The following is a 72,089-nucleotide window of genomic DNA, read 5'->3' as shown; positions in this document are numbered from 1 at the left end:
GTAAGACCTTAGTCTGCCGATCCTAGAGTAGTTACCGGTGCACATAGTCTCGATACAAGCCTATCGAGTAGCTAGTCCATATCCAGATCCATAATCTCTTAAAACAGTTCGAAAACATTTATAATACTAAAATAAATTTACGGTACTTAATAAAGCGGTAAATTGCACTACAAACTCACTGCTTTCTTATCCACGTGAATCTTGGCAAACAGCTAACCCTGCGTAGACTCCGAAGCACGAGCATTTGACGGGTCTAAAACAATGTATAAGTTAAAATCCATTCACCCCTAACGCTAAGAATACTAGACACCACATAGGACTAGCATCTTGAACATAACTAAAGTACAACTCAAGTAAGGTAAACATCCATGTATCAAGCAACACAAAGAGTTCATACCATTCACTTTAAACAATTGAGGCAAGTTATCTTAGATGAGTTCTTATCCATAAAAACAAAACCAATGTCCTTTTCATAACTTAAATAGTTCTTTTAAACCAAAGAGTTTCCCAAAGTAGTGTGTTAGCCTAAACTGCAGTATAGATCAACACAACATGTCGGGCGACAAAAGTCTAACCCGACCCAACCATAAGCCAATGTGAAAACCAGAGTTTAAAACCAATCCTTAAATAAAACCAAAGCCATTTGAAAATAAGAAATCAATTCATAGGTTCACAATGCCAACCTTAAAAGCAATAAGCCACATAACTTGCCAACACTTGGCAAGTCTCACCCAAAGTATACATCACTTAAAAAATGCAACCATAAATGCAATCAATAGGATTTAAACACCTTTTAATGGTTTAAACTCAAATCTTAAATATTAACTTAGATAGCCATAATACGTTTGTAAAATTCACCATAACTTATATATCATTTCAACCATCGATTACCAAACAACATCAGATAAAAGTAACACTTTAAAAATGTCTATAATGGTTTATAAAACGTATTTCCAGCCATTAAAAATTTGATCAAAACCAAAATTAAGCCAAAGCACTCAAATAATGAAATTTGGCGATTTTGCCGAAAATCGCCTATATTAGCCAAATGATTCAAAACCAAAAATCGGTGAAGCAAAGTATGTTACTACTGATTTGAAAACATCAAAAAATCATATATAAAATATTAGATTAGTAGGTATAGCATTTGGAAACCATTTGGCAAGCGTAACTTTTAACTTTCATAAAATTGACAATTTCGTAAATCGTAGAATTTTACACAACAATCTTAATTCCAATTCTCAAATTCAAATCCAAAATCATTATATCAGTAGCTATACATGAACAATACAAAAATATCATGTCAAATTAGAATTTATTATTAATACAAAATGTTAAGCAAATCCCTAATGCAAACCAATTCCAATCATTATACATCAGAACATAATTATACTAAACTCCATATTAAACATATATATTAGATTATAAAACTCAGACCATCAATCATAAGGTTGTATTCCTGAAAACACCCTAAAACATACAATTCTACGCATAAAACATCAACAACAATAACCCAATACAAAAGGAATGAAGACAATAGCTTAGAGTGATGAACAATATGATAATAAAGATAATAAACCCTAGGTTATGGGTGTGGACCGAAATAATGAAGCCACAAATCACTCCAACGAAGAATAACAAAAGGAATTGCGTAGGAATCACGAATAGGATGAATAATCACCAAGCAATTGTTGAAAACCACCATGAATCATAAATGAATGATAGAAATTGAGTTTATTTGAGTAAAGGGTCGTTCTAGGTCTGATAGGGTGAAAAGGGGCTGAAGAAATCGAGTTAAAAGCCTATTTATATAAAAACAGCGAAACCTACAGTGTCGTGTCGCGCCCAAGACATGAACACGTCGCGCCCGCGACAGGCATAACTCAAGCCCGCGATATCGGATTTGATTTGTAGAGTTTGTAAACTTTTGGTTTATATGCTAAAAAGGGGAAACACTTGGATTTGTTTCGTACCGTTTGACTACGTTTGGCTTAAATTACTGAAAAGGTGAAACGCTTGGATTTGTTTTGTAGAGTTTGTAAACGTTTGGCTTAAATTGCTAAAAAGGTGAAACGCTTGGATTTGTTTTGTAACGTTTGTAAACGTTTGGCTTAAATTGCTAAAAAGGTGAAACGCTTGGATTTGTTTCGTAATGTTTGTAAACATTTGGCTTAAATTGCTAAAAAGGTTCAACGCTTGGATTTGTTTCGTAATATTTGTAAACGTTTAGCTTAAATTGCTAAAAAGGTGAAACATTTTGATTTATTTCATAACCTTTGTCAACGTTTGGCTTAAATGGCTAAAAAGGCGAAACGATTGGATTTTTTTCGTAACGTTTGTATACGTTTGGCTAAATTGCTAAAAAGGTGAAATGCTTGGATTTGTTTCGTAACGTTTGTAAACGTTTGGCTTAAATCGCTAAAAAGGTGACACGTTTGGTTTAGTTTTGTAACGTTTGGATTTTTTTCGTTATGTTTTAAGCGTTTTATTTTGTTTCGTAACGTTTGTAAACGTTTGGCTTAAATCGCTAAAAAGGTGAATAGTTTGGTTTTGTTTCGTAACGTTTATAAAGGTTTGCCTTAAATCGCTAAAAAGGGGAAACGTTTGGTTTTGTTTCGTAACGTTTGTAAACGTTTGGATTTGTCGTAACGTTTTTTTTTTGTTTCGTAACGTTTGTAAAGGTTTGGTTTATATCGCTAAAAAGGTGAAACGTTTGGTTTTATTTCGTAACGTTTGTAAACGTTTGGCTTTAATCGCTAAAAGGTGAAACGTTTGGATTTGTTTTGTAACGTTTGTAAAAGTTTGGGTTCAATCGCTAAAAAGGTAAAACCTTTGGAGTTTCGTAGCGTTTGTATAGGTTTGGCTTAAATCGCTAAAAATGTGAAACATTTGGTTTGGTTCCGTATTGTTAGTAAACGTTTTGCTTAAATTGCTAAAAAGGTGAAACGCTTGGATTTGTTTCGAAATGTTTGTAAACGTTTGGCTTAAATCGCTAAAAAGGTGAAACGTTTGGTATTGTTTCGTAACGTTTACTAACGTATGGTTTTGTTTCGTAACGTTTATCAACATTTTGCTTAAATCGCTAAAATGGAGACGTTTGGTGCTTTTTTGTTACGTTTGTAAACGTTTGGATTTGTTTCGTAACGTTTCAAACGTTTGGTTTTGTTTCGTAATGTTAGTAAAAGTTTGACTTAAATCGCTAAAAAGGTGAAACATTTGGTTTTGTTTTGTAACTTTTGTAAACGTTTGGCTTAATTCGCTAGAAAAGTGAATCGTTTGGATTTGTTTCGTAAAGTTTGTAAACGTTTGGCTTAAATCGCTAAAACAGGGAAACGTTTGGATTTGTTTCGTAACGTTTGTAAACATTTGGCTTAAATCCCTAAAAAGGTGAACCGCTTCGTTTTGTTTAGTAACGTTTGTAAATTTTGGCTTATATCGCCAAAAAGGTGAAACGTTTGGTTTTGTTTCGTAACGTTTGTAAACGTTTGGATATGTTTCGTAACGTTTCAAACGTTTGGTTTTGTTTTATAACGTTTGTAAACTTTTGGATTAAATCAATAAAAAGGTTAAACGTTTGGTTTTTTTCGCAATGTGTGTAAATGTTTGTCTTAAATCGCTAAAAAGTTGAAACATTTGGTTTTGTTTCGTAGCGTTTGTAAACGTTTTAATTTTTTTGTAACATTTTAAACTTTTGGTTTTGTTTCGTAACGTTTGTAAACGTTTGGCTTAAATCGCTAAAAAGGTGAGACATTTGGTTTTGTTTCGTAATGTTTGTAAACGTTTGGCTTAAATCCCTAAAAGGGGAAACGTTTGGATTTGTTTCGTAACGTTTGTAAACGTTTGGGTTCAATCGCTATAAAGGTGAAACGTTTGGAGTTGTTTCATAGCGTTTGTAAACGTTTGGCTTAAATCGCTAAAAATGTGAAACGTTTGGTTTTGTTCCGTAACGTTAGTAAACATTTGGCTTAAATTGCTAAAAAGGTGAAACGCTTGAATTTGTTTCGTAACGTTTGTAAATGTTTGGCTTAAATTGTAAAAAATGTGAAAAATTTGGATTTGTTTCATAGCCTTTGTAAACGTTTGGCTTAAATCGCTAAAAATGTGAAACGTTTGGATTTGTTTCATACGTTTGTAAATGTTTGGCTTAAATCGCTAAAAAGGTGAAACGTTTGAATTTTTTTCATAACGTTGGTAAATGTTTCGCTTAAATTGTTAAAAAGGCGAAACGTTTGGATTTGTTTCGTAACATTTTGTAAACGTTTGGCTTAAATCGCTAAAAAGGTGAAACGTTTGGATTTGTTTCGTAACGTTTGTAATAATTTTAGCTTAAATCGCAAAAAAGGTGAAACGTTTGGATTTTTTTAGTAGCGTTTGTAAACGTTTGGCTTAAATTGCTAAAAAGGTGAAACGGTTGGATTTGTTTCATAACGTTTGTAAACATTTGGCTTAAATTGCTAAAAAGGTGAAACGCTTCGATTTATTTCATAACGTTTGTAAAAGTTTGGCTTAAATCGCTAAAAAGGGGAAACGGTTGGATTTGTTTCGTAACATTTGTAAACGTTTAGCTTAAATTGATAAAAACGCGACGCTTTGACTTGTTTCGTAACGTTTGTAAATGTTAAATTGCTAAAAAGGTGAAACTCTTGGATTTGTTTCGTAACGTTTGTAAACGTCTGGCTTAAATTGCTAAAAAGGTGAAACGCTTGGATTTGTTTCATAACGTTTCTAATCGTCTCGCTTAAATTGCTAAAAAGGTTAAACGCTTGGATTTGTTTCGTAACGTTTGTAAAAGTTTGGCTTAAATTGATAAAAAGGTGAAACATTTGGATTTGTTTCATAACCTTTGTAAACGTTTGGCGTAAAACGCTAAAAAGGCGAAACGATTAGATTTTTTTCGTAACGTTTGTAAACGTTTTGCTTAAATTACTAAAAATGTGAAACGCTTGGATTTGTTTCGTAACGTTTGTAAACGTTTGGCTTAAATTGCTAAAAAGGTGAAACGCTTAGATTTTTTTCGTAACTTTTGTAAACATTTGGCTTACATTGCTAAAAAGGTGAAACGTTTGGATTTGATTCATAGCGTTTGTGAACGTTTGGCTTAAATCGCGAAAAAGGTGAAACGTTTGTATTTGTTTCGTACCGTTTGTAAACGTTTCGCTTAAATCGCTAAAAAGGTGAAATGATTGGATTTTTTTCGTACTGTTTGTAAATGTTTCGCATAAATTGCTAAAAAGGTAAAACGTTTGGATTTGTTTCGTAACGTTTGTAAACGTTTGGCTTTAATTGCAAAAAAGTTGAAACGCTTGGATTTGTTTCGTTACGTTTGTAAACGTTTGCCTTATTGCTAAAAAGGTGAAACACTTGGTTTTTGTTTCGTAACATTTGTAACGTTTGGCTTAAATTACAAAAAATGGGAAACGTTTGGATTTGTTTCGTAATGTTTGTAAATGTTTGGCTTCAATCGCTAAAAAGGTGAAACATTTGGATTTGTTTCATAACGTTTGTAAACGTCTGGCTTAAATTGCTAAAAAGGGGAAATGCTAGGATTTGTTTCATAACGTTTGTAAACTTCTGGCTTAAATTGCTAAAAAGGTGAAACGCTTGGATTTGTTTCATAACGTTTGTAAACGTTTGGCTTAAATTGCTAAAAAAGTGAAACATTTGGATTTGTTTCGTAACCTTTGTAAACATTTGGCGTAAAACGCTAAAAAGGCGAAACGATTGGATTTCTTTCGTAACGTTTGTAAATGTTTTGCTTAAATTGCTAAAAAGGTGAAACGCTTGGATTTGTTTCGTAACGTTTGTAAACGTTTGGCTTAAATTGCTAAAAAGGTGAAACGCTTGGATTTGTTTCGTAACTTTTGTAAACATTTGGCTTACTTTGCTAAAAAGGTAAAACGTTTGAATTTGATTCATCGCGATTGTAAACGTTTGGCTTAAATCGCGAAAAAGGTGAAACGTTTGGATTTGTTTCGTACCGTTTGTAAACGTTTCGCTTAAATCGCTAAAAAGGTGAAACGATTGGATTTGTTTCGTACCGTTTGTAAACGTTTCTCTTAGATCGCTAAAAAGGTGAAAAGTTTGGATTTGTTTCGTAAATGTTTGGCTTTAATTGCAAAAAAGTTGAAACGCTTGGATTTGTTTTGTAACGTTTATAAACGTTTGGCTTAAATTGCTAAAAAGGTGAAACGCTTGGATTTGTTTCGTTATGTTTGTAAACGTTTGCCTTAAATTGCTAAAAAGGTGAAACGCTTGGTTTTTGTTTCGTAACATTTGTAACGTTTGGCTTAAATTACTAAAAATGTGAAACATTTGGATTTGTTTCGTAATGTTTGTAAATGTTTGGCTTCAATCGCTAAAAAGGTGAAACATTTGGATTTGTTTCATAACGTTTGTAAACGTCTGGCTTAAATTGCGAAAAAGGTGAAACGCTTGGATTTGTTTCGTAACGTTTGTAAACGTCTGGCTTAAATTGCTAAAAAGGTGAAACGCTTGGAATTGTTTCCTAACGTTTGTGAACGTCTGGCTTAAATTGCTAAAAAGGTGAAACGCTTGGATTTGTTTCGCAACGTTTGTAAACGTTTGGCTTAAATTGCTAAAAAGGTGAAACATTTGGATTTGTTTCATAACCTTTGTAAACGTTTGTCGTAAAACGCTAAAAAGGAAAAACGATTGGATTTCTTTCGTAACGTTTGTAAATGTTTTGCTTAAATTGCTAAAAAGGTGAAACGCTTGGATTTGTTTCGTAACGTTTATAAACGTTTGGCTTAAATTGCTAAAAAGGTGAAACGCTTGGATTTGTTTCGTAACTTTTGTAAACATTTGACTTACATTGCTAAAAAGGTAAAACGTTTGGATTTGATTCATAGCGTTTGTAAACGTTTGGCTTAAATAGCAAAAAAGGGGAAACGTTTGGATTTGTTTCGTACCGTTTGTAAACATTTCGCTTAAATCGCTAAAAAGGTGAAACGATTGAATTTGTTTCGTAACGTTTGTAAACGTTTCGCTTATATCGCTAAAAAGGTGAAAAGTTTGGATTTGTTTCGTAAACGTTTGGCTTTAATTGCAAAAAATTTGAAACGCTTGGATTTGTTCTGTAACGTTTATAAACGTTCGGCTTAAATTGCTAAAAAGGTGAAGCGCTTCGATTTGTTTCGTCGCGTTTGTAAAAGTTTGCCTTAAATTGCTAAAAAGGTGAAAAGCTTGGTTTTTGTTTCGTAACATTTGTAACGTTTGGCTTAAATTACTAAAAATGGGAAACGTTTGGATTTGTTTCGTAATGTTTGTAAATGTTTGGCTTCAATTGCTAAAAAGGTGAAACATTTGGATTTGTTTCGTAACGTTTGTAAACGTTTGGCATAAATCGCTTAAAAGGTGAAACGTTTGGATTTGTTTCGTAACATTTTAAACGTTTGGCTTAAATCGCTAAAATGGGGAAACATTTGGATTTGTTTCGTAACGTTTGTAAACGTTTGGCTTAAATTGCTAAAAAGGTGACACGTTTTGTTTTGTTTTGTAACGTTTGTAAACGTTTGGCTTAAACCGCTAAAAATGTGAAACATTTGGATTTGTTTTATAACGTTTGTAAACGTTTGGCTTAAATTGCTAAAAAGGTGAAACTCTTGGATTTGTTTCGTATCTTTTGTAACCGTTTGACTTAAATTACTAAAAAGTGAAACACTTGGATTTGTTTTGGAATGTTTGTAAACGTTTGGCTTAAATTGCTAGAAAGATGAAATGATTGGATTTGTTTCTTAACGATCGTAAACGTTCGACTTAAATTGCTAAAAAGGTGAAACGCTTGGTTTTGTTTCGTAACGTTTGAAAAGGTTTGGCTTAAATCGCTAAAAATGGTAAACATTTGGATTTGTTTTTTAACGTTTTTAACGTTTGGCCTTGTTTCGTAATGTTTGTAAACGCTTGGATTAAATCGCGAAAAAGGTAAAACATTTGGATTTGTTTCTTAACGTTTGAAAACGTTTGGCTGAAATTGCTAAAAAGCCGAAACGTTTGGATTTTTTTCTTAACATTTTGTAAACGTTTGGCTTAAATCGCTAAAAAGGTAAAACGTTGGGATTTGTTTCGTAACATTTATAAATGTTTAGCTTAAATCGCTAAAAAGGTGAAACATTTGGATTTGTTTTGTAACGTTTGTAAACGTTTGGCTTAAATCACTAAAAAGGTGAAATATTTTGATTTGTTTCATAATTTTTGTAAACATTTTGCTTAAATAGCTAAAAAGGTGAAACGTTTGGATTTTTTTCTTAACGTTTGTAAACGTTTGGTTAAAATTGCTAAAAAGGTGAAACATTTGGATTTGTTTCATAAAATTTGTACACGTTTGGCTTAAATCACTAAAAAGGTTAAACGTTTGGATTTGTTTCGTATAGTTTGTAAACGTTTGGCTTAAATGGCTAAAAAGGTGCAACGTTTGGATTTTTTTCGTAACATTTGTAAACGTTTGGCTTCCATCGCTAAAAAGGTGAAACGTTTGGATTGGTTTCGTAACATTTGTAAACGTTTGGCATAAATCGCTAAAAAGGTGAAATGTTTGGATTTGTTTCGTAACGTTTGTAAGCATTCGACTTAAATTGCAAAGAAGGTGAAATGCTTGGATTTGATTCGTAACATTTGTAAACGTTTGGCTTAAATCGCGAAAAAGGGGAAACGTTTGGATTTGTTTCGTACCGTTTGTAAACATTTCGCTTAAATCGCTAAAAAGGTGAAACGATTGGATTTGTTTCGTACCGTTTGTAAACGTTTCGCTTATATCGCTAAAAGGGTGAAAAGTTGGGATTTGTTTCGTAAACGTTTGGCTTTAATTGCAAAAAAGTTGAAACGCTTGGATTTGTTCTGTAACGTTTATAAACGTTCGGCTTAAATTGCTAAAAAGGTGAAGCGCTTCGATTTGTTTCGTTGCGTTTGTAAACGTTTGCCTTAAATTGCTAAAAAGGTGAAAATCTTGGTTTTTGTTTCGTAACATTTGTAACGTTTGGCTTAAATTACTAAAAATGTGAAACGTTTGGATTTGTTTCGTAATGTTTGTAAATGTTTGGCTTCAATTGCTAAAAAGGTGAAACATTTGGATTTGTTTCGTAACGTTTGTAAACGTTTGGCATAAATCGCTTAAAAGGGGAAACGTTTGGATTTGTTTCGTAACGTTTTAAACGTTTGGCTTAAATCGCTAAAATGGGGAAACATTTGGATTTGTTTCGTAACGTTTGTAAACGTTTGGCTTAAATTGCTAAAAAGGTGACACGTTTTGTTTTGTTTTGTAACGTTTGTAAATGTTTGGCTTAAACCGCTAAAAATGTGAAACATTTGGATTTGTTTTGTAACGTTTGTAAACGTTTGGCTTAAATTGCTAAAAAGGTGAAACTCTTGGATTTGTTTCGTATCTTTTGTAACCGTTTGACTTAAATTACTAAAAAGTGAAACACTTGGATTTATTTTGGAATGTTTGTAAACGTTTGGCTTAAATTGCTAAAAAGATGAAATGCTTGGATTTGTTTCTTAATGTTCGTAAACGTTCGACTTAAATTGCTAAAAAGGTGAAACGCTTGGTTTTGTTTCGTAACGTTTGAAAAGGTTTGGCTTAAATCGCTAAAAATGGTAAACATTTGGATTTGTTTTGTAACGTTTTTAACGTTTGGCCTTGTTTCGTAATGTTTGTAAACGCTTGGATTAAATCGCGAAAAAGGTAAAACATTTGGATTTGTTTCTTAACGTTTGAAAACGTTTGGCTGAAATTGCTAAAAAGCCGAAACGTTTGGATTTTTTCTTAACATTTTGTAAACGTTTGGCTTAAATCGCTAAAAAGGTAAAACGTTTGGATTTGTTTCGTAACATTTATAAATGTTTAGCTTAAATCGCTAAAAAGGTGAAACATTTGGATTTGTTTTGTAATGTTTGTAAACGTTTGGCTTAAATCACTAAAAAGGTGAAATATTTTGATTTGTTTCATAATTTTTGTAAACATTTTGCTTAAATAGCTAAAAAGGTGAAACGTTTGGATTTTTTTCTTAACGTTTGTAAACGTTTGGTTAAAATTGCTAAAAAGGTGAAACATTTGGATTTGTTTCATAAAATTTGTACACGTTTGGCTTAAATCACTAAAAAGGTTAAACGTTTGGATTTGTTTCATATAGTTTGTAAACGTTTGGCTTAAATGGCTAAAAAGGTGCAACGTTTGGATTTGTTTCGTAACATTTGTAAACGTTTGGCTTCCATCGCTAAAAAGGTGATACGTTTGGATTGGTTTCGTAACATTTGTAAACGTTTGGCATAAATCGCTAAAAAGGTGAAATGTTTGGATTTGTTTCGTAACGTTTGTAAGCATTCGACTTAAATTGCTAAGAAGGTGAAATGCTTGGATTTGATTCGCAACATTTGTAAACGTTTGGCTTATATTGCTAAAAAGGTGAAACGCTAGGATTTGTTTCGTAACGTTTGTATACGTTTGGCTTAAATTGCTAAAAAGGTGAAAAATTTGGATTTGTTTCGTAGCCTTTGTAATCGTTTCCCTTAAATCGCTAAAAAGGTGAAACGTTTGGATTTGTTTCCTATGTTTGTAAACGTTTGGCTTAAATCGCTAAAAAGGTGAAACACTTGGATTTGTTTCGTAACGTTTTTAAATATTTTTCTTAAATTGCTAAAAAAGTGAAATATTTGGATTTGTTTCATAACCTTTGTAAACGTTTGGCTTAAATCTCTTAAAAGAGGAAACGCTTGGATTTTTTTCATAACGTTTGTAAAGATTTTGGCTTAAATTGCGAAAAAGGGGAAACGCTTGGATTTTTTCGTAACGTTTGTAAACGTTTAACTTAAATTGCTAAAAAGGTGAAACACTTGGATTTGATTCGTAACGTTTGTAAACGTTTGGCTTACATCGCTAAAAAGGGGAAACGTTTGGATTTGTTTCGTAACGTTTGTAAAGGTTTGGCTTAATTCACTAAAAACATGAAACATTTGGATTTGTTTCGTAATGTATGTCAACGTTTGGCTTAAAACGCTAAAAACGTGAAACGTTTGGATTTGTTTCATAACGTTTATAAACCTTTAAATTAAATTGCTAAAAGGTCAAACGCTTGGATTTGTTTCATAACGTTTGTAAACGTTTCGCTTAAATTGCTAAAAAGGAGAAACATTTGGATTTGTTTCTTACTGTTTGTAAACATTTGGCATAAGTCGCTAAAAAGGTGAAACGTTTTCATTTAATTCGTAACGTTTGTTTACGTTTGGCTTAAATTGCTAAAAAGGTGAAACATTTGGATTTGTTTCGTAACGTTTGTAAACGTTTGGCTTAAATTGCTAAAAAGATGAAATGGTTGGATTTTGTTCGTTAGGTTTGTAAATGTTTGGCCTAAATTGCTAAAAAGGTGAAACGCTTGGTTATTTTTTCGTAATGTTTGTAAACGTTTGGCTTGAATTGCTAAAAATGTGAAACGTTTGGATTTGTTTCGTAACGTTTCTAAACGTTTGGCTTCAATCGCTGAAAACGCGAAGCGTTTGGATTTGTTTCGTAACGTTTGTAGAAGTTTGGCATAAATCGCTAAAAAGGTGAAGCGTTTGGATTTGTTTCGTAACGTTTTCAAAGTTTGGCTTAAATTGCTAAAAAGGTGAAACGTTTGGTCTAGTTTTGTAACGTTTGGATTTTTTTCGTTATGTTTTAAGCGTTTTATTTTGTTTCGTAACGTTTGTAAACGTTTGGCTTAAATCGCTAAAAAGGTGAATAGTTTGGTTTTGTTTCGTAACGTTTATAAAGGTTTGGCTTAAATCGCTAAAAAGGGGAAATGTTTGGTTTTCTTTCGTAACGTTTGTAAACGTTTGGATTTGTTTCGTAACGTTTTTGTTTTGTTTCGTAACGTTTGTAAAGGTTTGGCTTATATCGCTAAAAAGGTGAAACGTTTGGTTTTATTTCGTAACGTTTGTAAACGTTTGGCTTTAATCGCTAAAAGGTGAAATGTTTGGATTTGTTTTGTAACGTTTGTAAAAGTTTGGGTTCAATCGCTAAAAAGGTAAAACCTTTGGAGTTTCGTAGCGTTTGTATAGGTTTGGCTTAAATCGCTAAAAATGTGAAACATTTGGTTTGGTTCCGTATTGTTAGTAAACGTTTGGCTTAAATTGCTAAAAAGGTGAAACGCTTGGATTTGTTTCGAAATGTTAGTAAACGTTTGGCTTAAATCGCTAAAAAGGTGAAACGTTTGGTATTGTTTCGTAACGTTTACTAACGTATGGTTTTGTTTTGTAACGTTTATCAACATTTTGCTTAAATCGCTAAAATGGAGACGTTTGGTGCTTTTTTGTTACGTTTGTAAACGTTTGGATTTGTTTCGTAACGTTTCAAACGTTTGGTTTTGTTTCGTAATGTTAGTAAAAGTTTGACTTAAATCGCTAAAAAGGTGAAACATTTGGTTTTGTTTTGTAACTTTTGTAAACGTTTGGCTTAATTCGCTAGAAAAGTGAATCGTTTGGATTTGTTTCGTAACGTTTGTAAACGTTTGGCTTAAATCGCTAAAACAGGAAAACGTTTGGATTTGTTTCGTAACGTTTGTAAACATTTGGCTTAAATCCCTAAAAAGGTGAACCGTTTCGTTTTGTTTAGTAACGTTTGTAAATTTTGGCTTAAATCGCCAAAAAGGTGAAACGTTTGGTTTTGTTTCGTAACGTTTGTAAACGTTTGGATATGTTTCGTAACGTTTCAAACGTTTGGTTTTGTTTTATAACGTTTGTAAACTTTTGGATTAAATCAATAAAAAGGTTAAACGTTTGGTTTTTTTCGCAATGTTTGTAAATGTTTGTCTTAAATCGCTAAGAAGGTGAAACATTTGGTTTTGTTTCGTAGCGTTTGTAAACGTTTTGATTTTTTCGTAACATTTTAAACTTTTAGTTTTGTTTCGTAACGTTTGTAAACGTTTGGCTTAAATCGCTAAAAAGGTGAGACGTTTGGTTTTGTTTCGTAATGTTTGTAAACGTTTGGCTTAAATCGCTAAAAGGGAAAACGTTTGGATTTGTTTCGTAACGTTTGTAAATGTTTGGGTTCAATCGCTATAAAGGTGAAACGTTTGGAGTTGTTTCATAGCGTTTGTAAACGTTTGGCTTAAATCGCTAAAAATGTGAAACGTTTGGTTTTATTCCGTAACGTTAGTAAACATTTGGCATAAATTGCTAAAAAGGTGAAACGCTTGAATTTGTTTCGTAACGTTTGTAAATGTTTGGCTTAAATTGTAAAAAATGTGAAAAATTTGGATTTGTTTCATAGCCTTTGTAAACGTTTGGCTTAAATTGCTAAAAATGTGAAACGTTTGGATTTGTTTCATACGTTTGTAAATGTTTGGCTTAAATCGCTAAAAAGGTGAAACGTTTGAATTTTTTTCATAACGTTGGTAAATGTTTCGCTTAAATTGTTAAAAAGGCGAAACGTTTGGATTTGTTTCGTAACATTTTGTAAACGTTTGGCTTAAATCGCTAAAAAGGTGAAACGTTTGGATTTGTTTCGTAACATTTGTAATAATTTTAGCTTAAATCGCAAAAAAGGTGAAACGTTTGGATTTGTTTAGTAGCGTTTGTAAACGTTTGGCTTAAATTGCTAAGAAGGTGAAACGGTTGGATTTGTTTCATAACGTTTGTAAACATTTGGCTTAAATTGCTAAAAAGGTGAAACGCTTCGATTTATTTCATAACGTTTGTAAAAGTTTGTCTTAAATCGCTAAAAAGGGGAAACGGTTGGATTTGTTTCGTAACATTTGTAAACGTTTGGCTTAAATTGATAAAAACGCGACGCTTTGACTTGTTTCGTAACGTTTGTAAATGTTAAATTGCTAAAAAGGTGAAACTCTTGGATTTGTTTCGTAACGTTTGTAAACGTCTGGCTTAAATTGCTAAAAAGGTGAAACGCTTGGATTTGTTTCATAACGTTTCTAATCGTCTCGCTTAAATTGCTAAAAAGGTTAAACGCTTGGATTTGTTTCGTAACGTTTGTAAAAGTTTGGCTTAAATTGATAAAAAGGTGAAACATTTGGATTTGTTTCATAACCTTTGTAAACGTTTGGCGTAAAACGCTAAAAAGGCGAAACGATTAGATTTTTTTCGTAACGTTTGTAAACGTTTTGCTTAAATTACTAAAAATGTGAAACGCTTGGATTTGTTTCGTAACGTTTGTAAACGTTTGGCTTAAATTGCTAAAAAGGTGAAACGCTTAGATTTTTTTCGTAACTTTTGTAAACATTTGGCTTACATTGCAGAAAAGGTGAAACGTTTGGATTTGATTCATAGCGTTTGTGAACGTTTGGCTTAAATCGCGAAAAAGGTGAAACGTTTGTATTTGTTTCGTACCGTTTGTAAACGTTTCGCTTAAATCGCTAAAAAGGTGAAATGATTGGATTTTTTTCGTACCGTTTGTAAATGTTTCGCATAAATTGCTAAAAAGGTAAAACGTTTGGATTTGTTTCGTAACGTTTGTAAACGTTTGGCTTTAATTGCAAAAAAGTTGAAACGCTTGGATTTGTTTCGTTACGTTTGTAAACGTTTGCCTTAAATTGCTAAAAAGGTGAAACACTTGGTTTTTGTTTCGTAACATTTGTAACGTTTGGCTTAAATTTCTAAAAATGGGAAACGTTTGGATTTGTTTCGTAATGTTTGTAAATGTTTGGCTTCAATCGCTAAAAAGGAGAAACATTTGGATTTGTTTCATAACGTTTGTAAACGTCTGGCTTAAATTGCTAAAAAGGTGAAATGCTAGGATTTGTTTCATAACGTTTGTAAACTTCTGGCTTAAATTGCTAAAAAGGTGAAACGCTTGGATTTGTTTCATAATGTTTGTAAACGTTTGGCTTAAATTGCTAAAAAAGTGAAACATTTGGATTTGTTTCATAACCTTTGTAAACATTTGGCGTAAAACGCTAAAAAGGCGAAACGATTGGATTTCTTTCGTAACGTTTGTAAATGTTTTGCTTAAATTGCTAAAAAGGTGAAACGCTTGGATTTGTTTCGTAACGTTTGTAAACGTTTGGCTTAAATTGCTAAAAAGGTGAAACGCTTGGATTTGTTTCGTAACTTTTGTAAACATTTGGCTTACTTTGCTAAAAAGGTAAAACGTTTGAATTTGATTCATCGCGATTGTAAACGTTTGGCTTAAATCGCGAAAAAGGTGAAACGTTTGGATTTGTTTCGTACCGTTTGTAAACGTTTCGCTTAAATCGCTAAAAAGGTGAAACGATTGGATTTGTTTCGTACCGTTTGTAAACGTTTCTCTTAGATCGCTAAAAAGGTGAAAAGTTTGGATTTGTTTCGTAAATGTTTGGCTTTAATTGCAAAAAAGTTGAAACGCTTGGATTTGTTTTGTAACGTTTATAAACGTTTGGCTTAAATTGCTAAAAAGGTGAAACGCTTGGATTTGTTTCGTTATGTTTGTAAACGTTTGCCTTAAATTGCTAAAAAGGTGAAACGCTTGGTTTTTGTTTCGTAACATTTGTAACGTTTGGCTTAAATTACTAAAATTGTGAAACATTTGGATTTGTTTCGTAATGTTTGTAAATGTTTGGCTTCAATCGCTAAAAAGGTGAAACATTTGGATTTGTTTCATAACGTTTGTAAACGTCTGGCTTAAATTGCGAAAAAGGTGAAACGCTTGGATTTGTTTCGTAACGTTTGTAAACGTCTGGCTTAAATTGCTAAAAAGGTGAAACGCTTGGATTTGTTTCCTAACGTTTGTGAACGTCTGGCTTAAATTGCTAAAAAGGTGAAACGCTTGGATTTGTTTCGCAACGTTTGTAAACGTTTGGCTTAAATTGCTAAAAAGGTGAAACATTTGGATTTGTTTCATAACCTTTGTAAACGTTTGTCGTAAAACGCTAAAAAGGAAAAACGATTGGATTTCTTTTGTAACGTTTGTAAATGTTTTGCTTAAATTGCTAAAAAGGTGAAACGCTTGGATTTGTTTCGTAACGTTTATAAACGTTTGGCTTAAATTGCTAAAAAGGTGAAACGCTTGGATTTGTTTCGTAACTTTTGTAAACATTTGACTTACATTGCTAAAAAGGTAAAACGTTTGGATTTGATTCATAGCGTTTCTAAACGTTTGGCTTAAATCGCGAAAAAGGGGAAACGTTTGGATTTGTTTCGTACCGTTTGTAAATATTTCGCTTAAATCGCTAAAAAGGTGAAACGATTGGATTTGTTTCGTAACGTTTGTAAACGTTTCGCTTATATCGCTAAAAAGGTGAAAAGTTTGGATTTGTTTCGTAAACGTTTGGCTTTAATTGCAAAAAATTTGAAACGCTTGGATTTGTTCTGTAACGTTTATAAACGTTCGGCTTAAATTGCTAAAAAGGTGAAGCGCTTCGATTTGTTTCGTCGCGTTTGTAAACGTTTGCCTTAAATTGCTAAAAAGGTGAAAAGCTTGGTTTTTGTTTCGTGACATTTGTAACGTTTGGCTTAAATTACTAAAAATGGGAAACGTTTGGATTTGTTTCGTAATGTTTGTAAATGTTTCAATTGCTAAAAAGGTGAAACATTTGGATTTGTTTCGTAACGTTTGTAAACGTTTGGCATAAATCGCTTAAAAGGTGAAACGTTTGGATTTGTTTCGGAACGTTTTAAACGTTTGGCTTAAATTGCTAAAATGGGGAAACATTTGGATTTGTTTCGTAACGTTTGTAAACGTTTGGCTTAAATTGCTAAAAAGGTGACACGTTTTGTTTTGTTTTGTAACGTTTGTAAACGTTTGGCTTAAACCGCTAAAAATGTGAAACATTTGGATTTGTTTTGTAACGTTTGTAAACGTTTGGCTTAAATTGCTAAAAAGGTGAAACTCTTGGATTTGTTTCGTATCTTTTGTAACCGTTTGACTTAAATTACTAAAAAGTGAAACACTTGGATTTGTTTTGGAATGTTTGTAAACGTTTGGCTTAAATTGCTAAAAAGATGAAATGCTTGGATTTGTTTCTTAACGTTCGTAAACGTTCGACTTAAATTGCTAAAAAGGTGAAACGCTTGGTTTTGTTTCGTAACGTTTGAAAAGGTTTGGCTTAAATCGCTAAAAATGGTAAACATTTGGATTTGTTTTTTAACGTTTTTAACGTTTGGCCTTGTTTCGTAATGTTTGTAAACGCTTGGATTAAATCGCGAAAAAGGTAAAACATTTGGATTTGTTTCTTAACGTTTGAAAACGTTTGGCTGAAATTGCTAAAAAGCCGAAACGTTTGGATTTTTTCTTAACATTTTGTAAACGTTTGGCTTAAATCGCTAAAAAGGTAAAACGTTTGGATTTGTTTCGTAACATTTATAAATGTTTAGCTTAAATCGCTAAAAAGGTGAAACATTTGGATTTGTTTTGTAACGTTTGTAAACGTTTGGCTTAAATCACTAAAAAGGTGAAATATTTTGATTTGTTTCATAATTTTTGTAAACATTTTGCTTAAATAGCTAAAAAGGTGAAACGTTTGGATTTTTTTCTTAACGTTTGTAAACGTTTGGTTAAAATTGCTAAAAAGGTGAAACATTTGGATTTGTTTCATAAAATTTGTACACGTTTGGCTTAAATCACTAAAAAGGTTAAACGTTTGGATTTGTTTCGTATAGTTTGTAAACGTTTGGCTTAAATGGCTAAAAAGGTGCAACGTTTGGATTTGTTTCGTAACATTTGTAAACATTTGGCTTCCATCGCTAAAAAGGTGAAACGTTTGGATTGGTTTCGTAACATTTGTAAACGTTTGGCATAAATCGCTAAAAAGGTGAAATGTTTGGATTTGTTTCGTAACGTTTGTAAGCATTCGACTTAAATTGCTAAGAAGGTGAAATTCTTGGATTTGATTCGTAACATTTGTAAACGTTTGGCTTATATTGCTAAAAAGGTGAAACGCTAGGATTTGTTTCGTAACGTTGGTATACGTTTGGCTTAAATTGCTAAAAAGGTGAAAAATTTGGATTTGTTTCGTAGCCTTTGTAATCGTTTCGCTTAAATCGCTAATATGGTGAAACGTTTGGATTTGTTTCCTATGTTTGTAAACGTTTGGCTTAAATCGCTAAAAAGGTGAAACACTTGGATTTGTTTCGTAACGTTTTTAAATATTTTTCTTAAATTGCTAAAAAAGTGAAATATTTGGATTTGTTTCATAACCTTTGTAAACGTTTGGCTTAAATCTCTTAAAAGAGGAAACACTTGGATTTTTTTCATAACGTTTGTAAAGATTTTGGCTTAAATTGCTAAAAAGGGGAAACGCTTGGATTTTTTTCGTAACGTTTGTAAACGTTTAACTTAAATTGCTAAAAAGGTGAAACACTTGGATTTGATTCGTAACGTTTGTAAACGTTTGGCTTACATCGCTAAAAAGGGGAAACGTTTGGATTTGTTTCGTAACGTTTGTAAAGGTTTGGCTTAATTCGCTAAAAACATGAAACATTTGGATTTGTTTCGTAATGTATGTCAACGTTTGGCGTAAAACGCTAAAAACGTGAAACGTTTGGATTTGTTTCATAACGTTTATAAACCTTTAAATTAAATTGCTAAAAGGTCAAACGCTTGGATTTGTTTCATAACGTTTGTAAACGTTTCGCTTAAATTGCTAAAAAGGAGGAACATTTGGATTTGTTTCTTACTGTTTGTAAACATTTGGCATAAGTCGCTAAAAAGGTGAAACGTTTTCATTTAATTTGTAACGTTTGTTTACGTTTGGCTTAAATTGCTAAAAAGGTGAAACATTTGGATTTGTTTCATAACGTTTGTAAACGTTTGGCTTAAATTGCTAAAAAGATGAAATGGTTGGATTTTGTTCGTTAGGTTTGTAAATGTTTGGCCTAAATTGCTAAAAAGGTGAAACGCTTGGTTTTTGTTTCGTAATGTTTGTAAACGTTTGGCTTGAATTGCTAAAAATGTGAAACGTTTGGATTTGTTTCGTAACGTTTCTAACTGTTTGGCTTCAATCGCTAAAAAGGTGAAGCGTTTGGATTTGTTTCGTAACGTTTGTAGAAGTTTGGCATAAATCGCTAAAAAGGTGAAGCGTTTGGATTTGTTTCGTAACGTTTTCAAAGTTTGGCTTAAATTGCTAAAAAGGGGAAACGTTTGGATTTGTTTTGTAACGTTTGTAAACGTTTGGCTTATATTGCTAAAAAGATGAAACGTTTGGATTAGTTTCGTAACGGTTGTAAACATTTGGCTTATATCGCTAAAAAGATGAAATGGTTGGATTTGTTTCGTAACGTTTGTAAATGTTTGGATTAAATTGCTAAAAAGGTGAAACGCTTGGCTTAAATCGCTAAAAAGGTGAAACGTTTGGATTTGTTTCGCAACATTTGTAAATGTTTGGCTTAAATTGCTAAAGAGGTGAAACGTTTAGATTTAAATTGCTAAAAAGGTGAAACGTCTGGATTTGTTTCGTAACGTTTGTAAACGTTTGTCTTAAATCGCTAAAAAGGTGAAACGTTTGGATTTGTTTTGCAACGTTTGTAAATGTTTGGCTTAAATCACTAAAAAGGTGAAACATTTGGTTTTGTTTTGTAATGTTTATAAACGTTCGGCTTATATAGCTAAAAAGGTTAATCGTTTGGTTTTGTTTCGTATCGTTTATAAACGTTCAGCTTAAATTTCTAAAAAGGGGAAATGTTTTGATTTGATTCGTAACGTTTGTAAACAATTGGTTTTTTTTCGTAATGTTTGTAAACGTTTGGCTGAAATCGCTAAAAATGTGAAAGTTTTTTTTTGTTTCGTAACGTTTGTAAACGTTTGGCATAAATCGCTAAAAAGGTGAAACATTTGGATTTGATTCGTAACGTTTGTAAATGTTTTGCTTAAATTGCTAAAAAGGTCAAACGTTTGGATTTATTTCGTAACATTTGTAAACGTTTGGCTTCAATAGCTAAAAAGGGGAAACGTTTGGATTTATTTCGTAACGTTTGTAAACGTTTGGCTTAAATCGCTAAAAAGATAAAATGTTTGGATTTGTTTCATAACGTTTTAAACGTTTGGCTTGAATCGCTAAAATGGGGAAACATTTGTAAACGTTTGACTTAAATCGCTAAAAAGGTGAAACGTTTGTAGTTGTTTCGTAACGTTTGAAAACGTTTGGCTTAAATTGCTAAAAAGGGGAAATGCTTGAATTTGTTTCGTAGCTTTTGTAAACGTTTGGCTTAAATTGCTAAAAAGGTGAAACGCTGGGATTTATTTCTTAACCTTTGTAAATGTTTGGCTTAAATCGCTAAAAAGGTGAAACGTTTGGATTTGTTTCCTAACATTTGTAATAATTTTAGCTTAAATCGCAAAAAAGGTGAAACGTTTGGATTTGTTTTTTTAGCGTTTGTAAACGTTTGGCATAAATTGTTAAAAAGGTGAAACGCTTGGATTTGTTTCCTAACGTTTGTAAATGTTTGGCTTAAATTACTAAAAAGGTGAAACGCTTGGATTTATTTCGTAAAGTTTGTAAACGTTTGGCTTAAATCGCCTAAAAGGGGAAACGTTTTGATTTGTTTCGTAACATTTGTAAACGTTTGGCTTAAATTTCTAAAAACGCGACGCTTTGACTTGTTTCGTAACGTTTGTAAACGTCTGGCTTAAATTGCTAAAAAGGTGAAACTCTTGGATTTGTTTCGTAACGTTTGTAAACATCTGGCTTTAATTGCTAAAAAGGTGAAACACTTGGATTTGTTTCCTAACGTTTCTAAACGTCTCGCTTAAATTGCTAAAAAGGTTAAACGCTTGGATTTGTTTCGTAACGTTTGTAAAAGTTTGGCTTAAATTGATAAAAAGGTGAAACATTTGGATTTGTTTCATAACATTTGTAAACGTTTGGCATAAAACTCTAAAAAGGCGAAACGATTGGATTTTTTTCGTAACGTTTGTAAACGTTTTGCTTAAATTACTAAAAATGTGAAACGCTTGGATTTGTTTCGTAACGTCTGTAAACGTTTGGCTTAAATTGCTAAAAAGGTGAAACGCTTAGATTTGTTTCGTAACTTTTGTAAACATTTGGCTTACATTGCTAAAAAGGTGAAACGTTTGGATTTGATTCATAGCGTTTGTAAACGTTTGGCTTAAATCGCGAAAAAGGTGAAACGTTTGTATTTGTTTCGTACCGTTTGTAAACGTTTCGCTTAAATCGCTAAAAAGGTGAAATGAATAGATTTGTTTCGTACAGTTTGTAAACGTTTCGCATAAATTTCTAAAAAGGTAAAACGTTTGTATTTGTTTCGTAACGTTTGTAAACGTTAGGCTTTAATTGCAAAAAAGTTGAAACGCTTGGATTTGTTTCGTTACGTTTGTAAACGTTTGCCTTAAATTGCTAAAAAGGTTAAACGCTTGGTTTTTGTTTCGTAACATTTGTAACGTTTGGCTTAAATTACTAAAAATGTGAAACGTTTGGATTTGTTTCAAAATTTTTGTAAATGTTTGGCTTCAATCGCTAAAAAGGTTAAACATTTGGATTTTTTTCATAACGTTTGTAAAGGTCTGGCTTAAATTGCTAAAAAGGTGAAACGCTTGGATTTGTTTCGTAACGTTTGTAAACGTCTGGCTTAAATTGCTAAAAAGGTGAAACGCTTGGATTTGTTTCATAACGTTTGTAAACGTCTGGCTTAAATTGCTAAAAAGGTGAAACGCTTGGATTTGTTTCGTAACGTTTGTAAACGTTTGGCTTAAATTGCTAAAAAGGTGAAACATTTGGATTTGTTTCATAACCTTTGTAAACGTTTGGCGTAAAACGCTAAAAAGGCGAAACGATTGGATTTCTTTCGTAACGTTTGTAAATGTTTTGCTTAAATTGCTAAAAACGTGAAACGCTTGGATTTGTTTCGTAACGTTTGTAAACGTTTGGCTTAAATTGTAAAAAGGTGAAACGCTTGGATTTGTTTCGTAACTTTTGTAAACATTTGGCTTACATTGCTAAAAAGGTAAAACGTTTGGATTTTATTCATCGCGTTTGTAAACGTTTGGCTTAAATCGCGAAAAAGGTGAAACGTTTGGATTTGTTTCTTACCGTTTGTAAACGTTTTGCTTAAATCGCTAAAAAGGTGAAACGATTGGATTTGTTTCGTACCGTTTGGAAACGTTTCGCTTAGATCGCTAAAAAGGTGAAAAGTTTGGATTTGTTTCGTAAACGTTTGGCTTTAATTGCAAAAAAGTTGAAACGCTTGGATTTGTTTTGTAACGTTTATAAACGTTTGGCTTAAATTGCTAAAAAGGTGAAACGCTTGGATTTGTTTCGTTACGTTTGTAAACGTTTGCCTTAAATTGCTAAAAAGGTGAAACGCTTGGTTTTTATTTCGTAACATTTGTAACGTTTGGCTTAAATTACTAAAAATGTGAAACGTTTGAATTGTTTCGTAATGTTTGTAAATGTTTGGCTTCAATCGCTAAAAAGGTGAAACATTTGGATTTGTTTCATAACGTTTGTAAACGTCTGGCTTAAATTGCTAAAAAGGTGAAACGCTTGGATTTGTTTCGTAACGTTTGTAAACGTCTGGCTTAAATTGCTAAAAAGGTGAAACGCTTGGATTTGTTTCGTAACGTTTGTAAACGTCTGGCTTAAATTGCTAAAAAGGTTAAACGCTTGGATTTGTTTCCTAACGTTTGTGAACGTCTGGCTTAAATTGCTAAAAATGTGAAACGCTTGGATTTGTTTCGCAACGTTTGTAAACGTTTGGCTTAAATTGCTAAAAAGGTGAAACATTTGGATTTGTTTCATAACCTTCGTAAACGTTTGTCGTAAAACGCAAAAAAGGAAAAACGATTGGATTTCTTTCGTAACGTTTGTAAATATTTTGCTTAAATTGATAAAAAGGTGAAACGCTTGGATTTGTTTCGTAACGTTTATAAACGTTTGGCTTAAATTGCTAAAAAGGTGAAACGCTTGGATTTGTTTCGTAACTTTTGTAAACATTTGACTTACATTGCTAAAAAGGAAAAACGTTTGGATTTGATTCATAGGGTTTGTAAACATTTGGCTTAAATCGCGAAAAAGGGGAAACGTTTGGATTTGTTTCGTACCGTTTGTAAACATTTCGCTTAAATCGCTAAAAAGGTGAAACGATTGGATTTGTTTCGTACCGTTTGTAAACGTTTCGCTTATATCGCTAAAAAGGTGAAAAGTTTGGATTTGTTTCGTAAACGTTTGGCTTTAATTGCAAAAAAGTTGAAACGCTTGGATTTGTTCTGTAACGTTTATAAACGTTCGGCTTAAATTGCTAAAAAGGTGAAGCGCTTCGATTTGTTTCGTTGCGTTTGTAAACGTTTGCCTTAAATTGCTAAAAAGGTGAAAAGCTTGGTTTTTGTTTCGTAACATTTGTAACGTTTGGCTTAAATTACTAAAAATGTGAAACGTTTGGATTTGTTTCGTAATGTTTGTAAATGTTTGGCTTCAATTGCTAAAAAGGTGAAACATTTGGATTTGTTTTGTAACGTTTGTAAACGTTTGGCATAAATCGCTTAAAAGGTGAAACGTTTGGATTTGTTTCGTAACGTTTTAAATGTTTGGCTTAAATCGCTAAAATGGGGAAACATTTGGATTTGTTTCGTAACGTTTGTAAACGTTTGGCTTAAATTGCTAAAAAGGTGACACGTTTTGTTTTGTTTTGTAACGTTTGTAAATGTTTGGCTTAAACCGCTAAAAATGTGAAACATTTGGATTTGTTTTGTAACGTTTGTAAACGTTTGGCTTAAATTGCTAAAAAGGTGAAACTCTTGGATTTGTTTCGTATCTTTTGTAACCGTTTGACTTAAATTACTAAAAAGTGAAACACTTGGATTTGTTTTGGAATGTTTGTAAACGTTTGGCTTAAATTGCTAAAAAGATGAAATGCTTGGATTTGTTTCTTAACGTTCGTAAACGTTCGACTTAAATTGCTAAAAAGGTGAAACGCTTGGTTTTGTTTCGTAACGTTTGAAAAGGTTTGGCTTAAATCGCTAAAAATGGTAAACATTTGGATTTGTTTTGTAACGTTTTTAACGTTTGGCCTTGTTTCGTAATGTTTGTAAACGCTTGGATTAAATCGCCAAAAAGGTAAAACATTTGGATTTGTTTCTTAACGTTTGAAAACGTTTGGCTGAAATTGCTAAAAAGCCGAAACGTTTGGATTTTTTCTTAACATTTTGTAAACGTTTGGCTTAAATCGCTAAAAAGGTAAAACGTTTGGATTTGTTTCGTAACATTTATAAATGTTTAGCTTAAATCGCTAAAAAGGTGAAACATTTGGATTTGTTTTGTAACGTTTGTAAACGTTTGGCTTAAATCACTAAAAAGGTGAAATATTTTGATTTGTTTCATAATTTTTGTAAACATTTTTCTTAAATAGCTAAAAAGGTGAAACGTTTGGATTTTTTTCTTAACGTTTGTAAACGTTTGGTTAAAATTGCTAAAAAGGTGAAACATTTGGATTTGTTTCATAAAATTTGTACACGTTTGGCTTAAATCACTAAAAAGGTTAAACGTTTGGATTTGTTTCGTATAGTTTGTAAACGTTTGGCTTAAATGGCTAAAAAGGTGCAACGTTTGGATTTGTTTCGTAACATTTGTAAACGTTTGGCTTCCATCGCTAAAAAGGTGAAACTTTTGGATTGGTTTCGTAACATTTGTAAACGTTTGGCATAAATCGCTAAAAAGGTGAAATGTTTGGATTTGTTTCGTAACGTTTGTAAGCATTCGACTTAAATTGCTAAGAAGGTGAAATGCTTGGATTTGATTCGCAACATTTGTAAACGTTTGGCTTATATTGCTAAAAAGGTGAAACGCTAGGATTTGTTTCGTAACGTTTGTATACATTTGGCTTAAATTGCTAAAAAAGTGAAAAATTTGGATTTGTTTCGTAGCCTTTGTAATCGTTTCGCTTAAATCGCTAAAAAGGTGAAACGTTTGGATTTGTTTCCTATGTTTGTAAACGTTTGGCTTAAATCGCTAAAAAGGTGAAACACTTGGATTTGTTTCGTAACGTTTTTAAATATTTTTCTTAAATTGCTAAAAAAGTGAAATATTTGGATTTGTTTCATAACCTTTGTAAACGTTTGGCTTAAATCTCTTAAAAGAGGAAACGCTCGGATTTTTTTCATAACGTTTGTAAAGATTTTGGCTTAAATTGCTAAAAAGGGGAAACGCTTGGATTTTTTTCGTAACGTTTGTAAACGTTTAACTTAAATTGCTAAAAAGGTGAAACACTTGGATTTGATTCGTAACGTTTGTAAACGTTTGGCTTACATCGCTAAAAAGGGGAAACGTTTGGATTTGTTTCGTAACGTTTGTAAAGGTTTGGCTTAATTCGCTAAAAACATGAAACATTTGGATTTGTTTCGTAATGTATGTCAACGTTTGGTGTAAAACGCTAAAAACGTGAAACGTTTGGATTTGTTTCATAACGTTTATAAACCTTTAAATTAAATTGCTAAAAGGTCAACGCTTGGATTTGTTTCATAACGTTTGTAAACGTTTCGCTTAAATTGCTAAAAAGGAGAAACATTTGGATTTGTTTCTTACTGTTTGTAAACATTTGGCATAAGTCGCTAAAAAGGTGAAACGTTTTCATTTAATTTGTAACGTTTGTTTACGTTTGGCTTAAATTGCTAAAAAGGTGAAACATTTGGATTTGTTTCGTAACGTTTGTAAACGTTTGGCTTAAATTGCTAAAAAGATGAAATGGTTGGATTTTGTTCGTTAGGTTTGTAAATGTTTGGCCTAAATTGCTAAAAAGGTGAAACGCTTGGTTTTTGTTTCGTAATGTTTGTAAACGTTTGGCTTGAATTGCTAAAAATGTGAAACGTTTGGATTTGTTTCGTAACGTTTCTAAACGTTTGGCTTCAATCGCTAAAAAGGTGAAGCGTTTGGATTTGTTTCGTAACGTTTGTAGAAGTTTGGCATAAATCGCTAAAAAGGTGAAGCGTTTGGATTTGTTTCGTAACGTTTTCAAAGTTTGGCTTAAATTGCTAAAAAGGGGAAACGTTTGGATTTGTTTTGTAACTTTTGTAAACGTTTGGCTTATATTGCTAAAAAGATGAAACGTTTGGATTAGTTTCGTAACGGTTGTAAACATTTGGCTTATATCGCTAAAAAGATGAAATGGTTGGATTTGTTTCGTAACGTTTGTAAATGTTTGGCTTAAATTGCTAAAAAGGTGAAACGCTTGGCTTAAATCGCTAAAAAGGTGAAACGTTTGGATTTGTTTCGCAACATTTGTAAATGTTTGGCTTAAATTGCTAAAGAGGTGAAACGTTTAGATTTAAATTGCTAAAAAGGTGAAACGTCTGGATTTGTTTCGTAACGTTTGTAAACGTTTGTCTTAAATCGCTAAAAAGGTGAAACGTTTGGATTTGTTTTGCAACGTTTGTAAATGTTTGGCTTAAATCGCTAAAAAGGTGAAACATTTGGTTTTGTTTCGTAATGTTTATAAACGTTCGGCTTATATAGCTAGAAAGGTGAATCGTTTGGTTTTGTTTCGTATCGTTTATAAACGTTCAGCTTAAATTTCTAAAAAGGGGAAATGTTTTGATTTGATTCGTAACGTTTGTAAACGATTGGTTTTTTTTCGTAATGTTTGTAAATGTTTGGCTGAAATCGCTAAAAATGTGAAAGTTTTTTTTTTGTTTCGTAACGTTTGTAAACGTTTGGCATAAATCGCTAAAAAGGTGAAACATTTGGATTTGATTCGTAACGTTTGTAAATGTTTTGCTTAAATTGCTAAAAAGGTCAAACGTTTGGATTTATTTCGTAACATTTGTAAACGTTTGGCTTCAATAGCTAAAAAGGGGAAACGTTTGGATTTATTTCGTAACGTTTGTAAACGTTTGGCTTAAATCGCTAAAAAGATAAAATGTTTGGATTTGTTTCATAACGTTTTAAACGTTTGGCTTGAATCGCTAAAATGGGGAAACATTTGTAAACGTTTGACTTAAATCACTAAAAAGGTGAAACATTTGTATTTGTTTCGTAACGTTTGTAAACGTTTGGCTAATATTGCTAAAAAGGTAAAACGTTTGGATTTGATTCATCGCGTTTGTAAACGTTTGGCTTAAATCGCGAAAAAGGTGAAACGTTTGGATTTGTTTCGTACCGTTTGTAAACGTTTCGCTTAAATCGCTAAAAAGGTGAAACGCTTGGATTTGTTTCGTACCGTTTGGAAACGTTTCGCTTAGATCGCTAAAAAGGTGAAAAGTTTGGATTTGTTTCGGAACGTTTGTAAACGCTTGGCTTGAATTGCTATAAAGGTAAAACGCTTGGATTTGTTTCGCAACGTTTGTAAACTTTTGCCTAAATTGCAAAAAAGGTGAAACACTTGGATTTGTTTCGGAACGTTTGTAAACGTTTGGCTTAAACTGCTAAAAAGGTGAACAATTTGGATTTGTTTCGAAACGCTTGTAAACGTTTGGCTTAAACTGCTAAAAAGGTGAAACGCTTGGAATTGTTTCGTAATGTTTGTAAACGTTTGGCATAAATTGCTAAAAATGTGAAACGTTTGAATTTGTTTCGTACCGTTTGTAAACATTTGCCTTCAATCGCTAAAAAGGTGAAACTTTTGGATTTGTTTCGTAATATTTGTAAACGTTTGGCATAAATTTCTAAAAAGGAGAAACTTTTGGATTTATTTCATAACATTTTAAACGTTTGGATGAAATCGCTAAAATGGGGATACGTTTGAATTTGCTTCGTAACGTTTGTAAACGTTTCGCTCAAATTACTAAAAAGGTGAAATATTTGGTTTTATTTCGTAACGTTTGTAAACATTCCGCTTAAGTCGCTAAAAAGGTTAAACCTTTGGATTTGCTTCGTAACGTTTGTAAACGTTTTGATTAAATTGCGAGAAAGGTTAAACGCTTTGATTTGTTTCGTAACGTTTGGCTTAAATTGCTTAAAAGGTGAAACGCTTGGATTTGTTTCGTATCGTTTGTAAACATTTGGCTTAAATTGCTAAAAAGGGGAAATGCTTGAATTTGTTTCGTAGCGTTTGTAAACGTTTGGCTTAAATTGCTAAAAAGGTGAAACGCTTGGATTTATTTCTTAACCTTTGTAAACGTTTGGCTTAAATTGCTAAAAAGGGGAAATGCTTGAATTTGTTTCGTAGCTTTTGTAAACGTTTGGCTTAAATTGCTAAAAAGGTGAAACGCTGGGATTTATTTCTTAACCTTTGTAAACGTTTGGCTTAAATCGCTAAAAAGGTGAAACGTTTGGATTTGTTTCCTAACATTTGTAATAATTTTAGCTTAAATCGCAAAAAAGGTGAAACGTTTGGATTTGTTTTTTTAGCGTTTGTAAACGTTTGGCATAAATTGTTAAAAAGGTGAAACGCTTGGATTTGTTTCCTAACGTTTGTAAATGTTTGGCTTAAATTACTAAAAAGTGTTGGTGCAGCGGGACGTGAGGGTCCGAATCGTATATTTCAATTCAAAATTGGAATTCCAACAATTCGGATCCAGAAATTGATCATATCAATAAAAAATGGATCGTCGTATCATATAGTAATTAAAGCACGCATCTAGAAACCGTAAGAAGAATACCTATGTCGATTCTCCAACGATTCTTGTAGTCCCGATAGTACGGCGACCTCAAGCTCGTCCACACGAGTATGCGTCCGATTGAATCCTCGCCTTGAAGTAATCTGCAAGAGTTTCTCTTGCTGAGCAACCCAAAGCTCAAACTCTCGCCTCGATTACGTCTTTGCTGGGATGTATGAAAAACTTTCTCCAAGCTTTTCTGTGATTGATGACTACTTGAACTCCTTCAAATATGCTCTCTTAAGTGTGGTGTGTATCTAGAATGAGCAAAGGCAACCTCTATTTATAGGGTAGAGCTTTGCTTAAGAATGCAACACCTCACATGCTAGGTGTCACACACCAAGCAAAGGTGTTGCCACCATTCGACACCTCACATGCTAGGTGTCACACACAAAGCATAGGTGTTGCCACCATCTGACACATCACATGCTAGGTGTCACACATCAAGCATAGGTGTTGCCACCTTCTGACACGTCGGATGCTAGGTGTCACACACAGAGACATACATGACATCATCACGTGACATCATCATATGACATCATCGTGACATCATCACATGACATCATCGTGACATCATCACATGACATCATCATGACATCATCACATGACATCATCGTAACATCATCACATGACATCATCGTGACATCATCACATGACATCATCACATTAACTTGGACAAAATACAATTAGGTGCCTACTAATTTATAACTCTTACAAATTAGTCCCTAATTTATACTTGTTTTTCATCTTAGATTAATTTCCAAGATATGCTAGTATCTATATGAAATCGATCTCTCGTAAACTCAATCGGTTGCACACCCTATTGTGTGTGACTAACTAGGTTCACATCTATATGGCAACGAGAGTCATAAGAAACGCCTTTCTTATATTAAATAATTAAATCCCATTAATTATTAATTCTCGTAGATCGTGAGTGACGTCTAGCAACATATCACGACCCCCAAATAGATATGAATGTTTCGATGCATTCTTTATGAACCAATGTTCATAATTACCGTACAATCAAAATTCCCTTCATCTAAGATTCCGATCTCGACTAGTGTCACGGTTAAGTCAAACACTGTTTGTCTTAATCATATGACCTCATCTCAGTTGTTATTCTTGATAAATATGGCTTCCTCTAGAAACAACTTTCTAATTAAGTCATGTACACCCGCGCAGGTTTTATCATCCATCAAGAACAATTTGAGATAGCATAGAATCTTTTCTCCGTTCATCCGGAGTGATAAATCCTCTGTTGGTTAAACCCCTATCTCCATATACAACAAACTAGAGCCAACACATCCCACGACCCTAGCTCATGAAAGATCTAGGGATAAGGAGTATCAAACTCTAATCACCTATATACAAGATAGTGTCACCGCAAGTCAAAGGACATATGTACAATTATGAACTAGATGACATTAAATTGACTTTGATGAAATACCATGTATAAGTCATCTAGCATCACTTGTTCGACCCACTCAACATCTTGAGTGTCCATATGTTTATCCTGATCTCCATCAAGTAGTATGAGACTCACTACTTCCTATAATTAGTAACTCCTTACTAATCAGGAAAATAAACAGAGGTGACAATCTTTCCGGGATAATACGATGCCCTTATTCGTAGGACCCCATCGATCATGAACTATTATTTAGATCACATGTATAATAAAATCTGTAACTCATATTCTTAACACCTTAAGAATAGATTCTACCACAATGTGATAAGGACAATACGTAATAAATGAACACTTAGTTGATGAGACACTTAGTTCAATTAGAACATATATATCTTTGCCATTGGGATTAGTTCTACAAATATACATGATCAAATGGCCCTAGGGCACATACTACTAACAAAAAGGTGAAACGCTTGGATTTATTTCGTAAAGTTTGTAAACGTTTGGCTTAAATCGCCTAAAAGGGGAAACGTTTTGATTTGTTTCGTAACATTTGTAAACGTTTGGCTTAAATTTCTAAAAAGGCGACGCTTTGACTTGTTTCGTAACGTTTGTAAACGTCTGGCTTAAATTGCTAAAAAGGTGAAACTCTTGGATTTGTTTCGTAACGTTTGTAAACATCTGGCTTTAATTGCTAAAAAGGTGAAACACTTGGATTTGTTTCCTAACGTTTCTAAACGTCTCGCTTAAATTGCTAAAAAGGTTAAACGCTTGGATTTGTTTCGTAACGTTTGTAAAATTTTGGCTTAAATTGATAAAAAGGTGAAACATTTGGATTTGTTTCATAACCTTTGTAAACGTTTGGCGTAAAACTCTAAAAAGGCGAAACGATTGGATTTTTTTCGTAACGTTTGTAAACGTTTTGCTTAAATTACTAAAAATGTGAAACGCTTGGATTTGTTTCGTAACGTCTGTAAACGTTTGGCTTAAATTGCTAAAAAGGTGAAACGCTTAGATTTGTTTCGTAACTTTTGTAAACATTTGGCTTACATTGCTAAAAAGGTGAAACGTTTGGATTTGATTCATAGCGTTTGTAAACGTTTGGCTTAAATCGCGAAAAAGGTGAAACGTTTGTATTTGTTTCGTACCGTTTGTAAACGTTTCGCTTAAATCGCTAAAAAGGTGAAATGAATAGATTTGTTTCGTACAGTTTGTAAACGTTTCGCATAAATTGCTAAAAAGGTAAAACGTTTGTATTTGTTTCGTAACGTTTGTAAACGTTTGGCTTTAATTGCAAAAAAGTTGAAACGCTTGGATTTGTTTCGTTACGTTTGTAAAAGTTTGCCTTAAATTGCTAAAAAGGTTAAACGCTTGGTTTTTGTTTCGTAACATTTGTAACGTTTGGCTTAAATTACTAAAAATGTGAAACGTTTGGATTTGTTTCAAAATTTTTGTAAATGTTTGGCTTCAATCGCTAAAAAGGTTAAACATTTGGATTTGTTTCATAACGTTTGTAAAGGTCTGGCTTAAATTGCTAAAAATGTGAAACGCTTGGATTTGTTTCGTAATGTTTGTAAACGTCTGGCTTAAATTGATAAAAAGGTGAAACGCTTGGATTTGTTTCATAACGTTTGTAAACGTTTGGCTTAAATTGCTAAAAAGGTGAAACGCTTGGATTTGTTTCGTAACGTTTGTAAACGTTTGGCTTAAATGTCTAAAAAGGTGAAACATTTGGATTTGTTTCATAACCTTTGTAAACGTTTGGCGTAAAACGCTAAAAAGGCGAAACGATTGGATTTCTTTCGTAACGTTTGTAAATGTTTTGCTTAAATTGCTAAAAACGTGAAACGCTTGGATTTGTTTCGTAACGTTTGTAAACGTTTGGCTTAAATTGTAAAAAGGTGAAACGCTTGGATTTGTTTCGTAACTTTTGTAAACATTTGGCTTACATTGCTAAAAAGGTAAAACGTTTGGATTTGATTCATCGCGTTTGTAAACGTTTGGCTTAAATCGTGAAAAAGGTGAAACGATTGGATTTGTTTCGTACCGTTTGGAAACGTTTCGCTTAGATCGCTAAAAAGGTGAAAAGTTTGGATTTGTTTCGTAAACGTTTGGCTTTAATTGCAAAAAAGTTGAAACGCTTGGATTTGTTTTGTAACGTTTATAAACGTTTGGCTTAAATTGCTAAAAAGGTGAAACGCTTGGATTTGTTTCGTTACGTTTGTAAACGTTTGCCTTAAATTGCTAAAAAGGTGAAACGCTTGGTTTTTGTTTCGTAACATTTGTAACGTTTGGCTTAAATTACTAAAAATGTTAAACGTTTGAATTGTTTCGTAATGTTTGTAAATGTTTGGCTTCAATCGCTAAAAAGGTAAAACATTTGGATTTGTTTCATAACGTTTGTAAACGTCTGGCTTAAATTGCTAAAAAAGTGAAACGCTTGGATTTGTTTCGTAACGTTTGTAAACGTCTGGCTTAAATTGCTAAAAAGGTTAAACGCTTGGATTTATTTCCTAACGTTTGTGAACGTCTGGCTTAAATTGCTAAAAGGTGAAACGCTTGGATTTGTTTCGCAACGTTTGTAAACGTTTGGCTTAAATTGCTAAAAAGGTGAAACATTTGGATTTGTTTCATAACCTTTGTAAACGTTTGTCGTAAAATGCAAAAAAGGAAAAACGATTGGATTTCTTTCGTAACGTTTGTAAATGTTTTGGCTTAAATTGCTAAAAAGGTGAAACGCTTGGATTTGTTTTGTAACTTTTGTAAACATTTGGCTTACATTGTTAAAAAGGTAAAACGTTTGGATTTGATTCATAGCGTTTGGAAACGTTTAGCTTAAATCGCTAAAAAGGTGAAACGTTTGGATTTGTTTTGTAACGTTTGTAAACGTTTGTCTTAAATCACTAAAAAGGTGAAATATTTTGATTTGTTTCATAATGTTTGTAAACGTTTGGCTTATATAGCTAAAAAGGTGAAACGTTTGGATTTTTTTCTTAACGTTTGTAAACGTTTGGCTTAAATTGCTAAAAAGGTTAAACGCTTGAATTTGTTTTGTAACGTTTGTACACGTTTGGCTTAAATCGCTAAAAAGGTTAAACGTTTGGATTTGTTTCGTATAGTTTGTAAACGTCTGGCTTAAATCGCTAAAAAGTTGCAACGTTTGGATTTGTTTAGTAACATTTGTAAACGTTTGGCTTCAATCGCTAAAAAGGTGAAACGTTTGGCTTCAATCGCTAAAAAGGTGAAACGTTTGGACTGGTTTCGTAACATTTGTAAACGTTTGGCATAAATCGCTAAAAAAGTGAAATGTTTGGATTTGTTTCGTAACGTTTGTAAGCATTCGACTTAAATTGATAAGAAGGTGAAATGTTTGGATTTGATTCGTAACATTTGTAAGCGTTTGGCTTATATTGCTAAATAGGTGAAACGCTTGGATTTGTTTCGTAACCATTGTATACGTTTGGCTTAAATTGCTAAAAAGGTGAAAAATTTGGATTTGTTTCGTAGCCTTTGTAATCGTTTCGCTTAAATCTCTAAAAAGGGGAAACGTTTGGATTTGTTTCCTACATTTGTAAACGTTTGGCTTAAATCGCTAAAAAGGTGAAACACTTGGATTTGTTTCGTAACGTTTTTAAACATTTTTCTTAAATTGCTAAAAAAGTGAAATATTTGGATTTGTTTCATAACCTTTGTTAACGTTTGGCTTAAATCTCTTAAAAGAGGAAACGCTTGGAATTTTTTTATAACGTTTGTAAAGATTTTGGCTTTAATTGCTAAAAAGGGGAAACGCTTGTATTTTTTTCGTAACGTTTGTAAACGTTTAACTTAAATTGCTAAAAAGGTGAAACACTTGGATTTGATTCGTAACGTTTGTAAACGTTTGGCTTACATCGCTAAAAAGGTGAAACGTTTGGATTTGTTTCGTAACGTTTGTAAAGGATTGGTTTAATTCGCTAAAAAGGTGAAACGTTTGGATTTGTTTCGTAATGTTTGTAAACGTTTGGCTTAAAACGCTACAAAGGTGAAACGTTTGGATTTGTTTCGTAACGTTTGTAAAGGATTGGTTTAATTCGCTAAAAAGGTGAAACGTTTGGATTTGTTTCGTAATGTTTGTAAACGTTTGGCTTAAAACGCTACAAAGGTGAAACGTTTGGATTTGTTTCGTAACGTTTATAAACCTTTAAATTAAATTTCTAAAAGGTCAAACGCTTGGATTTGTTTCATAACGTTTGTAAACGTTTCGCTTAAATTGCTAAAAAGGGGAAACATTTGGATTTGTTTCTTACTGTTTGTAAACATTTGGCTTAAGTCGCTAAAAAGGTGAAACATTTTCATTTATTTCGTAATGTTTGTTACGTTTGGCTTAAATTGCCAAAAAGGTGAAACATTTGGATTTGTTTCGTTAGGTTTGTAAACGTTTGGCCTAAATTGCTAAAAAGGTGAAACGCTTGGTTTTTGTTTCGTAAAATTTGTAAACGTTTGGCTTGAATTGCTAAAAATGTGAAACGTTTGGATTTGTTTTGTAACGTTTCTAAACGTTTGGCTTCAATCGCTAAAAAGGTGAAGCATTTGGATTTGTTTCGAAACGTTTATAGAAGTTTGGCATAAATCGCTAAAAAGGTGAAGCGTTTGGATTTGTTTCGTAACGTTTTCAAAGTTTCGCTTAAATTGCTAAAAAGGGGAAACGTTTGGATTTGTTTTGTAACGTTTGTAAACGTTTGGCTTATATTGCTAAAAAGATGAAACGTTTGGATTAGTTTCGTAACGGTTGTAAACATTTGGCTTAAATCGCTAAAAAGATGAAATCTTTAGATTTGTTTCGTAACGTTTGTAAAGGTTTGGCTTAAATTGCTAAAAAGGTGAAACGCTTGGCTTAAATCGCTAAAAAGGTGAAACATTTGGATTTGTTTCGCAACATTTCTAAATGTTTGGCTTAAATTGCTAAAGAGGTGAAACGTTTAGATTTAAATTGCTAAAAAGGTGAAACGTCTTTCGTAACGTTTGTAAACGTTTGTCTTAAATCGCTAAAAAGGTGAAACGTTTGGATTTGTTTTGAAATGTTTGTAAATGTTTGGTTTAAATCGCTAAAAAGGTGAAACATTTGGTTTTGTTTCGTAATGTTTATAAACGTTCGGCTTATATAGCTAAAAAGGTGAATCGTTTGGTTTTGTTTCGTATCGTTTATAAACGTTCAGCTTAAATTTCTAAAAAGGGGAAATGTTTTGATTTGATTCGTAACGTTTGTAACCGATTGGTTTTTTTTCGTAATGTTTGTAAACGTTTGGCTGAAATCGCTAAAAATGTGAATTTTTTTTTGTTTCGTAACGTTTGTAAACGTTTGGCATAAATCGCTAAAAAGGTGAAACGTTTGGATTTGATTCGTAACGTTTGTAAATGTTTTGCTTAAATTGCTAAAAAGGTCAAACGTTTGGATTTGTTTCGTAACATTTGTAAACGTTTGGCTTCAATAGCTAATAAGGGGAAACGTTTGGATTTATTTCGTAGCGTTTGTAAACGTTTGGCTTAAATCACTAAAAAGATAAAATATCTGGATTTGTTTCATAACGTTTTAAACGTTTGGCTTGAATCGCTAAAATGGGGAAACATTTGTAAACGTTTGACTTAAATCGCTAAAAAGGTGAAACGTTTGTAGTTGTTTCGTAACGTTTGTAAACGTTTGGCTAATATTGCTAAAAAGGTGAAATGCTTGCATTTGTTTCATAACATTTGTAAACGTTTGGGTTAAATCGCTGAAAAGATGAAACGTTCGGATTTGCTTCGTAATGTTTGTAAACGTTTGCCTTTAATCACAAAAAAAGAGGAAACGTTTGGATATGTTTTGTAAGGTTTGTAAACGTTTGTCTTATATCGCTAAAAAGGTGAAACGTTTGGATTTGCTTCGGAACGTTTGTAAACGTTTGGCTTAAATCGCTAAAATGGGGAAATATTTGGATTTGTTTCCTAACGTTTGTAAACATTTGGATTTGTTTCGTAACGTTCGTAAATGTTTGGTTTTGTTTTGTAACGTTTATAAATGTTTGGCTTATATCGCTAAAATGGGGAAACGTTTGGATTTGTTTCTTAACGTTTGTAAACCTTTGGCTTCAATCGCTAAAAAGGTGAAATGTTTGTAATTGTTTCATAAGGTTTGTAAACGTTTGGCTTAAACTCTTAAAAATGTTAAAATTTTGTTCTTGTTCCGTAATGTTTGTAACTGTTTGGATTTGTTTCGTTACGTTTGTAAACATTTCGCTTAAATTGCTAAAAAGGTGAAACGTTTGGATTTGTTTTGTAATGTTTGTAAACGTTTGGATTAAAACGCTAAAATGGGGAAACGTTTGAATTTGCTTCGTAACGTTTGTAAACGTTTGGTTTTGTTTCATAAGGTTTATAAATCGCTTAAATCGATAAAATAAGGAAACGTTTGGATTTGTTTTGTTACGTTTATAAAAGTTTGGCTTAAATTGCTAAAAAGGTGAAACTCTTGGATTTGTTTCGTAACATTTGTAAACGTTTGACTTATATTGCTAAAAAGGTGAAACGCTTGGATTTGTTTAGGAACGTTTGTAAACGCTTGGCTTAAATTGCTATAAAGGTAAAACGCTAGGATTTATTTCGGAACGTTTGTAAACGCTTGGCTTGAATTGCTATAAAGGTAAAACGCTTGGATTTGTTTCGTAACGTTTGTAAACTTTTGGCTTAAATTGCAAAAAAGGTGAAACACTTGGATTTGTTTCGGAACGTTTGTAAACGTTTGGCTTAAACTGCTAAAAAGGTGAACAATTTGGATTTGTTCCGAAACGCTTGTAAACGTTTGGCTTAAACTGCTAAAAATGTGAAACGCTTGGAATTGTTTCGTAATGTTTGTAAACGTTTGGCTTAAATTGCAAAAAAGGTGAAACGTTTGGTTTTGTTTCGTAACGTTTGTAAAGGTTTGGCTTAAATCGCAAAAAATATGAAACGTTTGGATTTGTTTCGAAATGTTTTAAATGTTTGGTTTTGTTTCGTAACGTTTGTAACGTTTGACTTAAATCGCTAAAAAGGGGAAACGTTTGGATTTGATTCGTAACGTTTGTAAATGTTTTGCTTAAATTGCTAAAAAGGTCAAACGTTTGTATTTGTTTCGTAACATTTGTAAACGTTTGGCTTCAATAGCTAAAAAGGGGAAATGTTTGGATTTATTTCGTAACGTTTGTAAACGTTTGGCTTAAATCGCTAAAAAGATAAAATGTTTGGATTTGTTTCATAACGTTTTAAACGTTTGGCTTGAATCGCTAAAATGGGGAAACATTTGTAAACGTTTGACTTAAATCGCTAAAAAGGTGAAACGTTTGTAGTTGTTTCGTAACGTTTGTAAACGTTTGGCTAATATTGCGGCTTAATTACTTAAAAAACCCTCACCTTTAACTTCTTTTTCGTTTATACCCTGACCTAGGAAAATTGTCACATATACTCATGACCTTGTCTTTATGTTTCACCTGGCTTAATTACTTAAAAACCACTCACCTTGAATTTTTTTTTCGTTTATACCATGACCTAGGAAAAAATTCATTTATACCCTGACGTATGTATTTATGTTTCACCTCTACCCCGAGGCACTAAATTAACCTCTTTTCATTAAGAAAAAAGTTTAAAATAGTTCTTCATTTTTAACCTAAACTAATTAGAGATTAATTAGAAATGAATTTTTCTCTAAATGAAGGACTATTTTAAACTTTTTTTTAAATGAAAAGAGGTTAATTTAGTGCCTCGGGGTATAAGTGAAACATAAACACATACGTCAGGGTATAAATGAACTTTTTTCTAGGTCAGGGTATAAACGAAAAAAAAGTTCAAGGTGGGTGGTTTTTAAGTAATTAAGCCTAAACTAAAGCTACAAGAAACCAAATGTTTGTATTCAAAATCAAATGAATTATAATTGCCACTTTGTATTAACTAACAAAATTTCTTTTCCCTTTGAATTTACAATCAGATTCTCTATATAGAAATCAACTCTCTCTGCAAATTTTACATCAAAAATAACAGAGAAAAGTTAATCAAAAAGGCATAATATGGGTAGTCTTAGTATCATAACTAGAAAGACAACACTTAAATCGCTAAAAAGGTGAAACGTTTGTAGTTGTTTCGTAACGTTTGTAAACGTTTGGCTAATATTGCTAAAAAGGTGAAATGCTTGCATTTGTTTCATAACATTTGTAAACGTTTGGGTTAAATCGCTGAAAAGATGAAACGTTCGGATTTGCTTCGTAATGTTTGTAAACGTTTGGCTTTAATCACAAAAAAAGAGGAAACGTTTGGATATGTTTTGTAAGGTTTGTAAACGTTTGTCTTATATCGCTAAAAAGGTGAAACGTTTGGATTTGCTTCGGAACGTTTGTAAACGTTTGGCTTAAATCGCTAAAATGGGGAAATATTTGGATTTGTTTCCTAACGTTTGTAAACATTTGGATTTGTTTCGTAACGTTCGTAAATGTTTGGTTTTGTTTTGTAACGTTTATAAATGTTTGGCTTATATCGCTAAAATGGGGAAACGTTTGGATTTGTTTCTTAACGTTTGTAAACCTTTGGCTTCAATCGCTAAAAAGGTGAAATGTTTGTAATTGTTTCATAAGGTTTGTAAACGTTTGGCTTAAACTCCTAAAAATGTTAAAATTTTGTTCTTGTTCCGTAATGTTTGTAACTGTTTGGATTTGTTTCGTTACGTTTGTAAACATTTCGCTTAAATTGCTAAAAAGGTGAAACGTTTGGATTTGTTTTGTAATGTTTGTAAACGTTTGGATTAAAACGCTAAAATGGGGAAACGTTTGAATTTGCTTCGTAACGTTTGTAAACGTTTGGTTTTGTTTCATAAGGTTTATAAATCGCTTAAATCGATAAAATAAGGAAACGTTTGGATTTGTTTTGTTACGTTTATAAAAGTTTGGCTTAAATTGCTAAAAAGGTGAAACTCTTGGATTTGTTTCGTAACATTTGTAAATGTTTGACTTATATTGCTAAAAAGGTGAAACGCTTGGATTTGTTTAGGAACGTTTGTAAACGCTTGGCTTAAATTGCTATAAAGGTAAAACGCTAGGATTTATTTCGGAACGTTTGTAAACGCTTGGCTTGAATTGCTATAAAGGTAAAACGCTTGGATTTGTTTCGTAACGTTTGTAAACTTTTGGCTTAAATTGCAAAAAAGGTGAAACACTTGGATTTGTTTCGGAACGTTTGTAAACGTTTGGCTTAAACTGCTAAAAAGGTGAACAATTTGGATTTGTTCCGAAACGCTTGTAAACGTTAGGCTTAAACTGCTAAAAATGTGAAACGCTTGGAATTGTTTCGTAATGTTTGTAAATGTTTGGCTTAAATTGCAAAAAAGGTGAAACGCTTGGTTTTGTTTCGTAACGTTTGTAAAGGTTTGGCTTAAATCGCGAAAAATATGAAACGTTTGGATTTGTTTCGAAATGTTTTAAATGTTTGGTTTTGTTTCGTAACGTTTGTAACGTTTGACTTAAATCGCTAAAAAGGGGAAACGTTTGGATTTGATTCGTAACGTTTGTAAATGTTTTGCTTAAATTGCTAAAAAGGTCAAACGTTTGTATTTGTTTCGTAACATTTGTAAACGTTTGGCTTCAATAGCTAAAAAGGGGAAACGTTTGGATTTATTTCGTAACGTTTGTAAACGTTTGGCTTAAATCGCTAAAAAGATAAAATGTTTGGATTTGTTTCATAACGTTTTAAACGTTTGGCTTGAATCGCTAAAATGGGGAAACATTTGTAAACGTTTGACTTAAATCGCTAAAAAGGTGAAACGTTTGTAGTTGTTTCGTAACGTTTGTAAACGTTTGGCTAATATTGCTAAAAAGGTGAAATTCTTGCATTTGTTTCATAACATTTGTAAACGTTTGGGTTAAATCGCTGAAAAGATGAAACGTTCGGATTTGCTTCGTAATGTTTGTAAACGTTTGGCTTTAATCACAAAAAAAGAGGAAACGTTTGGATATGTTTTGTAAGGTTTGGAAACGTTTGTCTTATATCGCTAAAAAGGTGAAACGTTTGGATTTGCTTCGGAACGTTTGTAAACGTTTGGCTTAAATCGCTAAAATGGGGAAATATTTGGATTTGTTTCCTAACGTTTGTAAACATTTGGATTTGTTTCGTAACGTTCGTAAATGTTTGGTTTTGTTTTGTAACGTTTATAAATGTTTGGCTTATATCGCTAAAATGGGGAAACGTTTGGATTTGTTTCTTAACGTTTGTAAACCTTTGGCTTCAATCGCTAAAAAGGTGAAATGTTTGTAATTGTTTCATAAGGTTTGTAAACGTTTGGCTTAAACTCCTAAAAATGTTAAATTTTGTTCTTGTTCCGTAATGTTTGTAACTGTTTGGATTTGTTTCGTTACGTTTGTAAACATTTCGCTTAAATTGCTAAAAAGGTGAAACGTTTGGATTTGTTTTGTAATGTTTGTAAACGTTTGGATTAAAACGCTAAAATGGGGAAACGTTTGAATTTGCTTCGTAACGTTTGTAAACGTTTGGTTTTGTTTCATAAGGTTTATAAATCGCTTAAATCGATAAAATAAGGAAACGTTTGGATTTGTTTTGTTACGTTTATAAAAGTTTGGCTTAAATTGCTAAAAAGGTGAAACTCTTGGATTTGTTTCGTAACATTTGTAAACGTTTGACTTATATTGCTAAAAAGGTGAAACGCTTGGATTTGTTTAGGAACGTTTGTAAACGCTTGGCTTAAATTGCTATAAAGGTAAAACGCTAGGATTTATTTCGGAACGTTTGTAAACGCTTGGCTTGAATTGCTATAAAGGTAAAACGCTTGGATTTGTTTCGTAACGTTTGTAAACTTTTGGCTTAAATTGCAAAAAAGGTGAAACACTTGGATTTGTTTCGGAACGTTTGTAAACGTTTGGCTTAAACTGCTAAAAAGGTGAACGATTTGGATTTGTTCCGAAACGCTTGTAAACGTTTGGCTTAAACTGCTAAAAATGTGAAACGCTTGGAATTGTTTCGTAATGTTTGTAAACGTTTGGCTTAAATTGCAAAAAAGGTGAAACTCTTGGTTTTGTTTCGTAACGTTTGCAAAGGTTTGGCTTAAATCGCGAAAAATATGAAACGTTTGGATTTGTTTCGAAATGTTTTAAATGTTTGGTTTTGTTTCGTAACGTTTGTAACGTTTGACTTAAATCGCTAAAAAGGGGAAACGTTTGGATTTGATTCGTAACATTTGTAAATGTTTTGCTTAAATTGCTAAAAAGGTCAAACGTTTGTATTTGTTTCGTAACATTTGTAAACGTTTGGCTTCAATAGCTAAAAAGGGGAAACGTTTGGATTTATTTCGTAACGTTTGTAAACGTTTGGCTTAAATCGCTAAAAAGATAAAATGTTTGGATTTGTTTCATAACGTTTTAAACGTTTGGCTTGAATCGCTAAAATGGGGAAACATTTGTAAACGTTTGACTTAAATCGCTAAAAAGGTGAAACGTTTGTAGTTGTTTCGTAACGTTTGTAAACGTTTTGCTAATATTGCTAAAAAGGTGAAATGCTTCCATTTGTTTCATAACATTTGTAAACGTTTGGGTTTAATCGCTGAAAAGATGAAACGTTCGGATTTGCTTCGTAATGTTTGTAAACGTTTGGCTTTAATCACAAAAAAAGAGGAAACGTTTGGATATGTTTCGTAAGTTTGTAAACGTTTGTCTTATATCGCTAAAAAGGTGAAACATTTGGATTTGTTTCGGAACGTTTGTAAACGTTTCGCTTAAATCGCTAAAATGGGGAAATATTTGGATTTGTTTCCTAACGTTTGTAAACATTTGGATTTGTTTCGTAACGTTCGTAAATGTTTGGTTTTGTTTTGTAACGTTTATAAATGTTTGGCTTATATCGCTAAAATGGGGAAACGTTTGGATTTGTTTTTTAACGTTTGTAAACCTTTGGCTTCAATCGCTAAAAAGGTGAAATGTTTGTAATTGTTTCATAAGGTTTGTAAACGTTTGGCTTAAACTCCTAAAAATGTTAAAATTTTGTTCTTGTTCCGTAATGTTTGTAACTGTTTGGATTTGTTTCGTTACGTTTGTAAACATTTCGCTTAAATTGCTAAAAAGGTGAAACGTTTGGATTTGTTTTGTAATGTTTGTAAACGTTTGGATTAAAACGCTAAAATGGGGAAACGTTTGAATTTGCTTCATAACGTTTGTAAACGTTTGGTTTTGTTTCATAAGGTTTATAAATCGCTTAAATCGATAAAATAAGGAAACGTTTGGATTTGTTTTGTAACGTTTATAAAAGTTTGGCTTAAATTGCTAAAAAGGTGAAACTCTTGGATTTGTTTCGTAACATTTGTAAACGTTTGACTTATATTGCTAAAAAGGTGAAACGCTTGGATTTGTTTAGGAACGTTTGTAAACGCTTGGCTTAAATTGCTATAAAGGTAAAACGCTAGGATTTATTTCGGAACGTTTGTAAACGCTTGGCTTGAATTGCTATAAAGGTAAAACGCTTGGATTTGTTTCGTAACGTTTGTAAACTTTTGGCTTAAATTGCAAAAAAGGTGAAACACTTGGATTTGTTTCGGAACGTTTGTAAACGTTTGGCTTAAACTGCTAAAAAGGTGAACGATTTGGATTTGTTCCGAAACGCTTGTAAACGTTTGGCTTAAACTGCTAAAAATGTGAAACGCTTGGAATTGTTTCGTAATTTTTGTAAACGTTTGGCTTAAATTGCAAAAAAGGTGAAACGCTTGGTTTTGTTTCGTAACGTTTGTAAAGGTTTGGCTTAAATCGCGAAAAATATGAAACGTTTGGATTTGTTTCGAAATTTTTTAAATGTTTGGTTTTGTTTCGTAACGTTTGTAACGTTTGACTTAAATCGCTAAAAAGGGGAAACGTTTGGATTTGATTCGTAACGTTTGTAAATGTTTTGCTTAAATTGCTAAAAAGGTCAAACGTTTGTATTTGTTTCGTAACATTTGTAAACGTTTGGCTTCAATAGCTAAAAAGGGGAAACGTTTGGATTTATTTCGTAACGTTTGTAAACGTTTGGCTTAAATCGCTAAAAAGATAAAATGTTTGGATTTGTTTCATAACATTTTAAACGTTTGGCTTGAATCGCTAAAATGGGGAAACATTTGTAAATGTTTGACTTAAATCGCTAAAAAGGTGAAACGTTTGTAGTTGTTTCGTAACGTTTGTAAACGTTTTGCTAATATTGCTAAAAAGGTGAAATGCTTCCATTTGTTTCATAACATTTGTAAACGTTTGGGTTAAATCGCTGAAAAGATGAAACGTTCGGATTTGCTTCGTAATGTTTGTAAACGTTTGGCTTTAATCACAAAAAAAGAGGAAACGTTTGGATATGTTTCGTAAGGTTTGTAAACGTTTGTCTTATATCGCTAAAAAAGTGAAACATTTGGATTTGTTTCGGAACGTTTGTAAACGTTTGGCCTAAATCGCTAAAATGGGGAAATATTTGGATTTGTTTCCTAACGTTTGTAAACATTTGGATTTGTTTCGTAACGTTTGTAAATGTTTGGTTTTGTTTTGTAACGTTTATAAATGTTTGGCTTATATCGCTAAAATGGGGAAACGTTTGGATTTGTTTCTTAACGTTTGTAAACCTTTGGCTTCAATCGCTAAAAAGGTGAAATGTTTGTAATTGTTTCATAAGGTTTGTAAACGTTTGGCTTAAACTCCTAAAAATGTTAAAATTTTGTTCTTGTTCCGTAATGTTTGTAACTGTTTGGATTTGTTTCGTTACGTATGTAAACATTTCGCTTAAATTGCTAAAAAGGTGAAACGTTTGGATTTGTTTTGTAATGTTTGTAAACGTTTGGATTAAAACGCTAAAATGGGGAAACGTTTGAATTTGCTTTGTAACGTTTGTAAACGTTTGGTTTTGTTTCATAAGGTTTATAAATCGCTTAAATCGATAAAATAAGGAAACGTTTGGATTTGTTTTGTAACGTTTATAAAAGTTTGGCTTAATTTGCTAAAAAGGTGAAACTCTTGGATTTGTTTCGTAACATTTGTAAACGTTTGACTTATATTGCTAAAAAGGTGAAACGCTTGGATTTGTTTAGGAACGTTTGTAAACGCTTGGCTTAAATTGCTATAAAGGTAAAACGCTAGGATTTATTTCGGAACGTTTGTAAACGCTTGGCTTGAATTGCTATAAAGGTAAAACGCTTGGATTTGTTTCGTAACGTTTGTAAACTTTTGGCTTAAATTGCAAAAAAGGTGAAACACTTGGATTTGTTTCGGAACGCTTGTAAACGTTTGGCTTAAACTGCTAAAAAGGTGAACAATTTGGATTTGTTCCGAAACGCTTGTAAACGTTTGCTAAAAATGTGAAACGCTTGGAATTGTTTCGTAATGTTTGTAAACGTTTGGCTTAAATTGCAAAAAAGGTGAAACGCTTGGTTTTGTTTCGTAACGTTTGTAAAGGTTTGGCTTAAATCGCGAAAAATATGAAACGTTTGGATTTGTTTCGAAATGTTTTAAATGTTTGGTTTTGTTTCGTAACGTTTGTAACGTTTGGCTTAAATCGCTAAAAAGGGGAAATGTTTGGATTTGATTCGTAACGTTTGTAAATGTTTTGCTTAAATTGCTAAAAAGGGCAAACGTTTGGATTTGTTTCGTAACATTTGTAAACGTTTGGCTTCAATAGCTAAAAAGGGGAAACGTTTGGATTTATTTCGTAACGTTTGTAAACGTTTGGCTTAAATCGCTAAAAAGATAAAATGTTTGGATTTGTTTCATAACGTTTTAAACGTTTGGCTTGAATCGCTAAAATGAGGAAACATTTGTAAACGTTTGACTTAAATCGCTAAAACGGTGAAACGTTTGTAGTTGTTTCGTAACGTTTGAAAACGTTTTGCTAATATTGCTAAAAAGGTGAAATGCTTCCATTTGTTTCATAACATTTGTAAACGTTTGGGTTAAATCGCTGAAAAGATGAAACGTTCGGATTTGCTTCGTAATGTTTGTAAACGTTTGGCTTTAATCACAAAAAAGAGGAAACGTTTGGATATGTTTCGTAAGGTTTGTAAACGTTTGTCTTATATCGCTAAAAAGGTGAAACATTTGGATTTGTGTCGGAACGTTTGTAAACGTTTGGCTTAAATCGCTAAAATGGGGAAATATTTGGATTTGTTTCCTAACGTTTGTAAACATTTGGATTTGTTTCGTAACGTTTGTAAATGTTTGGTTTTGTTTTGTAACGTTTATAAATGTTTGGCTTATATCGCTAAAATGGGGAAACGTTTGGATTTGTTTCTTAACGTTTGTAAACCTTTGGCTTCAATCGCTAAAAAGGTGAAATGTTTGTAATTGTTTCATAAGGTTTGTAAACGTTTGGCTTAAACTCCTAAAAATGTTAAAATTTTGTTCTTGTTCCGTAATGTTTGTAACTGTTTGGATTTGTTTCGTTACGTTTGTAAACATTTCGCTTAAATTGCTAAAAAGGTGAAACGTTTGGATTTGTTTTGTAATGTTTGTAAACGTTTGGATTAAAACGCTAAAATGGGGAAACGTTTGAATTTGCTTCGTAACGTTTGTAAACGTTTGGTTTTGTTTCATAAGGTTTATAAATCGCTTAAATCGATAAAATAAGGAAACGTTTGGATTTCTTTTGTAACGTTTATAAAAGTTTGGCTTAAATTGCTAAAAAGGTGAAACTCTTGGATTTGTTTCGTAACATTTGTAAACGTTTGACTTATATTGCTAAAAAGGTGAAACGCTTGGATTTGTTTAGGAACGTTTGTAAACGCTTGGCTTAAATTGCTATAAAGGTAAAACGCTAGGAATTATTTCGGAACGTTTGTAAACGCTTGGCTTGAATTGCTATAAAGGTAAAACGCTTGGATTTGTTTCGTAACGTTTGTAAACTTTTGGCTTATATTGCAAAAAAGGTGAAACACTTGGATTTGTTTCGGAACGTTTGTAAACGTTTGGCTTAAACTGCTAAAAAGGTGAACAATTTGGATTTGTTCCGAAACGCTTGTAAACGTTTGGCTTAAAGTGCCTAAAATGTGAAACGCTTGGAATTGTTTCGTAATGTTTGTAAACGTTTGGCTTAAATTGCAAAAAAAGTGAAACGCTTGGTTTTGTTTCGTAACGTTTGTAAAGGTTTGGCTTAAATCGCGAAAAATATGAAACGTTTGGATTTGTTTCGAAATGTTTTAAATGTTTGGTTTTGTTTCGTAACGTTTGTAACGTTTGGCTTAAATCGCTAAAAAGGGGAAACGTTTGGATTTGTTTCGTAACGTTTGTAAACGTTTGGCTTAAATTGTTAAAATGCCCAAATGCTTGGATTTGTTTCGTAACGTTTGTAAACGTTTGGCTTAAATCGCTAAAAAGCTGAAATGTTTGGATTTGTTTCGTAATGTTTGTAAACGTTTTGGCTTAAATCGCTAAAAAGGAGAAACGTTTAGATTCGTTTCGTATCATTTGTAAACGTTTGGCTTAAATCGTTAAAAAGGTGAAATGGTTCGATTTGTTTCGTAACCTTTGTAGACGTTTGGCTTAAACTACTAAAAGGTGAAACGCTTTGATTTGTTTTGTAACGTTTGTAAATGTTTGGCTTAAATTGCTAAAATGGAGAAACGCTTGAATTGTTTTCATAATATTTGAAAACATTTGGCTTAAATCGCTAAAATGGGGAAACGTTTGGATTTGTTTCGTAGCGTTTATAAACGTTTGGCTGAAATCGCTAAAAAGGTGAAACGTTTGGGTTTGTTTCTTACCGTTTGTAAACGTTTGGCTTAAATCGCTCAAAAGGTGAAATGTTTCGATTTGTTTCGTAACGTTTGTAAACATTTATCTTAAATTGCTTAAAAGGTGAAAAGATTGGATTTGTTTTATAACGTTTGTAAATGTTTGGCTTAAATTGCTAAAAAGGTGAAATGCTTGGATTTGTTTCGATACGTTTGTAAACGTTTGGCTTAAATTGCTAAAAAGGTGAAAAGCTTGGTTTTGTTTCGTAATGTTTGTAAACGTTTGGCATAAATTGCTAAAAATGTGAAACGTTTGGATTTGTTTCGTACCGTTTGTAAACATTTGCCTTCAATCGCTAAAAAGGTGAAACTTTTGGATTTGTTTCGTAATGTTTGTAAACGTTTGGCTTAAATTGCTAAAAAGGAGAAACGTTTGGATTTGTTTTGTAACATTTTAAACGTTTGGATGAAATCGCTAAAATGGGGATACGTTTGAATTTGTTTCGTAACGTTTATAAACGTTTCGCTCAAATTACTAAAAAGGTGAAATATTTGGTTTTATTTCGTAACATTTGTAAACATTCCGTTTAAGTCGCTAAAACGGTTAAGCCTTTGGATTTGTTTCGTAACGTTTGTAAACGTTTGGCTTAAATTGCGAGAAAGGTTAAACGCTTTGATTTGTTTCGTAACCTTTGTAAACGTTTGGCTTAAATTGCTTAAAAGGTGAAACGCTTGGATTTGTTTCGTATCGTTTGTAAACGTTTGGCTTAAATTGCTAAAAAGGGGAAACTCTTGATTTTGTTTCGTAGCGTTTGTAAACGTATGGCTTAAATTGCTAAAAAGGTGAAACGCTTGGATTTATTTCTTAACATTTGTAAACGTTTGGCTTAAATTGCTATAAAGGTGAAACGCTTGAATTTGTTTCGTAACGTTTGTAAACGTTCGACTTACATTGCTAAAAAGGTGATACGTTTGGATTTGTTTCGTAGCGTTTGTAAACGTTTGGCTTAAATCACTAAAAAAGTGAAACGTTCGGATTTATTTTGTAATGTTTGTAATGTTTGGCTAAAATCTTAAAAAAGGTGAAATGGTTTGATTTGTTTCGTAATGTTTGTAAACGTTTGGCTTAAATTGCTAAAAAGGTGAAACGCTTGGATTTGTTTCGTGACGTTTATAAACGTTTGGCTTAAATTTCTAAAAAGGTGGAACGCTTGGATTTGTTTCGTTACCTTTGTAAACGTTTGGCTTAAATTTCTAGAAAGGTAAAACGCTTGGTTTTTGTTTCGTAACGTTTGTAAACGTTTGGCATAAATTGCTAAAAATGTGAAACGTTTGGATTTGTTTCATATTGTTTGTAAACGTTTAGCTTCATTCGCTAAAACTGTGAAACGTTTGGATTTGTTTCGTACTATTTGTAAACGTTTTGCTTCAATTGCTAAAAAGGTGAAACATTTTGATTTTTTTTCGTAACGTTTTAAACGTTTGGCTTAAATCGCTAAAATGGGGAAACATTTGGATTTGTTTTGTAACGTTTTAAACGTTTGGTTTTGTTTCGTAATGTTTGTAATCGATTGGCTTAAATCGCTAAAAATGTGAAACGTTTGAATTTGTTTCGTAGCATTAAACATTTGGCTTAAATCGCTAAAAGTGCGAAACGTTTGGTTTTGTTCCGTAATGTTTGTAATTATTTGGCTTAAATAGCTAAACGTTTGGCTTAAATTGTTAAAAAGATGAAACGTTTGGATTTGTTTCGTTGCGTTTGTAAACGTTTGGCTAAAATCGCAAAAAAATTGAAACGTCTCTTTTTCTTCCTTAAAGTTTGAAACGTTTGACTTAAATTGCTAAAAAGGTAAAATTCTTGGATTTTTTTTGTATCGTTTGTAAACGTTTGGCTTAAATTACTAAAAAGGTTAAACGCTTGAATTTGTTTCGGAACGTTTGTAAACGTTTGGCATAAATTGCTAAATGGTGAAACACTTGGATTTGTTTCATAACGTTTGTAAACGTTTGGCTTAAATTGATAAAAAGGTGAAACACTTGGTTTTGTTTCGTAACGTTTGTAAAGGTTTGACTTAAATCACTAAAAATGTGTAACGTTTGGATTTGTTTCGTAAAGTTTTAAACGTTTGGTTTTGTTTCGTAACGTTTGTTAACATTTGGCTTAAATCGCTAAAAACGGAAACATTTTGATTTGTTTCATAACGTTTGTAAATGTTTGGCTTAAATCGCTAAGCTTTTCTCCTTTTTAGTGATATAAGCCAAAAGATTCACCTTTTTAGCGATTTAAGCTAAACGATTACAAACGCTACGAAACAAATCCAACCGTTTCACCTTTTTAGCAATGTAAGACAAACGTTTACAAACGTTATGAAACAAATCCAAGCGTTTCCCCTTTTTAGCAATTTAAGCCAAACGTTTACAAATGTTAGGAAACAAATCCGAGCGTTTCACCTTTTTAGCAATTTAAGCCAAACGTTTACAAACGTTACGAAACATATCCAAGCGTTTCACCTTTTTAGCAATTTAAGCCAAACGTTTACAAATGTTATGAAAATTCCAAACGTTTCACCTTTTTAGCTATATAAGCGGAACGTTTAGAAACGTTACGAAACAAAACTAAACGTTTCACCTTTTTAGCGATTTAAGCCGAACGTTTAATACGTTACGAAACAAATCCAAACGTTTCACTTTTTAGAGATTTAAGCCAAACGTTTACAAACGTTACTAAACAAATCCAAACGTTTCACCTTTTTAGCGATTGAAGCCAAACTATTACAAACTTTACGAAACAAATCCAAACATTTCACATTTTTAGCAATTTAAGTCAAACGTTCACAAACGTTACGAAATAAATCTAAGCGTTTCACCTTTTTAGTAATATAAGCCAAACGTTTACAAACGTAACAAAACAAATCAAAGCGTTTCGCCTTTTTAGCAATTTAAGAAAAACGTTTACAAAAGTTACGAAATAAATCCAAGCGTTTCACCTTTTTAGCAATTTAAGCGAAAAGTTTACAAACGATACGAAACAAATCCAAATGTATTACCTTTTTAGCGATTTAAGCCAAACGTTTATACACAGTGCGAAACAAATCCAAACGTTTCGCCTTTTTAGCGATTTATGCCAAACATTTATAAACTTTACGAAACAAATCCAAGCGTTTCTCCTTTTTAGAAATTTAAGCCAAATGTTTACAAACGTTACGAAACAAATCCAATTGTTTCACCTTTTTATAAATTTAAGCCAAACGTTTAGAAAAATTACGTAACAAATCCAAACGTTTCACCTTTTTAGCGATTTAGGCCAAACATTTACAAACGATACGAAACAAATCCAAATGTTTCACCTTTTTAGCGATTTAAGCCAAACGTTTACAAACATTATGAAACAAAACCAAACTTTTAAAATATTATGAAACAAATCCAAACGTTTCACATTTTAAGAGATTTAAGCCAAACCTTTACAAACGTTACGAAACAAAACCAAGCGTTTCACCTTTTTATAAATTTAAGCTAAACGTTTACAAACGTTACGAAACAAATCCAAGTGTTTCACCTTTTTATCAATTTAAGCAAAACGTTTACATACATTACGAAACAGATCCAAGCGTTTCACCTTTTTAGCAATTTAAGCCAAACGTTTACAAACGTTACGAAACAAATCCAAGCGTTTCACCTTTTTAGCAATTTAAGCAAAACGTTCACAAACGTTACGAAACAAATCCAAACGTTTCGCTTTTTAAGGGATTTAAGCCGAACGTTTACAAATGTTACAAAACAAAACCAAACATTTACCCTTTTTAGCAATTTAAGCCAAACGTTTACCAACGTTACGAAACAAATCCAAACGTTTCCCCATTTTCGCGATTTAAGCCAAACGTTTAAAACGTTACGAAACAAATCTAAATATTTCACCTTTTTAGTGATTTATGCCAAACGTTTACAAACGTTACGAAACAAATCCAAACGTTTCACAATTTTAGCGATTTAAGCCAAACGTTTACAAAGGTTACGAAACAAATCCAAACGTTTTCCTTTTTTAGCGATTTGAGCCAAACGTTTACAAAGATTAGGAAACAAATCCAAATGTTTCACCTTTTTAGCAATTTAAGCCAAACGTTTACAAATGTTGCAAAACAAATCCATGCGTTTCACCTTTTTAGCAATTTAAGCCAAACGTTATGAAACAAATCCAATCGTTTCCCCATTTTTGCGATTTAAGCCAAACGTTTAAAACGTTACGAAACAAATCCAAACATTTCACCTTTTTAGCGATTTATGCCAAACGTTTACAAATGTTACGAATCAAATCCAAGCGTTTCACCTTTTTAGCGATTGCAGTCAAATGTTTACAAACGTTTCGAAAAACATCCAAATGTGTCACCATTTTAGCGATTTAAGCCTAACGTTTACAAACGTTACGAAACAAAACCAAGCGTTTCAACTTTTTAGCAATTTAAGCAAAATGTTTACAAACGTTACGCAACAAATCCAAGCGTTTCACCTTTTTAGCAATTTAAGCCAAACGTTTACAGACGTTTCGAAACAAATCTAAGCGTTTAACCTTTTTAGCAATTTAAGCGAAACGTTCACATACGCTACAAAACAAATCCAAGCGTTTCACCTTCTTAGCAATTTAAGCCAAACTTTTACAAATGTTTCGCAACAAATCCAAACGTTTCACCTTTTTAGGGATTTAAGGCGAACGTTTAGAAACGTTACGAAACAAAACCAAACATTTCACCTTTTTATCAATTTAAGCTAAACGTTACGAAACAAATCCAAACATTTCACCATTTATGCTATTTAAGCCAAACATTTAAAACGTTATGAAAGAAATCCAAACATTTCAACTTTTTCGCGATTTATGCCAAACGTTTACAAACGATACGAAACAAATCCAAACGTTTAACCTTTTTAGCGATTGAAGCCAAACATTTCACCATTTTAGAGATTTTAGTCAAACGTTTACAAACGTTACGAAACAAATCCAAACGTTTACAAACGTTACGAAACAAATCCAAATGTTTCACCTTTTAAGCGATTTAAGCCAAAGATGTACAAAGAGTAGGAAATAAATCCAAATGTTTCACGTTTTTAGCAATTTAAGCCAAACGTTTACAAACGTTACGAAACAAATGCAAGCATTTCACCTTTTTAGCAATTTAAGCCAAACGTTTACAAACGTTACGAAACAAATCCAAATGTTTCCCCATTTTTGCGATTTAAGCCAAACGTTTAAAACGTTACGAAACAAATCCAAACATTTCCCCTTTTTAGCGATTTATGCCAAACGTTTACAAACGTTACGAAACAAATCCAAATGTTTCCCCTTATTAGCGATTGAAGCCAAACGTTTACAAATGTTACGAAACAAATCCAAAAGTTTCACCGTTTTAGCGATTTAGGCCAAACGTTTACAAACGTTACGAAACAAATCCAAACGTTTCAATTTTTTAGCGATTTAAGCCAAACGTTTACAAAGATTAGGAAACAAATCCAAATGTTTCACCTTTTTAGAAATTTAAGCCAAACGTTTACAAACGTTACGAAAAAAATCCAAGCGTTTCACCTTTTTAGCAATTTAAGCCGATCGTTTACAAATAGTACGAAACAAATCCACGCGTTTCACCTTTTTAGTAATTTAAGCCAATCATTTACAAATGTTACGAAACAAATTCAAGAGTTTCACGATTTTAGCAATTTAAGCCAAACGTTTACAAATGTTATGAAACAAATCCAAACGTATCTCCTTTTAGCAATTTAACCCAAAAGTTTACAAACGTTACGAAACTAAACCAAACGTTTAAAACATTTCGAAACAAATCCAAACGATTCATATTTTTAACGATTTAAGCCAAACTTTTACAAACGTTACGAAAAAAACCAAACTATTAAAACGTTACGAAACAAATCCAAACGTTTCACATTTTTAGCGATTTATGCCAAACCTTTACAAACGTTATGAAACAAAAACAAGCGTTTCACTTTTAGCAATTTAAGCCAAACATTTACAAACGTTACGAAACAAATCCAAGCGTTTTACTTTTTTAGCAATTTAAGCCGAACGTTTACAAACGTTCCGAAACAAATCCAAGCTTTTCACCTTTTTAGCAATTTAAGCCAAATGTTTACAAACGTTACAAAACAAATCCAAACGTTTCACCTTTTTAGCGATATTAGCCAAACGTGTATAAACTGTACGAAACAAATCCAAACGTTTCACCTTTTTAGCGATTTAAGCCAAACGTTTACAAAAGTTACAAAACAAATCCAAACGTTTCCCCTTTTTAGCGATTTAAGCCAAACGTTTCACCTTTTTAGCGATTTAAGCCAAACATTTATAAACGCTACGAAACAAATCCAAACGTTTCACCTTTTTAGCGATTTAACCCAAACGTTTACAAACGTTACAAAACAAATCCAACGTTTCACCTTTTTAGCGATTTAAGCCAAACGTTTACAAACATTACAAAACAAATCCAAACGTTTCCCCATTTTAGCGATTTAAGCCAAACGTTTATAAACGTTGCGAAACAAAACCAAACGCTTACAAACGTTACAAAACAAATCCAAACGTTATGAAACAAATCCAAATGTTTCCCCATTTTAGCGATTTAAGCCAAACGTTTACAAACGTTACGAAACAAATGCAAACTTTTCACCTTTTTAGCGATTTAAGCCGAACGTTTACAAACGTTATGAAATAAATCCAAATGTTTACAAACATTAGGGAACAAAAACAAACTTTTCATATTTTTAGCAATTTAACCCAAATGTTTACAAACGTTACGAAGCAAATCCAAACGTTTTCCCATTTTAGCGATTTAAGCGAAACGTTTATAAACGTTAGAAAACAAAACCAAACGTTTACACACTACTAGAAAACAGGATATTAGCGACGGACGAAATATCCGTCGCTAAATGATCTATTTTGCGACGGATTTTGAGACGGAAACACTGTCTGTTGCTGAAACGACTTAGCGACGGAAAATCCGTCGCTATTGTGTCACAAATTTGGCGGGAGCTTGGCGGGAAGGCTTGGCACTGATTTTTGGTGCCAAATTTAGCGACAGATTCTATGTTCCGTCGCTAATTGGTTGGCGGGAAGACTTGGCGATCCTTTTTTGTGCTAAATTTAGTGACGGAGACACAATTCCGTCGCCAAATAATGAACTGATCGACACGTAGAGTTTCATGCCACCCATTAGCGACAGAATTGTTTAATCCGTCGCTAAATTATTAAATGAAACTCTGCGTTTTATTTAGGTTAAACATTAGCGACGAATGTACAAATCCGTCGCTAATGTTTAACCTAAATAGATCACATCACTCTCCTTCCTGAAGTAGCAGCAGTTAAAAAAAAGAAGAAATTAAACTTCTCCACCGACGATTCTCCTCTCCACCGGCGATTCTCTTATCCACCGTGGTCCCTTATTTCCGGCGACGTTCCCCTTCGCTCAGCCCTTATTTCCGGCGCTGTTCCCCTTCGCTCAGCCCTTATTTCCGGCGCTGTTCCGCTTCGTTTTTGGTGGCTTCCTTCTCTCCCCTCCGGTCTGCCCCCACTGCCACCGCCTGCCGCTGCCTTTCCGCCTCCGTCTGCTGTGATCGCCGGTGCCGTTCCGTCATCAGTGAGGTATGATTCATTTAGTTAATTTATTTTTTAATTAATCAATTTGTTAGATTAAGGTTAATTAATTTGTGAATTATTTTGTTAGATTAAGGTTAATCATTGTTAGATTAAGGTTTATTATTAAATTAAGTTAAGGCAGAAGGTATTAAAAAGCCCTCGAGTTTTTCTCAAAAGTACAGATCAGCCCTTTTGCTTTATCTAGGCACAATTAAGTCCCCGTGTTTTTAAAATTGAACAATTAAACCCTTATTATTTTAAAATCGAATAAATAAACCCTCTTAGTTTACTTTTGGGACACTTACCCCTCAAAATTTTGGTAAATATTTTAAATATTAAAATTATTTTTCAACTTTTTTCCTATATGATTATGAGAGGCATGTAATCCATTAACGAGTGTTTCTAATAATGTTGGATGAAAAGAGTTATTTGTTCTATTTGAAAATAAAAAGGGTTTAATTATACCCAACAAAGTAAAGGGCTGATTTATACTTTTATGAAAACTATGAGGGTTTTTTTGTACCTTTTTCCTTAAGTTAATTAAATTTAGTTAGGTTATGTAGGCCATTTTGTTAGTTTAGGTTAATTTGTTAATAAATTAAAATAATTTATTTTTAGGTTAATTTTTAATTTAATTGTTAGATTAATATTGCTAATTATTTGATTAGGTTAATTATTTAATTATTCAAATTTAGGTTTATTTTTAGTTTAATAGTTATTTTAGGTTAAATATTACTCTAATATATATATATTTTTTATTATTAGGTTAAATATTTAAATTTAGGTTAATTGTTAGTTTATTTGTTAAAAATTTAATTAAATGAATTATTAATTTAATTGTTATTATAATTTTAGGTTAATTTTTAGTTTAAATTTGTAGATCTTTATTTATTAGGAAAATTAGTAAGTTAATTATTTAAGTTAATTATTTGTTTAAATTATAAATTGAATTGTTATATTGATAATTAGGTTATTCGTTTAACTTAAATATATCTTGGATTGTGTATTGTTGTATTGTTGTAATTTACTTGTAAGACTTTTCTGAAAAATGGGCGATGCTCATTTTTTAGGGGAAGTGCTGCCCAATGTTTTTCAGAAAATTATTTTATTTATTAATTATATGATAACAAATTAAAATACTAAAACTAATTGTGTGATAGGTTTGACACCGTCAGTTGGTTGCAGCTGTCCCACATTTCATCTTTCTTTTTTATCTGTTGCGGTTATGCTCTGCAACAAGTAAGTACCGTTATTATTTTAATTTTAATTTTAATTTATATAACTATTTAATTTTATTATAAGTTGTTTCACCCTAAAATGACCTCGATTTTATTCCCACCGAATAAAATCGTAAACCTAGCCGTAGAGTTCCCGTCCCGTGTGTTCAAGCGATTGAACGACACGGGATTGTACAGTTTGTACAGTTCGCAAAACTGGTCCTCCCGTAACTCGATCACGAAAATTATACATGTCTAGTAGCGGTAGAAAAATATTCGATTGTTTTCCATCGTTTGTTCTCCGGGTGGATGCATAGTATATGTTCTGTAACGCTTATTCCTCGCGGAATATATAATTAGCATTACACCACATATACTAAATATCTTTTTAGCAATGAAACGTTTGGATTTGTTTCGTAACGTTTGTAAACGTTTGGATTAAATTGCTTAAAAGGTGAAGAGCTTAGATTTATTTCGTAACTTTTGTAATAGTTTGGTTTAAATTGCGAAAGAGGTGAAACGCTTGGATTTAACGTTTGTAAACATTTGTCTTAAATTGCTAAAAAGGTGAAACGCTTGGATTTGTTTCTGAACGTTTGTAAACGTTTGGCATAAATTGCTAAAAAGGTCTAGATTTGTTACGTAATGTTTGTAAACGTTTGGCTTAAATTGCTAAAGATAAAACGCTTGATTTGTTTCGTAACTATTGTAAACGTTTTCCTTAAATTGCAAAAAAGATGAAACACTTGGATTTGTATCGTAACTTTTGTAAATGTTTGGATTAAATCGCTAAAAATGTGAAACGTTTGGATTTGTTTCGTAACGTTTGTATACGTTTGGCTTAAATTCCTAAAAAGGTGAAACGTTTTGATTTGTTTAGTAACGTTTGTAAACGTTCGGCTTAAATCGCAAAAAAGGTGAAACGTTTGGATTTGTTTAGTAACGTTTGTAAATGTTCGGCTTAAATCGCTAAAAAGGTGAAATGTTTGAATTTGTTTCGTAAAGTTTGTAAATGTTTGGCTTAAATCGCTAAAAAGGGGAAACGTTTGGATTTGTTTAGTAACGTTTGTAAACGTTTGGCTTCAATCGCTAAAAAGGGGAAACGTTTGGATTTGTTTCGTAACGCTTGTAAACATTTGGCTTCAATCGCTAAAAAGGTGAAACGTTTGGATTTGTTTCGCAACGTTTTAAACGTTTGGCTTAAATCGCTAAAATGGGGAAATGTTTGGATTTGTTTCGTAACGTTTGTAAACGTTTGGCTTAAATTGCTAAAAAGGTGAAATGTTTGGTTTTATTTTGTAACATTTGTAAACGTTCGGCTTAAATCGCTAATAAGGTGACACGTTTGGATTTGTTTCGTATCGTTTGTAAACGTTCGGCTTAAATTTCAAAAAATGTGAAACGTTTGGATTTGTTTTGCAACGTTTGTAAACGTTCGGCTGAAATCGCTAAAAAGGTGAAACGCTTAGATTTGTTTTGTAATGTTTGTAAATGTTTGGCTTAAATCGCTAAAGAGGTGAAACGTTTTGATTTGTTTTGTAACGTTTGTAAATGTTTGGCTTAAATCGCTAAAAAGGTGAAACGTTTGGATTTGTTTCATAACGTTTGTTAACGTTTGGCTTCAATCGCTAAAAAGGTGAAGCGTTTCGATTTGTTTCGTAACATTGGTAAATGTTTGGCATAAATCGCTAAAAGGTGAAATCTTTGGATTTGTTTCGTAACGTTTTAAATGTTTGGCTTAAATCGCTAAAATGGGGAAATGTTTGGATTTGTTTAGTAACGTTTGTAAACATTTGGCTTAAATTTCTATAATGGTGAAATGTTTTGTTTTCTTTCGTAACATTGTATACGTTCGGCTTAAATCGCTAAAAAGGTGACACGTTTGGATTTGTTTCGTAACGTTTATAAACGTTTTTGCTTAAATTGCTAAAAAGATGAAACGCATGGATTTATTTCGTAGAAATCGTAAACGTTTGGATAAAATTACTAAAAAGGTGAAATGCTTGAATTTGTTTCGGAACGTTTGTAAACGTTTGGTTTAAATTGTTAAAAAGGTGAAACGCTTGGATTTGATTCATAACGTTTGTAAATGTTTTGCTTAAATTGCTAAAAAGGTGAAACACTTTGTTTTGTTTCGTAACGTTTGTAAGGGTTTGGCATGAATCGCTAAAAATGTGAAACGTTTGAATTTGTTTCGTAACGTTTTAAACGTTTGGTTTTGTTTCGTAACGTTTGTAAACGTTTGGCTTAAATCTCTAAAAAGGTGAAATATTTGGATTTGTATCGTAACGTTTGTTAATGTTTGGCTTAAATTGCTAAAAATGTGGAACGCTTAGATTTGTTTTGTAATGTTTGTAAGCGTTTGGCTTAAATTGCTAAAACGGTGAAACACTTGGTTTTGTTTCGTAAAGTTTGTAAGGGTTTGGCTTGAATCGCTAAAAATGTGAAACGTTTGGATTTTTTTCGTAACATTTTAAACGTTTGGTTTTGTTTCGTAACGTTTGTAAGCGTTTGTCTTCAATCTCTAAAAAGGTGAAATGTTTGGATTTGTTTCGTAACATTTGTTAACGTTCGGCCTAAATTGCCAAAAAAGGTGAAACGTTTGGATTTGTTTCGTAACATTTGTAAACGTTTGGCCTAAATTGCTAAAAAGGTGAACGCTTGAATTTGTTTCAAAACGTTTGTAAACTTTTGGCTTACATTGCTAAAAAGGTGAAACATTTGGATTTGTTTCACAACCTTTGTAAACGTTCGGCCTAAATCGCTAAAAAGGTGAAACGTTTGGATTTCATTCGTAACGTTTGTAAACGTTTGGCTTAAATTGCTAAAAAGGTGAAACATTTTGATTTGTTTCGTAACGTTTGTAAACGTTTGGCTTCAATCGCTTAAAAGGTAAAACGTTTGGATTTGATTCATAACGTTTGTAAACGTTTGGCATAAATCGCTAAAAAGGTGAAATGTTTGGATTTGTTTTGTAACGTTTTAAAGGTTTGGCTTAAATCGGTAAAATGGGGAAATGTTTGGATTTTTTTCGTAACGTTTTTAAATGTTTGGCTTAAATTGCTAAAAAGGTGAAACGTTTGGATTTGTTTTGTAACGTTTGTAAACGTTCGACTTAAATCGCTAAAAAGGTGAAACGCTTGGATTTGTTTTGTAATGTTAGTAAATGTTTGGGTTAAATCACTAATGAGGTGAAACGTTTGGACTTGTTTCGTAACGTTTGTAAATGTTTGGATTAAATCGCTAATGAGGTGAAATGTTTGGATTTGTTTCGTAACTTTTGTAAACTTTAGCTTAAATCGCTAAAAATGTGAAACGTTTGGATTTGTTTTATAAAATTTGTAAATGTTCGGCTTAAATTGCTAAAAAGGTGAAACGTTTGGATTTGTATTGTAATGTTTGTAAACGTTCGGCTTAAATCACCAAAAAGGTGAAACGCTTGGATTTGTTTCGTAGCGTTTGTAAATGTTTGGCTTAAATCGATAAATAGGTGAAACATTTGAATTTGTTTCGTAACTTTTTTAAGTGTTTCGCTAAAATCACTAATAAGGGGAAACGTTTGGATTTGTTTAGTAACGCTTGTAAAAGTTTGGCTTCAATCGCTAAAAAGGTGAAACGTTTTCATTTGTTTCGTTACGTTTGTAAACGTTTGACATAAATCGCTAAAAAGGTGAAATGTTTGGATTTGTTTCGTAATGTTTTAAACGTTTGCCTTAAATCCCTAAAATGGGGAAGTGTTTGGATTTGTTTCGTAACGTTACTAAACATTTGGCTTAAATTTCTAAAAAGGTGAAATGTTTGGTTTTGTTTCGTAACATTTGTAAACGTTCGGCTTAAATTGCTAAAAAGGTGACACGTTTGGATTTTTTCGTAACGTTTGTAAATGTTCGGCTTAAATTGCAAAAAAGGTAAAATGCTTAGATTTGTTTTGCAACGTTTGTAAATGTTCGGCTTAAATCGCTCAAAAGGTGAAACGCTTGGATTTGTTTGGTAACGTTTGTAAATGTTTGGCTTAAATCGCTAAAGAGGTGAAACGTTTGGATTTGTTTCGTAACGTTTGTAAATGTTTGGCTTAAATCGCTAAAAAGGTGAAACATTTAGATTTGTTTCGTAAAGTTTGATATCGTTTGGCTTCAATCGCTAAAAAGGGGAAGCGTTTGGATTTGTTTCGTAACATTTGTAAACGTTTGGCATAAATCGCTAAAAAGGTGAAATGTTTGGATTTGTTTCGTAACGTTTTAAACGTTTGGCTTAAATCCCTAAAATGGGGAAATGTTTAGATTTGTTTCGGAACGTTTGTAAATGTTTGGATTAAATCTCTAAAAAGGTGAAGCGTTTGGATTTGTTTCGTAACGTTTGTAAACGTTTTGCTTAAATCGCTAAAAAGGTGAAATGTTTGGATTTGTTTTGTAACGTTTTAAAGGTTTGGCTTAAATCGGTAAAATGGGGAAATGTTTGGATTTTTTTCGTAACGTTTTTAAATGTTTGGCTTAAATTGCTAAAAAGGTGAAACGTTTGGTTTTGTTTCGTAACGTTTGTAAACGTTTGGCTTAAATAGATTTAAAGGTGAAGAGCTTGGATTTATTTCGTAACGTTTGTAAAAGTTTGGATTGAATTGCTAAAGAGGTGAAACGCTTGGATTTGTTTTGGAACGTTTGTAAACGTTTGGCTTAATTTTCTAAAAAGGTGAAACGCTTGGATTTGTTTCTGAACGTTTGTAAACGTTTGGCTTAAATTGCTAAAAAGGTGAAACGCTTGGTTTTGTTTGGTAACGTTTGTAAACGTTTGGCTTAAATCGCTAAAAAGAGGAAACGTTTAGATTTGTTTCGTAACGTTTGTAAACGTTTGACTTAAATTGCTAAAGATCTTAAACGTTTGGATTTGTTTTGTAACGTTGTAAACGTTTGGTTTTAATTGCTAAAAAGATGAAACGCTTGGATATTTTTTGTAACGTTTGTAAACGTTTTGCTTAAATTGCTAAAAAGATAAAACGCTTGGATTTGTTTCATAACGTTTGTAAACGTTTGGCTTAAATTGCTAAAAATGTGAAACGTTTGGATTTGTTTCGAAACGTTTTTAAACGTTCGGCTTAAATTGCTAAAAAGGTGAAACATTTGGATTTGTTTTGTAACGTTTGTAAACGTTCGGTTTAAATCGCTAAAAATGTGAAACGCTTGGATTTGTTTTGTAATGTTTGTAAATGTTTGGCATAAATCGCTAATGAGGTGAAAAGTTTGGACTTGTTTCGTAACGTTTGTAAATGTTTGGATTAAATCGCTAAAGAGGTGAAACGTTTGGATTTGTTTCGTAACTTTTGTAAACGTTTGGCTTAAATCGCTAAAAATGTGAAACGTTTGGATTTGTTTCGTAACGTTTGTAAACGTTCGGCTTAAATTGCTAAAAAGATGAAACGTTTGGATTTGTTTTGTAACGTTTGTAAACGTTCGACTTAAATCGCTAAAAAGGTGAAACGCTTGGATTTGTTTTGTAATGTTAGTAAATGTTTGGGTTAAATCACTAATGAGGTGAAACGTTTGGACTTGTTTCGTAACGTTTGTAAATGTTTGGATTAAATCGCTAATGAGGTGAAATGTTTGGATTTGTTTCGTAACTTTTGTAAACTTTAGCTTAAATCGCTAAAAATGTGAAACGTTTGGATTTGTTTTATAAAATTTGTAAATGTTCGGCTTAAATTGCTAAAAAGGTGAAACGTTTGGATTTGTATTGTAATGTTTGTAAACGTTCGGCTTAAATCACCAAAAAGGTGAAACGCTTGGATTTGTTTCGTAGCGTTTGTAAATGTTTGGCTTAAATCGATAAATAGGTGAAACATTTGAATTTGTTTCGTAACTTTTTTAAGTGTTTCGCTAAAATCACTAATAAGGGGAAACGTTTGGATTTGTTTAGTAACGCTTGTAAAAGTTTGGCTTCAATCGCTAAAAAGGTGAAACGTTTTCATTTGTTTCGTTACGTTTGTAAACGTTTGACATAAATCGCTAAAAAGGTGAAATGTTTGGATTTGTTTCGTAATGTTTTAAACGTTTGCCTTAAATCCCTAAAATGGGGAAGTGTTTGGATTTGTTTCGTAACGTTACTAAACATTTGGCTTAAATTTCTAAAAAGGTGAAATGTTTGGTTTTGTTTCGTAACATTTGTAAACGTTCGGCTTAAATTGCTAAAAAGGTGACACGTTTGGATTTTTTCGTAACGTTTGTAAATGTTCGGCTTAAATTGCAAAAAAGGTAAAATGCTTAGATTTGTTTTGCAACGTTTGTAAATGTTCGGCTTAAATCGCTCAAAAGGTGAAACGCTTGGATTTGTTTTGTAATGTTTGTAAATGTTTGGCTTAAATCGCTAAAGAGGTGAAACGTTTGGATTTGTTTCGTAACGTTTGTAAATGTTTGGCTTAAATTGCTAAAAAGGTGAAACATTTAGATTTGTTTCGTAAAGTTAGATATCGTTTGGCTTCAATCGCTAAAAAGGGGAAGCGTTTGGATTTGTTTCGTAACATTTGTAAACGTTTGGCATAAATCGCTAAAAAGGTGAAATGTTTGGATTTGTTTCGTAACGTTTTAAACGTTTGGCTTAAATCCCTAAAATGGGGAAATGTTTAGATTTGTTTCGGAACGTTTGTAAATGTTTGGATTAAATCTCTAAAAAGGTGAAGCGTTTGGATTTGTTTCGTAACGTTTGTAAACGTTTTGCTTAAATCGCTAAAAAGGTGAAATGTTTGGATTTGTTTTGTAACGTTTTAAAGGTTTGGCTTAAATCGGTAAAATGGGGAAATGTTTGGATTTTTTTCGTAACGTTTTTAAATGTTTGGCTTAAATTGCTAAAAAGGTGAAACGTTTGGTTTTGTTTCGTAACGTTTGTAAACGTTTGGCTTAAATAGATTTAAAGGTGAAGAGCTTGGATTTATTTCGTAACGTTTGTAAAAGTTTGGATTGAATTGCTAAAGAGGTGAAACGCTTGGATTTGTTTTGGAACGTTTGTAAACGTTTGGCTTAATTTTCTAAAAAGGTGAAACGCTTGGATTTGTTTCTGAACGTTTGTAAACGTTTGGCTTAAATTGCTAAAAAGGTGAAACGCTTGGTTTTGTTTGGTAAAGTTTGTAAACGTTTGGCTTAAATCGCTAAAAAGAGGAAACGTTTAGATTTGTTTCGTAACGTTTGTAAACGTTTGACTTAAATTGCTAAAGATCTTAAACGTTTGGATTTGTTTTGTAACGTTGTAAACGTTTGGTTTTAATTGCTAAAAAGATGAAACGCTTGGATATTTTTTGTAACGTTTGTAAACGTTTTGCTTAAATTGCTAAAAAGATAAAACGCTTGGATTTGTTTCATAACGTTTGTAAACGTTTGGCTTAAATTGCTAAAAATGTGAAACGTTTGGATTTGTTTCGAAACGTTTTTAAACGTTCGGCTTAAATTGCTAAAAAGGTGAAACATTTGGATTTGTTTTGTAACGTTTGTAAACGTTCGGTTTAAATCGCTAAAAATGTGAAACGCTTGGATTTGTTTTGTAATGTTTGTAAATGTTTGGCATAAATCGCTAATGAGGTGAAAAGTTTGGACTTGTTTCGTAACGTTTGTAAATGTTTGGATTAAATCGCTAAAGAGGTGAAACGTTTGGATTTGTTTCGTAACTTTTGTAAACGTTTGGCTTAAATCGCTAAAAATGTGAAACGTTTGGATTTGTTTCGTAACGTTTGTAAACGTTCGGCTTAAATTGCTAAAAAGATGAAACGTTTGGATTTGTTTTGTAACGTTTGTAAACGTTCGACTTAAATCGCTAAAAAGGTGAAACGCTTGGATTTGTTTTGTAATGTTAGTAAATGTTTGGGTTAAATCACTAATGAGGTGAAACGTTTGGACTTGTTTCGTAACGTTTGTAAATGTTTGGATTAAATCGCTAATGAGGTGAAATGTTTGGATTTGTTTCGTAACTTTTGTAAACTTTAGCTTAAATCGCTAAAAATGTGAAACGTTTGGATTTGTTTTATAAAATTTGTAAATGTTCGGCTTAAATTGCTAAAAAGGTGAAACGTTTGGATTTGTATTGTAATGTTTGTAAACGTTCGGCTTAAATCACCAAAAAGGTGAAACGCTTGGATTTGTTTCGTAGCGTTTGTAAATGTTTGGCTTAAATCGATAAATAGGTGAAACATTTGAATTTGTTTCGTAACTTTTTTAAGTGTTTCGCTAAAATCACTAATAAGGGGAAACGTTTGGATTTGTTTAGTAACGCTTGTAAAAGTTTGGCTTCAATCGCTAAAAAGGTGAAACGTTTTCATTTGTTTCGTTACGTTTGTAAACGTTTGACATAAATCGCTAAAAAGGTGAAATGTTTGGATTTGTTTCGTAATGTTTTAAACGTTTGCCTTAAATCCCTAAAATGGGGAAGTGTTTGGATTTGTTTCGTAACGTTACTAAACATTTGGCTTAAATTTCTAAAAAGGTGAAATGTTTGGTTTTGTTTCGTAACATTTGTAAACGTTCGGCTTAAATTGCTAAAAAGGTGACACGTTTGGATTTTTTCGTAACGTTTGTAAATGTTCGGCTTAAATTGCAAAAAAGGTAAAATGCTTAGATTTGTTTTGCAACGTTTGTAAATGTTCGGCTTAAATCGCTCAAAAGGTGAAACGCTTGGATTTGTTTTGTAATGTTTGTAAATGTTTGGCTTAAATCGCTAAAGAGGTGAAACGTTTGGATTTGTTTCGTAACGTTTGTAAATGTTTGGCTTAAATTGCTAAAAAGGTGAAACATTTAGATTTGTTTCGTAAAGTTAGATATCGTTTGGCTTCAATCGCTAAAAAGGGGAAGCGTTTGGATTTGTTTCGTAACATTTGTAAACGTTTGGCATAAATCGCTAAAAAGGTGAAATGTTTGGATTTGTTTCGTAACGTTTTAAACGTTTGGCTTAAATCCCTAAAATGGGGAAATGTTTAGATTTGTTTCGGAACGTTTGTAAATGTTTGGATTAAATCTCTAAAAAGGTGAAGCGTTTGGATTTGTTTCGTAACGTTTGTAAACGTTTTGCTTAAATCGCTAAAAAGGTGAAATGTTTGGATTTGTTTTGTAACGTTTTAAAGGTTTGGCTTAAATCGGTAAAATGGGGAAATGTTTGGATTTTTTTCGTAACGTTTTTAAACGTTTGGCTTAAATTGCTAAAAAGGTGAAACGTTTGGTTTTGTTTCGTAACGTTTGTAAACGTTTGGCTTAAATAGATTTAAAGGTGAAGAGCTTGGATTTATTTCGTAACGTTTGTAAAAGTTTGGATTGAATTGCTAAAGAGGTGAAACGCTTGGATTTGTTTTGGAACGTTTGTAAACGTTTGGCTTAATTTTCTAAAAAGGTGAAACGCTTGGATTTGTTTCTGAACGTTTGTAAACGTTTGGCTTAAATTGCTAAAAAGGTGAAACGCTTGGTTTTGTTTGGTAAAGTTTGTAAACGTTTGGCTTAAATCGCTAAAAAGAGGAAACGTTTAGATTTGTTTCGTAACGTTTGTAAACGTTTGACTTAAATTGCTAAAGATCTTAAACGTTTGGATTTGTTTTGTAACGTTGTAAACGTTTGGTTTTAATTGCTAAAAAGATGAAACGCTTGGATATTTTTTGTAACGTTTGTAAACGTTTTGCTTAAATTGCTAAAAAGATAAAACGCTTGGATTTGTTTCATAACGTTTGTAAACGTTTGGCTTAAATTGCTAAAAATGTGAAACGTTTGGATTTGTTTCGAAACGTTTTTAAACGTTCGGCTTAAATTGCTAAAAAGGTGAAACATTTGGATTTGTTTTGTAACGTTTGTAAACGTTCGGTTTAAATCGCTAAAAATGTGAAACGCTTGGATTTGTTTTGTAATGTTTGTAAATGTTTGGCATAAATCGCTAATGAGGTGAAAAGTTTGGACTTGTTTCGTAACGTTTGTAAATGTTTGGATTAAATCGCTAAAGAGGTGAAACGTTTGGATTTGTTTCGTAACTTTTGTAAACGTTTGGCTTAAATCGCTAAAAATGTGAAACGTTTGGATTTGTTTCGTAACGTTTGTAAACGTTCGGCTTAAATTGCTAAAAAGATGAAACGTTTGGATTTGTTTTGTAACGTTTGTAAACGTTCGACTTAAATCGCTAAAAAGGTGAAACGCTTGGATTTGTTTTGTAATGTTAGTAAATGTTTGGGTTAAATCACTAATGAGGTGAAACGTTTGGACTTGTTTCGTAACGTTTGTAAATGTTTGGATTAAATCGCTAATGAGGTGAAATGTTTGGATTTGTTTCGTAACTTTTGTAAACTTTAGCTTAAATCGCTAAAAATGTGAAACGTTTGGATTTGTTTTATAAAATTTGTAAATGTTCGGCTTAAATTGCTAAAAAGGTGAAACGTTTGGATTTGTATTGTAATGTTTGTAAACGTTCGGCTTAAATCACCAAAAAGGTGAAACGCTTGGATTTGTTTCGTAGCGTTTGTAAATGTTTGGCTTAAATCGATAAATAGGTGAAACATTTGAATTTGTTTCGTAACTTTTTTAAGTGTTTCGCTAAAATCACTAATAAGGGGAAACGTTTGGATTTGTTTAGTAACGCTTGTAAAAGTTTGGCTTCAATCGCTAAAAAGGTGAAACGTTTTCATTTGTTTCGTTACGTTTGTAAACGTTTGACATAAATCGCTAAAAAGGTGAAATGTTTGGATTTGTTTCGTAACGTCTTAAACGTTTGGCTTCAATCGCTAAAATGGGGAAGTGTTTGGATTTGTTTCGTAACGTTAGTAAACATTTGGCTTAAATTGCTAAAAAGGTGAAATGTTTGGTTTTGTTTCGTAACATTTGTAAACGTTCGGCTTAAATTGCTAAAAAGGTGACACGTTTGGATTTTTTCGTAACGTTTGTAAATGTTCGGCTTAAATTGCAAAAAAGGTAAAATGCTTAGATTTGTTTTGCAACGTTTGTAAATGTTCGGCTTAAATCGCTCAAAAGGTGAAACGCTTGGATTTGTTTTGTAATGTTTGTAAATGTTTGGCTTAAATCGCTAAAGAGGTGAAACGTTTGGATTTGTTTCGTAACGTTTGTAAATGTTTGGCTTAAATCGCTAAAAAGGTGAAACATTTAGATTTGTTTCGTAAAGTTTGATATCGTTTGGCTTCAATCGCTAAAAAGGGGAAGCGTTTGGATTTGTTTCGTAACATTTGTAAACGTTTGGCATAAATCGCTAAAAAGGTGAAATGTTTGGATTTGTTTCGTAACGTTTTAAACGTTTGGCTTAAATCGCTAAAATGGGGAAATGTTTAGATTTGTTTCGGAACGTTTGTAAATGTTTGGATTAAATCTCTAAAAAGGTGAAGCGTTTGGATTTGTTTCGTAACGTTTGTAAACGTTTTGCTTAAATCGCTAAAAAGGTGAAATGTTTGGATTTGTTTTGTAACGTTTTAAAGGTTTGGCTTAAATCGGTAAAATGGGGAAATGTTTGGATTTTTTTCGTAACGTTTTTAAATGTTTGGCTTAAATTGCTAAAAAGGTGAAACGTTTGGTTTTGTTTCGTAACGTTTGTAAACGTTTGGCTTAAATAGATTTAAAGGTGAAGAGCTTGGATTTATTTCGTAACGTTTGTAAAAGTTTGGATTGAATTGCTAAAGAGGTGAAACGCTTGGATTTGTTTTGGAACGTTTGTAAACGTTTGGCTTAATTTTCTAAAAAGGTGAAACGCTTGGATTTGTTTCTGAACGTTTGTAAACGTTTGGCTTAAATTGCTAAAAAGGTGAAACGCTTGGTTTTGTTTGGTAAAGTTTGTAAACGTTTGGCTTAAATCGCTAAAAAGAGGAAACGTTTAGATTTGTTTCGTAACGTTTGTAAACGTTTGACTTAAATTGCTAAAGATCTTAAACGTTTGGATTTGTTTTGTAACGTTGTAAACGTTTGGTTTTAATTGCTAAAAAGATGAAACGCTTGGATATTTTTTGTAACGTTTGTAAACGTTTTGCTTAAATTGCTAAAAAGATAAAACGCTTGGATTTGTTTCATAACGTTTGTAAACGTTTGGCTTAAATTGCTAAAAATGTGAAACGTTTGGATTTGTTTCGAAACGTTTTTAAACGTTCGGCTTAAATTGCTAAAAAGGTGAAACATTTGGATTTGTTTTGTAACGTTTGTAAACGTTCGGTTTAAATCGCTAAAAATGTGAAACGCTTGGATTTGTTTTGTAATGTTTGTAAATGTTTGGCATAAATCGCTAATGAGGTGAAAAGTTTGGACTTGTTTCGTAACGTTTGTAAATGTTTGGATTAAATCGCTAAAGAGGTGAAACGTTTGGATTTGTTTCGTAACTTTTGTAAACGTTTGGCTTAAATCGCTAAAAATGTGAAACGTTTGGATTTGTTTCGTAACGTTTGTAAACGTTCGGCTTAAATTGCTAAAAAGATGAAACGTTTGGATTTGTTTTGTAACGTTTGTAAACGTTCGACTTAAATCGCTAAAAAGGTGAAACGCTTGGATTTGTTTTGTAATGTTAGTAAATGTTTGGGTTAAATCACTAATGAGGTGAAACGTTTGGACTTGTTTCGTAACGTTTGTAAATGTTTGGATTAAATCGCTAATGAGGTGAAATGTTTGGATTTGTTTCGTAACTTTTGTAAACTTTAGCTTAAATCTCTAAAAATGTGAAACGTTTGGATTTGTTTTATAAAATTTGTAAATGTTCGGCTTAAATTGCTAAAAAGGTGAAACGTTTGGATTTGTATTGTAATGTTTGTAAACGTTCGGCTTAAATCACCAAAAAGGTGAAACGCTTGGATTTGTTTCGTAGCGTTTGTAAATGTTTGGCTTAAATCGATAAATAGGTGAAACATTTGAATTTGTTTCGTAACTTTTTTAAGTGTTTCGCTAAAATCACTAATAAGGGGAAACGTTTGGATTTGTTTAGTAACGCTTGTAAAAGTTTGGCTTCAATCGCTAAAAAGGTGAAACGTTTTCATTTGTTTCGTTACGTTTGTAAACGTTTGACATAAATCGCTAAAAAGGTGAAATGTTTGGATTTGTTTCGTAATGTTTTAAACGTTTGCCTTAAATCCCTAAAATGGGGAAGTGTTTGGATTTGTTTCGTAACGTTAGTAAACATTTGGCTTAAATTGCTAAAAAGGTGAAATGTTTGGTTTTGTTTCGTAACATTTGTAAACGTTCGGCTTAAATTGCTAAAAAGGTGAAACGTTTGGATTTTTTCGTAACGTTTGTAAATGTTCGGCTTAAATTGCAAAAAAGGTAAAATGCTTAGATTTGTTTTGCAACGTTTGTAAATGTTCGGCTTAAATCGCTCAAAAGGTGAAACGCTTGGATTTGTTTTGTAATGTTTGTAAATGTTTGGCTTAAATCGCTAAAGAGGTGAAACGTTTGGATTTGTTTCGTAACGTTTGTAAATGTTTGGCTTAAATCGCTAAAAAGGTGAAACATTTAGATTTGTTTCGTAAAGTTTGATATCGTTTGGCTTCAATCGCTAAAAAGGGGAAGCGTTTGGATTTGTTTCGTAACATTTGTAAACGTTTGGCATAAATCGCTAAAAAGGTGAAATGTTTGGATTTGTTTCGTAACGTTTTAAACGTTTGGCTTAAATCCCTAAAATGGGGAAATATTTAGATTTGTTTCGGAACGTTTGTAAATGTTTGGATTAAATCTCTAAAAAGGTGAAGCGTTTGGATTTGTTTCGTAACGTTTGTAAACGTTTTGCTTAAATTGCTAAAAAGGTGAACCGCTTGGATTTGTTTAGTAACATTTGTAAACGTTTGACTTAAATTACTAAAAAGGTGAAACGCTTGAATTTGTTTCAGAAAGTTAGTAAACATTTGGCTTAAATTGTTAAAAAGGTGAAATGCTTGGATTTGTTTCATAACGTTTGCAAAGGTTTGGCTTAAATTCCTAAAAAGGTAAAACACTTTGTTTTGTTTCGTAACGTTTGTAAGGGTTTGGCATGAATCGCTGATAATGTGAAACATTTGGATTTGTTTCGTAACGTTTTAAACATTTGGTTTTGTTTCATAACGTTTGTAAACGTTTGGCTTAAATCTCTAAAAAGGGGAAATGTTTGGATTTTTTTCGTAACGTTTGTAAACGTTTGGCTTAAATTGCTAAAAAGGTGAAACGCTTGGATTTGTTGTGTAAAGTTTGAAAGGGTTTGGCTTGAATCGCTAAAAATGTGAAACGTTTGGATTTTTTTCGTAACGTTTTAAATGTTTTGTGTTGTTTCGTAACGTTTGTAAACGTTTGTCTTCAATTTCTAAAAAGGTGAAATGTTTGGATTTGTTTCGTAACGTTTGTTAACGTTTGGCTTAAATTGCTAAAAAGGGAAAACGTTTGGATTTGTTTCGTAACGTTTGTAAACGTTTGGCTTAAATTTCTAAAAAGGTGAAACTTTTGGATTTGTTTGGTAACGTTTGTAAACAATTGGCTTAAATCGCTAAAAAGGTGAAACGTTTGGATTTGTTACGTAACGTTTGTAAACGTTTGGCTTAAATTTCTAAAAAGGTGAAACGTTTGGATTTGTTTCGTAACGTTTGTAAACGTTTGGCTTAAATCGCTAAAAAGGTGAAACACTTGGTTTTTTTTCGTAAAGTTTCTAAGGGTTTGGCTTGAATCGCTAAAAATGTGAAACGTTTGGATTTTTTTCGTAACGTTTTAAACGTTTGGTTTTGTTTCGTAACGTTTGTAAACGTTGTCTTCAATTTCTAAAAAGGTAAAATGTTTGGATTTGTTTCGTAACGTTTGTTAACGTTTGGCTTAAATTGCTAAAAAGGGGAAACGTTTGGATTTGTTTCGTAACGTTTGTAAACGTTTGGCCTAAATTGCTAAAAAGGTAAAATGCTTGAATTTGTTTCATAACGTTTGTAAACTTTTGGCTTACATTGCTAGAAAGGTCAAACATTTGGATCTGTTTCATAACCTCTCTAAATGTTCGGCCTAGATCGCTAAAAAGATGAAACGTTTGGATTTCATTCGTAACGTTTGTAAACGTTTGGCTTAAATCGCTGAAAAGGTGTAACATTTTGATTTGTTTTGTAACGTTTGTAAACGTTTGGCTTCAATCGCTTACAAGGTGAAACGTTTGTAAACATTTGGCATAAATCGCTAAAAAGGTGAAATGTTTGGATTTGTTTTGTAACATTTTAAACGTTTGGCTTAAATCGTTAAAATGGGGAAATGTTTGGATTTGTTTCGTAACGTTTTTAAACGTTTGGCTTAAATTGCTAAAAAGGTGAAATGTTTGGATTTGTTTCGTAACATTTTTAAACGTTCGGCTTAAATTTCTAAAAAGGTGAAACGTTTGGATTTGTTTCGTAACGTTTGTAAACGTTTGGCTTAAATTGCTTAAAAGGTGAAGAGCTTGGATTTATTTCGTAACGTTTGTAAAAGTTTTGCTTACATTACTAAATAGGTGAAACGCTTGGATTTCTTTTGGAACGTTTGTAAACGTTTGGCATAAATTGCTAAAAAGGTGAAACTCTTGGATTTGTTTTTGAACGTTTGTAAACGTTTGGCTTAAATTGCTAAAAAGGTGAAACGCTTGGTTTTGTTTGGTAACGTTTGTAAACGATTGGCTTGAATCTCTAAAGAGGGGAAAGGCTTAGATTTGTTTCGTAACGTTTGTAAACGTTTGGCTTAAATACCTAAAGATGTTAAACGTTTGGATTTGTTTTGTAACGTTCTTAACGTTTGGTTTTAATTGCTAAAAAGATGAAACGCTTGGATTTTATTCGTAACGTTTGTAAACATTTTTCTTATATTGCTAAAAAGATAAAACGCTTTGATTTCTTTCGTAACGTTTGTAAACGTTTCGCTTAAATTGCTAAAGATGGGAAACATTTAGATTTGTTTCAAAACGTTTGTAAACGTTCGGCTTAAATTGCTAAAAAGGTGAAACGTTTGGATTTGTTTTGTAACGTTTGTAAACGTTCGGCTTACATCGCTAAAAATGTGAAACGCTTGGATTTCTTTTGCAACATTTGTAAATGTTTGGCTTAAATTGCTAAAAAGGTGAAACGTTTTGATTTGTTTCATAACGTTTGTAAATGTTTGGCCTAAATCGCTAAAAAGGTAAAACGTTTAGATTTGTTTCGTAACGTTTGTAAACGTTTGGCTTCAATTGCTAAAAAGGTGAAATGTTTGGATTTGTTTCGTAACGTTTGTAAACGTTTGGCTTAAATACCTAGAGATGTTTAACGTTTGGATTTGTTTTGTAACGTTCTTAACGTTTGGTTTTCATTGCTAAAAAGATAAAACGCTTGGATTTTATTCGTAACGTTTGTAAACATTTTTCTTAAATTGCTAAAAAGATAAATGCTTGGATTTGTTTCGTAACGTTTGCAAACGTTTCGCTTAAATTGCTAAAAATGTGAAACGTTTAGATTTGTTTCGAAACGTTTGTAAACGTTCGGCTTAAATTGCTAAAAAGGTGAAACGTTTGGATTTGTTTTGTAACGTTTGTAAACATTCGGCTTAAATCGCTAAAAAGGTGAAACGCTTGGATTTCTTTTGCAACATTTGTAAATGTTTGGCTTAAATCGCTAAAAAAGGTGAAACGTTTGGATTTGTTTTGTAACGTTTGTAAATGTTTAGCTTAAATCGCTAAAAAGGTAAAACGTTTAGATTTGTTTCGTAACGTTTGTAAACGTTTGGCTTCAATCGCTAAAAAGGTTA

This window comes from Mercurialis annua, linkage group LG4 (genome assembly GCF_937616625.2).
Source record: "Mercurialis annua linkage group LG4, ddMerAnnu1.2, whole genome shotgun sequence".
NCBI classification, from domain to species: Eukaryota; Viridiplantae; Streptophyta; class Magnoliopsida; order Malpighiales; family Euphorbiaceae; genus Mercurialis; species Mercurialis annua.
Note: the sequence above shows the minus strand (reverse complement) of the source record.